This window comes from Archocentrus centrarchus, chromosome 21 (assembly GCF_007364275.1).
Source record: "Archocentrus centrarchus isolate MPI-CPG fArcCen1 chromosome 21, fArcCen1, whole genome shotgun sequence".
NCBI classification, from domain to species: domain Eukaryota; kingdom Metazoa; phylum Chordata; class Actinopteri; order Cichliformes; family Cichlidae; genus Archocentrus; species Archocentrus centrarchus.
The window spans coordinates 3,118,453-3,180,764 of NC_044366.1; the positions used below are offsets into that span (position 1 = coordinate 3,118,453).

At 44.4% G+C, this 62,312-nt stretch overlaps 5 protein-coding genes and 2 non-coding genes across 10 annotated transcripts; 2 read left to right on the plus strand and 5 right to left on the minus strand.

Moving 5' to 3' along the window:
* Positions 1–4,833: 4,833 nt before the first annotated feature.
* LOC115801138 (T-lymphocyte activation antigen CD80-like) lies at positions 4,834–11,074 on the minus strand. 2 transcript variants are annotated; one of them, XM_030758858.1, is made up of 6 exons: positions 10,959–11,074; positions 9,120–9,183; positions 8,558–8,926; positions 7,061–7,354; positions 6,403–6,500; positions 4,834–6,219 (listed from the first exon to the last, which is right to left on the minus strand). In XM_030758858.1, the coding sequence occupies exons 2-5, from the start codon at positions 9,157–9,159 to the stop codon at positions 6,415–6,417; spliced, it is 789 nt and encodes a 262-aa protein (XP_030614718.1). In that variant the 5' UTR covers positions 9,160–9,183; positions 10,959–11,074; the 3' UTR covers positions 4,834–6,219; positions 6,403–6,414. The 2 variants fall into 2 exon arrangements, with proteins under 2 accessions (XP_030614718.1, XP_030614719.1); XM_030758859.1 differs by lacking the exon at positions 10,959–11,074 and adding an exon at positions 10,485–10,726.
* Positions 11,075–15,112: 4,038 nt separating this feature from the next.
* Positions 15,113–19,864, minus strand: nifk (nucleolar protein interacting with the FHA domain of MKI67). Its single transcript, XM_030757926.1, has 6 exons — positions 19,648–19,864; positions 18,596–18,724; positions 17,909–18,017; positions 17,614–17,825; positions 16,224–16,286; positions 15,113–15,887 (listed from the first exon to the last, which is right to left on the minus strand). The coding sequence occupies exons 1-6, from the start codon at positions 19,771–19,773 to the stop codon at positions 15,612–15,614; spliced, it is 915 nt and encodes a 304-aa protein (XP_030613786.1). The 5' UTR covers positions 19,774–19,864; the 3' UTR covers positions 15,113–15,611.
* Positions 16,057–16,187, minus strand: LOC115801319 (small nucleolar RNA ACA64). The gene has a single exon (XR_004021740.1). It is a non-coding gene; the product is annotated as a small nucleolar RNA ACA64 (small nucleolar RNA).
* On the minus strand, positions 18,096–18,226 carry LOC115801318 (small nucleolar RNA ACA64). Its single transcript, XR_004021739.1, has one exon. It is a non-coding gene; the product is annotated as a small nucleolar RNA ACA64 (small nucleolar RNA).
* Positions 19,865–20,983: 1,119 nt separating the features above from the next.
* LOC115800609 (high affinity cGMP-specific 3',5'-cyclic phosphodiesterase 9A) lies at positions 20,984–27,642 on the plus strand. Its single transcript, XM_030758086.1, has 15 exons — positions 20,984–21,103; positions 22,124–22,285; positions 22,371–22,422; positions 22,585–22,687; positions 22,942–23,084; positions 23,176–23,235; positions 24,591–24,643; positions 24,747–24,976; positions 25,112–25,234; positions 25,493–25,585; positions 25,662–25,729; positions 25,809–25,911; positions 26,376–26,480; positions 26,850–26,996; positions 27,353–27,642. The coding sequence occupies exons 1-15, from the start codon at positions 21,016–21,018 to the stop codon at positions 27,542–27,544; spliced, it is 1,722 nt and encodes a 573-aa protein (XP_030613946.1). The 5' UTR covers positions 20,984–21,015; the 3' UTR covers positions 27,545–27,642.
* A 4,131-nt stretch (positions 27,643–31,773) lies between these two features.
* On the plus strand, positions 31,774–50,970 carry LOC115801013 (glycerol kinase-like). Of its 3 annotated transcripts, XM_030758697.1 has the most exons (20): positions 31,802–32,077; positions 35,461–35,534; positions 37,829–37,935; positions 38,028–38,105; positions 39,605–39,684; positions 39,870–40,007; positions 40,089–40,198; positions 41,112–41,178; positions 43,901–43,936; positions 44,560–44,627; positions 45,250–45,292; positions 45,394–45,474; positions 45,557–45,635; positions 45,726–45,822; positions 46,069–46,153; positions 46,308–46,428; positions 47,791–47,934; positions 48,772–48,859; positions 48,956–49,030; positions 50,446–50,970. In XM_030758697.1, the coding sequence occupies exons 1-20, from the start codon at positions 32,024–32,026 to the stop codon at positions 50,663–50,665; spliced, it is 1,845 nt and encodes a 614-aa protein (XP_030614557.1). In that variant the 5' UTR covers positions 31,802–32,023; the 3' UTR covers positions 50,666–50,970. The 3 variants fall into 3 exon arrangements, with proteins under 3 accessions (XP_030614559.1, XP_030614558.1, XP_030614557.1); XM_030758699.1 differs by lacking the exon at positions 50,446–50,970 and having other exon boundaries at positions 31,774–32,077; positions 48,776–48,859; positions 48,956–49,029; XM_030758698.1 differs by lacking the exon at positions 48,956–49,030 and having other exon boundaries at positions 31,801–32,077; positions 50,446–50,582.
* Positions 50,971–52,406: 1,436 nt separating this feature from the next.
* On the minus strand, positions 52,407–60,495 carry ddx18 (DEAD (Asp-Glu-Ala-Asp) box polypeptide 18). The gene is given in 15 exon segments (XM_030758009.1): positions 52,407–52,734; positions 52,990–53,167; positions 53,255–53,311; positions 53,574–53,687; positions 53,801–53,953; positions 54,405–54,556; positions 54,559–54,565; positions 54,754–54,893; positions 55,163–55,277; positions 55,356–55,555; positions 55,650–55,750; positions 55,831–55,966; positions 58,115–58,252; positions 58,334–58,507; positions 60,320–60,495. Coding segments are annotated over 15 exon segments (1,941 nt in total). The 5' UTR covers positions 60,450–60,495; the 3' UTR covers positions 52,407–52,588.
* Between the last annotated feature and the right edge of the window lie 1,817 nt (positions 60,496–62,312).

The following is a 62,312-nucleotide window of genomic DNA, read 5'->3' on the forward strand; positions in this document are numbered from 1 at the left end:
ACCAAGGTTGATGGTTCAATCCCAGGCTGTTCCAGTCAGCATGTCAAAGGATCTGATGGCAAAATACTGAAGTGCATGTATGAATAAGAAATGTTGCATAACATTACTTACACAAGTAAAGCATTATATAAAAAGTAAAGAATAGTTTATTTAGGAATTGCATCTAATGCCATTTAGGCTACGTTCACGCTGCAGCCTGAAGTGACCCAATTCCGATTTTTTGTGAAATCTGATCTTTTTTTGCGTGGTCGTTCACATTTCCAAATATATGTGACTTGGATGTGATCTGTGTGTGAACAGCAGACGAACCTGAAAGTGTCCCGCATGCGCAGTAGAGGACGTGATGACGTCACATGTAGCGAGCGCGCTCAATGTTTGCGGAAATCACACGTTTTCCTTCCTGCGTCCGCGTAACGGGACGCAGAATAGTGACGTTTGTCGAGTATCAATGACCTGCAGGTCAGATAAATGCGACCTGGCCGTACACACTCAGGTCGCATTTGAAAGGATCGGACACAGGTCACATGAGGGCGAAAAAAATCGGATTTGGGTCACTTCAGGCTGCAGTGTGAACGTAGCTTTAGTCTGCGCAGACATTTCCGAAATCTGAGGAAATCCATATATATGTGTTTTTTTTCAGGATCTGTCGGAGAAAACCGAACACATTATTTACACGCATTTTCATTTACGACCGCTAGATGTCGCTTTATTTCATCGTAAAACGTGCCTGCAGAAACGACCCGTATCTACGTGTTTTCAAGGAGGACAGGCTGAGGAGGGCAGCTGCTCAGCAGTCCTGGGGCTACTTTGTCCTGTTTTTGGGCTCCTGATGCTCCAGATGTTCTCAGCTGGTCAAAGGTCTGGACTACAGGCCGGTTCAGCACCTGGACTCTTCTACTGTGTAGCCGGATCTTTCTGACCTCAGAACAGTTTCCACTTTGGCTCTATCCATTTTAAACGAGCTTTGACTTCTTCTTTGTATGATGGAGCTTTAACCTGTGGACGGCACGCTGAGCTGTGCTCAGTGGAACTGTTCCTGAAGCCATGCAGTGATTTCCAGGACAGATTCAGGCCTGTTTTTGCTGCAGCGCTGCCTGAAGATCACGGGTTTCCAGCTTTGTCCCTGCGCACAGAGATTTCTCCAGATTCTCTCAATGTTATTACTGCAGATGATGAGATAGTCACAGTCTAAGTTGAGCAACATTATTCTGAAACTTCCACAATTTGTAGATTTTTGCAGATTGGTGAACCTCCACCCATCTTTACTTCTGAGAAACTCTGCCTCTCTAAAATACTCTTTTTATACCCAATCATGTTACTGACCTGCTGCCAAGTAACGTGATTAGTTGCAAAATGTTCCTCCAGCTGTTTCTTTTTAGTATGACTGACTCTTCCAACCTCATATTCTTCATGAAATAAAAAACATGTTTCAGTTTAAACATTTGATATGTTTGCTATGATTTGTTGTGAGTAAAATATGGGATTATGAGATTTGAAAATTATTACGTCTCCTCTACACTGTGACAGGTAAAATATTCTTCCTGCTGCTGAATCTGTGCAGGGTGGGGTTTGTTGTGAGTTTCTCCAACACCTCCACCCCTCCGCGTCTGTCAGACAGCATCCTGGTCGGGTTGTTTGGCCTCTCGTGGCTTTGGCGGTCCTGGCTCCATTTGTGGACCAACAGGAACAGGCTCTGATCAAAGCAGACTGGGGCCTGAGCACCGTCAGTCCCTGTGTTCAGCAGGGCCATTCTGTTTGGGATTATCACACCTGTGGTTCAGGGATTAATCCCAGCAGAGACGTGGGAACCAGGAACCAGGGGCTTCCGAGGAGGCCCGCACTGACTGAGTGCATGCTGCGAGTTTGGCCCCATGAATTTACTTTTTCATTTAACGATCAGTTGATTGTTCTAAATTAGTTTGGCTTTGACTGTTAAAAATGATTTTCAGGGAAACTACAGCCACGCTTCCACATCTGAGCCACCATATTTAGAAAGTTTAACTCCTAAAAAGCTCTAAAACCTGTAAATCCAACTTAAAATGTGCAGGCAAAGGACTGTAAACACTGAAACTGATTAAAGTGCTGCATGAACCATGTTATTACAAACTCTCATGTAAACAGTGTTTATCATAGCCTGTATTTAAAAGATGGACGTGGCCTGTGCGCCATCACCCACTGGTTTGTGAGGTCATGCTTCTGAAAGCGTAGGCTGAGCGTTACCATCTGAGCTTTTTGAAACCAGCTCTCTGTGGCTTCTTTGGGTCTGAAAAGTGAACCAGTGCCTTCAACCTTTAGTCTTTCCAATAACCACCAGGGGGCGACTCCTCTAGCTTCTTGATTCTATAGAGTCTGAGAAAATTAACGTCTTCCTCACCCAATTTATACAGTCAGTAAATTATTTCCTGGTCAGTCACTAATTTTTAGTCATCCTAAATGCTGTATGATGTTTATTTAGCAAATTATGGTCCCATCGGAAGCAAAAGGAGGATAAACCAGGGCCGCTGAACTTTCAAAATAAAAGCCGGGGGGATTGTTCAGTACTAAAGCAATCGTGTTGTTGTCCCAGTCAGATGAAAAAATAAAAGTAAAGCTCAAACCATACCAAAGAAATGCCACAAATACATAAAATATTAGCCAAGCTTTAATTCGTGCACTGATGCCAGCATGTATTTAAAATTTTTCAAAATGAGTGACGTGTACATCAGGAAGGACTCAGACTCACACTAAAAGGATCATTTATGTCTGAATGAATGGATCCGAACAGAGTGTGTCGCTCTACATGTACTGTGCAGACCAAATAAAAACCTAAATGAAATGTTAATGAATGAACAAATGAGGTCTTTACTAGTTTGGTATTTGCTAAAGTCTGACCTCTGACCTTTGAGTGTGCCTCCAGCAGCGTCATGTGTCCGCGCACGATCAGACGGAGCAGAAAATCCTCTCCCTGTTTGTTTAGCTCATTCGATTGTTCCTGAGTCTGTTCCCTCTGAGCCCGTCCGCCCAACAGCTTAAAGTCACCTCTTCCTCCCCGAGGGTCGGGCGTCTGAACCCCTCACACACACACACACACACACACACACACACACACACACACACACACACACACACACACACACACACACACACACACACACACACACACCAAATACCACTAATGCCACTTGTGCAGCAGCACCTTTTCTCTGGCATTGTTTCACAAACATGGGCTTAACCCTGCAGGACCCTTAAAGACACACACTTCATTAATGCAGCCGCACAGGCGGCATCTTAAAAACATTCTTCATTTCCCCCAATTTACCTTCGCGCTGCAGACGAGGGACAAATTAAAGGAAAAACCTGAACCTTTAACCCCTCAGTGAGGAAGCCTGGTGGTGGCAGCGCCTGGGTCCAGCATTTATTTCCAGAACGGTTTGATGTGAATCCGATGCTGCAGACTGAGGACCCCGACCAAAACAAGCTGAAAATATGATCAACTGATTTGATTTTCTTACTGTGTCATATATAAATCAACCCAATAATGAACAAACAGCCAGAGAAACACACTAACACACAATAACCAAACAAATAATCCAACCCGATGTCTTTGAAAAGCCAAAGAAATCAATAACAAATCAATAATCAATCAATAAGAAGCAGATATTTCTTTAACTCACAAAGAGATAGATAGATAGATAGATAGATAGATAGATAGATAGATAGATAGATAGATAGATAGATAGATAGATAGATAGATAGATAGTATAGTACAATCTACAATAAATGACAAGTGAGAGTATTTCTGTATGCCAGTATACTCGTATTATTTTAAAATCAAAACACTGATGAACTGATGACTCCACAATACTTTCATCAGCAACAAATTACTTCCATGTTTCCATTTCAAACTAAATCTGAACAAACATCTGGTTTACAGATGTGGAAGACTTCGAGGTTTTTGTGCAGAAACACTTCATTTACTGAAATATCTGAAAATATTTTTAAAAGAGGCGCCTTAATTATAGAATAATTACCAAGAAATTATAATAACATTTAAAGCCTATGATATCAAAAAAGCTTTGCGCCATTGTTATCAATCAGCTCCTTTCAAAATTACAAAAAGCTGGAGAAGCAGATTGGTAAATTCAGGGTAGGAAATATTTTTATGATTAGTAATATCCACAGTCTAAAAACATGGAAGTGGATTCCACGTTGGAAAAACAAAGCTGACGTGGGAGTACCTGCTTTCTCCTTGAAGGCCACCAGATGGCGATAGCTGTGGTTATTTTGACCTCGTTAAACTCTTTCCTGCAGAGCTCATGGACTCAGTCGTCCTCATTCTGTTTTGGTCATACTCTGTTTTAATAGGTTTTAATATGAAAAATTATTTGTGATATGAAGCTGCACACTCATTGGCTAATGACTTGTCACTTACAACTCATTATCCAATGAGCATGTGATTTCACAGTCAGACACGCCCGTCCTTGTCACACCTGGCTTTTTTGCAATGGTGTAAACGCTCAACTCGAAGCTTCAAAACAGGACTTCACAAACACGTGACATCACCATAGCTACACCTGTATTTTACACCGTCTATGATGACATCACAGCAGCACACAGAAATATATAATGAATATACTTTAAAGGTTAATGTTACTTATTGATGTTTGTGTTTAAAATTAGTTTAAAACCTTAAAATAAACTAACATCAACAGAAAGTGAAGGAACACAAACTATGACTTCATGTCTAAACCAGTTCCAGTTTGTACCACAGGATGGCGCCGTAAGTCAGTGCAAAATTTATTGAACCAAGAAGGTCTTTACAATTATATTATTTACAGCAAGGGTTTATTGAGGAAAAGGAGGTAAGACTAAAGAGAGACATGTGCAAGAACACATCTGCAAACATCTTAACACACCCACGCGTGAAACGCTGCCCCCTGCTGGTGAAAGTTACAGTCTGCAGAGGGTAAATACAAAAAGTACCTTTAAATTGAGGTATTCTTAACAAGGACAATAAGGAAGCAAATGTGTTTCATTCTGATTCCCACAGCCTGCCGTCCTCCTGGAGACCTGTGAGGGCTTCATTCCAATCATCTCGATGTTTAGAGCAAAGATTAACTTGTTGTCCCGTCCACCATCTCCAGATTTGTCAGATTTCCTTAAACTTTACTTTTGCTTTATTATTACAGATGAAGAACCCCAGCAGTGTATAAAGTCATTAAGGTCCATTAACACCCTGATCCAGCACTCTCCTCCACTATTGTTTGTTTTTTGTCTACATCACAACTGAGGTCATCGGTCCGCCGTTTACATCCTGTCACGCTGTTAGGAGCCCGTCATCACAGGAAGAGCGGGGAGTGCAGTTCATTGAAAGAGTTCAAGCAACAATAAATAAATTAAAACAGTTCCTGCATCAGAGGGCGAGCACCATCAGACTGACTGACAGGAAACATTTCCAGAACTGCACCAATCCAGACGCATAAACAGCGGCACAGACCCGAGGAAAAATCTGTACGTTTATCTGGGAGTGAAGGGATACGTGGACTTTACAGGAACCATCAGCACCAGAACGAACTAAAAACAGCAGCAGGAAGTTAAAAGATGACAAAACTGTAAATGATAAAATAAACAGAAATATGAGTAAAATAAAAATGTATTCATATAGCAGCTTACAAGATAAATATCACAAAGTGCTTCAAACATAAATACAAAAGGTTACCCAAAAGTTTAAAGACATGAGTTTTTATCTGCTTTCCAAAAGAATCCACAGATCTGAGACTGCAAAGGCCTTCAGTCCTCAGCCAGCAGGTCCTGATCCCATCACTGAAGACAAAGATGTTCTTCAGGATAAGGCCACACTGCTGCTCACTGACCGTCACCGTCTTCTCAGCCTCGCTTCAACAACTCTTTCCCAGATCCTCGTGGCTCATCAGCTTCATCTCTGTAGTTACTGCAGCTCCGCACATCTCCCAATCTTGAAGATCAGCACCAGTACAGTTCTTCTCCATCCACCCTCCAGGGGTGTGTTAAACACTCTGGTGAAAAAGTTTCATTTTTGTGACTAATGAAACTCAGTCTGTGCGGCTCCTTCCACATTCGCTGCCCGTCAGACTGAGACTGGATCGGCAGCATTTTCAAACATCTCTACTTTGGGTTTCCTATAACGTTGGAGTAGTGTGGCATAATTTACACTCTGACCCTCCCGAACCAGCCGGAGTCGTCTGGCGCCAAAACCAGACCCTGGGAAAGCAAGAGAAAATCAAGGAGCTAATTTTTCTCTCTCTACATGGATTAATGCAGCTTTACGTCCCTTATTCAGGATGTAAAAGCACTGAGATCCTCCTGTGTCACATGAAGAACAGACATGCACGCCCTAACTCAGAAAAAACAAGTTAGATGCTTCAGGAAAGTTGGCAAACTCACATCCCGTGTGAACTACAGCTGCTGCAGGGCTGTTAGAAGGAGAGCAGCAGCCACTGTGAGACCTGCAGAGCGACCAGGTAAACTCCAGACTGCTGCACCTGCAGAGGCAGAAAGACACAGTCGGTATCCAGAAAGCTCTTCCTGTTTCCTGACTGTAATGAGATATTTAATCATAATAATAAACTCTGAATGAAAACGTCTGTAGAGACTTGTATCATTGCATTACACAGTGTGTCCAGCAGGGGTCAGTATCTGACCACATACAGTCTGCATTCAGACGTTTTTATTGATCAGTTTATTGATTGAACCATCGTGTTTGTTTCTCCCTGCAGGTGAAGAAACATTTTATGTTTTACTTTTGTCTTTATTGGATACACGGCCTTCAGTGCGTGAGGCAGGTGTTACTTATCTACCTTTTTACTGTATTTTATCTACTTTATCTTTATTTATATATTTTCATTATGTCAGAATTTTCCAGTTGTTCTGAATTTTATCTGATGCAGCTATATTGCTTTATAGATTATTTGCTTTTTTTTTTTTTTTTGGATTTAGATTGATCAGCTTCAGCTAACCAAACCAGATTTCTGGTTTCTTGGCTGCTGGTGCTTCTGTCAGTGTGACGGGCCACCCCTGACCCTCTGGGAGACACTCAGCCTACCTTTGCTGAGAGTGTAGGTGGTGTTCAGAGTCGCATTCAGAGTGGGATTGTGGCACAGACAGGTCAGGGCCTGGTGAGGACCTGCAGGGATGTGCAGAGTGCTGCTGGAAGTGTACAGGAGGCTTTCGGGGTCCTGCGCTGTTGTCGTGTGGACGTCCCTCGGGTCCACTAGGGACTCAGAGCCGTTGTGGTGAGCGGTCCAGTATATCTCTGGAGCTGGAAATCCGCCGTGCACAGTACACACTGATGTCATTGTGTCAGTGTGTACAGCCAGCCTGATGTCCTTGTAGGGCACTGAGGAGAGAGGGGAAGGCTGTTAAATTATCACTTTCACCTTTAAGATGATTATTTGCTTCCTCAGTGAGGGTTAGATTGATTAAATTGATATCATTCTCATATCTGTTGAGGTTTCGCAGTAACATGACCGCTGACGGCATGACATCATCTTGTGTCTGCCATCGAGACTAGTCCGTGACCACCTGAAAACCACCAGATGTGAAGGGAAAGTCAATATTCCCCAAGAGGCTGTGAGAAGTCGTTGGAGGTTCATGGCAGTCGCTGCAAAAATGATTTCTAAAGTCACACAGGCCTACAGACCAGTCGGTGACCCACATTTTTCCCAAGCAACCCAGCTGCTGCTAGGGAAAAGTGTATATTACACAACCGCTGGCCAAAAACCTTGTTGTGAAAGCTGTGGTCGCCTTTGGTTTGCACGGCTAACAGCATCCACCAGCTCTAGCCAGCAGCTAGTTATCTCAGCTTAACATGCAGACTAGAACAGCTACCCTGGTTCTGTCCAAAGCTAACAATACCTGCCAGCTAGAAACACTAAATATTGACTTATTAATATTTAAAGCTAAGCTAGCTGTCAGCTAGCTTTGTCCTGCCCATGACTAAGAATACAGATCATCTAACAGTCACATTTAGAGTGGCTAACACCTCTAAATCTGCATAAAGTAATTTCTTCTGATCTTTAAGGCTAACCAACTGTCACAACTTTGCTTAGCATGAAGGCAGGTTCTATCCAAAGCTAGTGTAACCAGTATATCAGCCGCTGGGTTACACTAGCAGCTTGTTTTTTATTTTTTCTGAAACTGTAATAGTAACATTTTTTCTTTATTTTAAATCTCTGGGCAGCAGCTGATTAGCTAAATCTAGCATAAAGACATTAGCATCTTTATGCTAACCCACAGTAACCTAAGAGAATACCAACTATAGGACTTGGATAACTTTTAAAGGTAATGAGGTAAAACATATAAACTACATGATCATTTGTGTATTCAGTCCCTGTATGTAATCCACTACATTGTAAAATCATGTGATCTAACTAAAGTGAAACCAGAGTTTAAAAAAATGCTCACATATGTTCTCTTTTCTCTTTAATCCGAAACCACTTCTGCATGTTTACTGTGCACAAACAGCCCTCACAGAAACCTCACTGACATAATGCGGTTCATCATCGAACACAAGTATCAGCCAAACAGCTTCCTGTCTCACCTGTTACATACAGGTTTATCTGGCAAACCTGTGTGGTTTGCAGTATTGTCGTCTCGCTGCCAGTAAAAACTGTAGTGTATGCCTCAAAGATCCTCCCGTTATCCTCCAGAGTCAAATTGTTGAGTAAGACTGAAATGTTTCCTGTGATCATGTCCTGTGGGAAGGCTGAGACCCGCTTCAGGTAGCGGTCACTTATATGCCCGGGCATCTCCTCTCCTTTATTGAAGGAGTATAAAACCTTCTTCCTGTCGTCTTGCCAGTAAAACCGAAGATTACGCAAGTCCGTGATCTTTTCAGACGTCCTACACAGCAGGAGTGCTGAATCCATGATAGTGGTGTTGACACTGTGCACAAGTTTTGAATCAGACACTGAAATTGAGAAAAAGGACAGCAGTTAATGACTCTTAAACACTGGTGTTGGAGTGTTTTGATGGCTCAACCAACTTTTTAATGCGAGTTTCAGGCCTAAACCAGCCAAATCCCACAGAAACCAGCGAACTGCAGTTTGTTTCTTTCATGTACACACACACACACAAACTGGATGAAAATGTAGATAACTTACCAAACAGCAGGGTGAATAAAAGTCCAAGTAGGAAATCCATTGTAGTGCAGATGTCTTCTAAAAGCTGAGAGGAAAACACTGATTTCAGACACGTGTTGGTTAAATATGGCGTATCTTCCACTTCCTCTTATGACAAGCATTAGATGTCATCGGGACTTCCCTTAATTCACTTTGGTGGCCACTTTTAAAGTAATGATGTGTATCTCTGAAAGACCTTTCGTGTTGCTGGAAACCAGCTGCCTTATCAAGACCGCTGTGGTTATTCAGATTATGTAGGATGACGTAATGGTGAGGGTTATTCACCAACAGGCGGGACAGTGTGAGAAACAATAGAGTTGTCTGGGCGATGAAATCCCTTTGATAGAAAACCAGGAAATCAGCTGTTCTGTGAGGTTCTGTAACCTCGAGGTCACTTTAGGTTTCCTCAAAACGTCTGCATGTGAAACTCAGTGTGGGTCAGAGGGTTGCAAAGAGGTCTGAGGTTAAACAAGAAGACTGTTTGTGATGTAAACTGCACAACTTTGCATGACTTCCTGTTTTGGCCCAGGAGCATCTTCGGTGGGGTTTTGGTTTTCTTTTAAGGTGCATGGCTGCGTCTCTCAGCCACATTTCCTCTGATCACTGATCTAAAGTCTGTATACTTGAAGTTGGTCTTTGGCTCTGCCTGTCCTGCTCTCATCACAGATGAGATCTATAATGCCCTCTGTACACCACCACAGGGGACTTCAAAATCAAACAATCAAGATGTGATTGAAGTGCAGACTTTCAGCTTTAATTACAAAAATTTTGCACAAACTGTTAAAGAATTACAGCAGTTCTTCTACACAGTCCCTCATTTTCAGAGGTTAATGGGTGAGCTGACTGATGAGCAGTTTCATGGCCAGGTGAGGCCTGCTCGCGTTATTTCATGACAAATGAAGCAGACAAGGTTGATTCAAACCCTGTAATTTTAGTATAATTTTAAAAGTGAGAGATGTTAGTGCAAGTGAAGGAAGCAAGAAACCCAAATAAACCACAGCATTGTTAAGAAGAATGAATGCAGTGAGCAGCTCAGCAAAAGGCCTGAAGGACCATAGATGACAACTAAAGCACATGATGACTGAATTATTCCCATGGTTAACAACATCTAACCTAGGAGGCAGGAGGATCACTGTGAACGCCTGCAATCAAGAGACATCTTCGTGGATGGGAATACAGAGTTTACAACAAGGTGCACTCGGGAACAAGGTGGTCCGATTAGACTTTGCCAGAGAACATCTAAAATAGCCGGCAAAGTTCTGTTAAAAAAACAAACCTGTGGACAGACGAAAGCAAGAAGAGAAAAGTATGGAGGAGGAGAGAAACAGCTGGTGAGCCAAAGCGTACCACATCATCTGCCTAACATGGTGGAGGTCATATCACGGGCATGTGGAGCAGCAGGATCAAGTGTGAAGTGCTCCGGGCTATACTCTCCGCTCACAGTCGGACAGATGCTGCAGAGTTGATCGGACAGAGCGTCACAGAGCAGACGGATAACGAGCCAAAGAAAACTGCAAAGGCAGCCCAAGAGTTTCACGAGGCAGAGAAAGGATGCTCTTCAATGGCCAGTAGAGGAGTAACGGTTCACTGCGGTCACCGATGATAGAAGCCACGGTTCGGTGAACCAAACCGTGAACGGTTCACATGGTTATTGGACCAAACCTATCAAACCAGAGGAGTTCTATTTACATATCAAGCATCCAACGAGCACTGTTTCCTCCCTCTAACGGGTTTGCAGAAATCACGTAAAAGTGCACACAACAAAAACATTATGATCCAGGTGCTTTATCAAGCTGATCAGCTGCTCACGGCACTTCCTACCTTCAATATCCATCATCACATGGTCAGCACGAGCTATCGGGATTTTCATGTGAGATATTACCTGCGACAAAAGGAAGTGACATCATTTTACCAGAATTGTAGTTTTTTTGTTTGGGTTTTTTTTTTTAATCCAAGGCCTGTCACAGCTCCGCTGGTGCTACTGGAAAGTAATGTTTGTGTCTGTGTGAGTTTCAGGCACAATCAAAAGTTTGATGGCACTATTTGATGCACATATGTGTGCTCGCACACAAACACACACACACACACACACACACACACACACACACACACACACACACACACACACACACACACACACACACACACACAAGTGTGTTTTGCTATCTTTGTGGGGAATTGACTTCCATTCATTTCTACAGCCTAAACCTTACCTTTACCCTTTTCCTAACCCTAACCATCACATACCTAACCCTAACCCTAACCTAAACTCAATTCATACCTTAGCCCTAACTCTGACCCCTGACCCAAAAACAGGGTTTCCCCTTGTGGGGACAAGGTTCCAGTCCCCACAAGGAGCAATTGGTCCCCACAACGTAGTATATGTCAGGAAAATTGTCCCCACAAGGTATTATAAACATACGCACACGCATTCGCCCACCCAAATACACGCACGAAGACTGTGACAAATGCACAGACACAAATTCATCCCAATCTGCCCACCCTCTGAAGTTGGAGCGAGTGGACCCCCTCCTGGACCAACAGCAACCCCAGGATGCCCCCAGCCCAGCCCCCGAAGCACCACCTGACCCCCACCCCGGGGGAGGCGTAGGAAATCGTCAGTGCTCGCCCACACCGCACTGTCATTGTCAAGAGTTCTTGACAATGATGAATTTTCAATAGGTATAATTATAGATTATGGATATAACATAGATTTAACAAAAGCTTTCGATACTATTGATCATAAGCAGTTACTGGAAAAGCTTGATAGGTATGGGATCAGAGGAACTGTTTATTCCTGGGTAAAAAGTTATTTGGAAAATCGTCAACAGTGTGTTCAACTAGATATTATAGTTTCTGAATTTAAGACCACAAGGTTCTGTGATTGGTCCAAAACTCTTTATTATCTTGAAAAATGACATTTGTAATATTTCTAATATATTTAGGTTTATTGTGTTTGCAGATGAGATGCCAATAGTTTCTTCTGGTAATAATGTGAATTAACTTTTGGCATTATTAGAGGAGGAATTAAAGTTACTCAAAACTTGGTTTGATGTTAACAAATTGTCTCTGAATGTATTAAAAAAATTAATTGGTGGTCTTTGGAAATAAAAAGAGGTAAAGAGATAAAACTTAAAATCAGTGGTGTTGAAATTGTAAGAGTTTTAGATATAAAGTTCTCACTTACTGATTGTCAGATGTGTATTATGAATTATGTGACTAAAGATTTGTTTCATTATCATTTTGCAGCATGCTCAGAATAAGCAGCTGAGGTTGAACTCTTTCTTTCTGGGCCTTCGTTTATCGTAGCCCCTTAACTGGCAAGGGCCCGGTGACGGGCCGTTTGTAGTCCCTTTTATATGGCAGGCTAGACCCTCCCATTTTTATTGACACGTCATTCGGCCAATCATGTAACTGGCTGCACCAAATCACCTGACAAAGCTACGTGACGCCCTCTGAGTATTATTGGCTCTGGGAAACCCATTTCTTAACATGATTGGCCGAATGAGGTGTCAGTCAAAATGGGCGGGTCTAGCCTGCCATATAAATGCACTTCATTCGGCCGGCGGACCAGACGCAGCCAGTTAATAGGCTATGAAATGGGTTGTTCAGAGCCAATAATAACCAGAGGGTGTTATGTAGTTTTTGTCAGGTGATTTTTTTGCTGCCAGTTAAGGGGTTAATAAAGCATTTTAAAGGATCTGCAGGAATGTTTTAATGCTCTTCAGCCCGTCTGTAAATTCAGAAACGTAAACATGAGAACATCAGTTCTGTAGTTATCGAGCAGCATCCTTCATTTTTAACAAACAGGACTTGACTCCTGAAACAGGAACCATTAAACCGAATGAGTCACAGCTTTGCTCATTTACCAAAGTTCAGTGAAATGTTTTGAAAGTGCATTTCTTACACTTCCTGTAAATTCAGCAGACTACAATAAACAGACGCTGGCCTGTGATGGACACGCTGTTGCTGCTGAGGCCGGGGATTTTTGTTTTACCCTTTAACTGGGAACTGAGTTCATGTGGCATTTCTGAGCTCCTGCATGGATTTTCCCCGCTCGCCTCCTTTTTCACACTATAAAAAATACCCACACCGCAAACTTCAGTATTGTTACTGAGAAGCTGTGCCACTACACTGAAGGTCCAGCCTGTCAGGCAGGAAGTGGGAAGTCCTGAATCTATTTATACTGCGGGGGATTCGGAGCATGCTGGTTTAAAAGCAAAAGCAGAGGAAAGATCACTGAAGGAAAGTTTCTGCTGAAAGTTTGAATTCAAAGACTTCATGCAGCTCAATAAAATGTTTTATTAAAGAGGTGAAGGACTGAGAGGCTTTGGTATCATTTATTATATTTCTGTTCTGTGTGGACACACCTTTAAAACATTCAACAGTTTCAACTTGAAAGTGCAGGAAACAGGAAATTTGATTTGATTTTGAAAGCAGGCTTCCAAACAGGACGTCAGTAATTCCGAGTTTCTCCCGACCGCCTCCCAGTGACCCTCAGCTCTGCCGTTTCTCCTGGGAAACTCCCGAGATGTGCGGGATCTTCAGATTTTATTCTTGTCATACAGAAAGTTTTGTGATTGTCCAGCGCTGTTTTAAAACTTGAGGACAGTGCATCTTATGCTCCGTTGGTTTTCATTGATTTCAGCCCCATCTGTTAATGCAGAAACATGGCTGGACATCATTTTCTCCAAGCAGGGCTCAACAGGTTTAAGTCTCAGGCTCAGTCAGCTCACTCAGATGAGTCTGCTCTGTTGGGAATAACACAAGAATCCGTTCAGGAGTTTGAGGATGAGGAGACACAGGATGGACGGCAGATCCGCTCTGAGTCACGCCTCATTTTTTCCAGTCTGTATCTGGTGGGGCTGTGCTCCCAGAGCACTCACTAATTATTTGATCCCCTGCTGAATGTCTCTAATAAGAATATCAACCAAAAATCCAGAAAAACATTCCTAAAAGTTATAAACTGATCTGAATGTCATCCCCTACAACCCAGCCAGATCGGCCGTTGGCCCATGTGACACAGATTACAGTCAGTGAATCACAGATACTCCTGATTGCAGCTCGTTATGCGTATAAAGCACACCTCTCCACAGGATCAGTTTGTTCTATTCATTCTGGGCTCTCCTCAAACATGGGAAAACAGGACAAAACTGCAGACCTGCACAAGGTTTCTTGGGAGAACGTGCTGCAGTCAGATGAAACCAAAATCAAGTATCAACTCGACCCATCATGTTTGGAGGAAGAGGAATTAAATGGCACCCCCCCCCAGTCATGCGCAGAGGTGGAAACATGATGCTTTGGGCCTGATTTTCTGCTAAAGGTACAGAACGACTTCACCGTGTTGAAGGGCCCAATGGACGGGTCCATGTGCTGTAAAGTATTAGACGAGAACCTCCTCTCAGCCAGAACACTGAAGATAGGTCTTACAGCATGACAATGACACAAAACATACCTTTTAGGCAACAAAGGTCACATTGAGGTCATGGAGTAACCAGACCTCAGTCCTCCAGAAAATCCATGCATGGAGCTGAAGCTTCAAGTTTCCAAGCAGCAAAGAAACCTCAAGGATTTAGAGCAGGGATCCTCGAGGGCCGGTGTGCTGCAGGTCTTAGATGTGTCACTGAATCAAATGGCTGAATTACCTCCTCAGTATGCAGTCAAGTTCTCCAGAGTCCTGCTAATGACTTCTGTATTTGACGCAGGTGTGTTGGATCAGGGACACATCTAAAAGTTGCAGGACACCAGGCCACGAGGCCTGAACTTGAGGATCCCTGATTTAGAGTTTGTGTAGAGTCGGCATCTTAAAAAAAAAAAAGGTTCCTCTACCCCCAGTCGTGTTTTACTTGGAGATCAAATATTATTTCACTCAGTGACACAAATCAGTTTATAACTTGTTTTTCTGGATTTTTGGTTGATATTCCGTCTCCCTCCATTAAAATTAAACTACATGTTGTCAAATCTCTTGATGGGGACAATAAAGCATCCACCCACTGGTTATTATAGAAACTTTATTAGGGAAAATATTTAATAAACTCACTGAAGCGCTGATCAGGACTTTATCAGCAGTCTGAATATGCTGCAGCATATTCACCACTCACACACACACACACAAAAAAAAGAACCTCCCAGACTTTGTTACTGGTATCCTCACACATGTGACGTCATCTTTTACATACAGTCTGTGGTTGAAACGTGAAGTGATGCAGGTGAGAGCTACCTGCCTGCTTTTTCTGCCATATTTACATTTATTAAAGATTTTAGTTTACATGGTAAAAATTTTACACGTTTTTAGACGAGGCAAAAATCAGACGCAGCCTCGTGTCGGCGGCGCGCGGCTGCAGCTCGCCGTGATCCCTCAGCAGCGTCCGTCACACAAACACGTCCCCCCCCCGTTAAAGTGGAACGATTCAGTTCATGATCCTGACGTTTGTTTCTCTGCTCACAGAGTCCGCAACAACCTCAGGACTTTCACTAAGCCTCCGCTTCCTCCTCAGAGCCTTCCCCGCTCTCCTCATCATCATCATCATCATCCTCCTCCTCCTCTTCTTCTTCTTCTTCCTCTTCCTCTTCCTCCTCTTCTTCATCATCATCATCATCATCATCATCATCATCATCTTCCTCCTCCGAGGACTCTTCATTATTGTCTACAGCTGGCATCTTGATGATGATTTCATCATCGGCATCATTGTCTGCCGCCGTGGACTTCCTCTTCTCCAGGAACGAGGGCGTGCAGACGGGTGTGCTGTCCTGAAGAAGAGCAAAGGTTACACTGACTCACTGCACCATCTGGTGGTGAAAACTGGTACTGCACAAAAATACAGCATGATGTTTATGAGCCATCAAATTCAATAAAAGCTTTTCTACAGATTCTTGATCATTTATCATTTAAACTCATGAATTTAGAGTGAAGGTCTTTAAATGTTGGCACATGGGTTTTATCACGCTGCCACTGACAGACACACGCGATAAGCTTAACGCACCGCAGTCGTGTAGGCGCAGTTATCTGACCCCAGACCACCGAGAGACCCGGGGCCATTTTCAGTCTGCGCCCAAAGTCAACCCAAACCGCACAGCAGGACTTACATCAGTGCACGAAGACGCGTTCCCGGCGTCAGAGCACGACTTCTTCTTAGGAACCTGAGCAGCCTGCAAAGACACAGAGAGGAGCCAAGGTCAAGCTTTAAAGACCCAAAAACGACCACAAACTAAAACACATTCGAGCTGGGTTTACAGCAGTGCAGCAGTCCTGACAGCACAGCATCTGATGCTGCCGTCGGCCTCACAGGACAGTGACGGGAAACTTTGGACTGTCGGTCAGACAAAATATGGAAGGACACAGAAACTCTTTACTGTGCAGAGTTTCTGCTGAAAGTCTCAGCAGCCCGCCCGACCAAAATCCACCCTCCACATCGTACGATTTTATGTGTTGAAGGCTTTTTTTAAACTAGAACAATCGAGCTTAGGACGGTCTTTCTAAAACTTTTTTGGGCATTTATATTTAGGACACTGAAGTGGGGAGAGAGCTGGACATTCAGGAAAAAGAAAAAAAAAAAAAGGTCTGTGCTGGACTCAAACCTGGGACCAGCGTTAGCAAATGATCTTCAGCATGAGTCACCTGCTCAACCAGGTGAGCCATAGCAGTGACCAATAAGAGTTTAAGAAACCCAAAAATGTCCCAAAGTTTGCAGAAACGTCTTCAAACACAAACAGGTTGATCCGTTTGTGAGCTTCTGCTGGAGATCTGGGCGTTTCCTGGCTGTGGATCCAAAAAGTTAATCTTATATCTCTGCTCTGATATCTTTGCCCAAAGTACACAGATTATCACCCGTGTGCTCGTGGGTCACTGGAAGTTGGAAAAATGCTGGGAAAAAATTTTTTAAAGTGCCAAATGAGGACCTGAGTGTGCTCCGAGGGCTGTTAACTGAATATATTTATAGCATAAAGGGTAAAATTTTGCATGACTTCATTTAATAAAGTTATGGTAAGTAATCAGCTGATTCTGGAGGACTTTCTCCAGATTTGGCTGATTTTAAACAAAGAACTCTGAAAATCATGTGAAGCGTCTGAACTGAATGCAGCTGCAGGGACACCGGCAGGAAAAATAAAGATAATAAAAACCTCAAAGATTCAAGATTAAAGAAAAAGAAAAAAAAAAAGCTGTTTGCAACTTTTAACCTTAAGATATCCAAGAACACGCAGAGTAACGTTCTCATCGACTCCAAAGGGTTAAAACTAGAGCAGAGAAATCGAAATTAAACTGAAATTATAATTGTAGCTTCGATTCACCTGTAAAACATAACTGAGATCAATCATTTTGTTTTGCTTTCCTGCTCCTGCTTTTACTTTGGCCTTTCCATAAACTCCACCCCCATCAGGCTGCGACGCGTTACAGTTTATTTATTTCCACTGAATCAAACCTGACAACCATAAAGCCGGACGTTGTGATTGGACGCTCCAGCTTGCGAACACTTACGAATCCGGGGAAGTCGTATTCGATGCCGTACGCGGCGAGCCTCTTCCGGAGCTTCGACTCTTTGCGCAGCAGCTTTCCGGTCATCTTGGCGATTTCCTCCTCCGTGCGCTTCTTGTTGTAACGCGTTACCGCGGGATACGACGGCTTTTTGAACGCCCTCTCCGAGCCGACGAACAGCTTCTCGTGCACCTTCTCAGGAGGCATCACCTGACCTGGAAAACAAACAAAAAAAAAAACATTTAGTGGAATCATTACTGTGAATCAGGATCGATGAGGCAAACGTTCAGACACTCACATTTGATGAGTCTCTCCCCCATCAGGTAATTATTCATCGTCTCTGCAACGATCTTCGCCACCTCGTCGCAGTCAAACTCGATGAAGGCGTAGCCTTTGCTGTTACCGGTCTGCAGGTAAACACAGACAGAAATAAAGTGACTCCCAGAATCTGATGTCAGGTTGATGCATTTTCACTTCCTGTGCAGGTGTGTTGGCACATGGGTTTTATCGCCGCGCTGACGGGCAGAGCGGGTGATAAGCTAAACGTGCCCGAGTGCTTTAGGCTCAGTTATCTGACCTCAGACCATTTTCACATCAGAGATCATTTTCAGTCTCAGCCAGAAGTTCAGTTTTTACAGAGTGAACCCTCAGAAAAATCTCATTACTTATTAAACTAAATCGAGAACGTTTGGATGTGTGCAGAACGCGCCGGATTCTGGAGGACGGAGGCATCGGGGGGGCAGCTTTTGGGTTGCTTGGCTGCACCCAAACAAACGCCAAGGCTTCAACCCGCCAAAAACCAGCCTCACAGTAAGTCACACCTGAGGCGTTACCGAAACAAGGCTTCAAGGTCAGTGTGGCAGTGATGCGTCACTGCTGGAGCTGTGAAAGGGCTGCAGGTCAGAGGCAGATCAGTGATGACCTGTCAGGAGAGTCAGGCGGCTCTCCACCATCAGGCTGATGGTTTCTGCACGGGCAGGATTACCTTCTTACTCCGGGACAGCCGCAGCCGCAGGATCTTCCCAAACTGCCCGAAGTAGGATTTGAGCTGCGGCTCCACCAGGTCCCTGGGCAGGTGGCCGACGTAAACCACTCCTGGGGTCAGACGGTTGCCCTGTGGGGGTGGGGGGGGTGGACCAACGATCACATTTTAATTTCACAAATCAAAAAGATAAGAAACCACTTTTGTGCATTAATTTCCCTGCAAACGTTATCCTGGCTGTGCCGTCATCTCAGAGGCGACCATCAAATCCTCCACCGCTTACGCCTGCAGACGACCCTGTTAGAGGGTCAAAAACACCATCTACTCTGTCCTACCTGCTGAATGGACGACCTCTGACCCTCCCTCCCCCTTTATCATTTCCAATCAGATACTGGTTTATTTTTTTGATTATTAATTCAAAGTCATCGTTTGAACTTCAGTAACTTCATGATGTTCAGGCTGATTCATAACCGCGTCAAATCGAGACGCTTTATTAAATATAAAACTGAAGCTAACTAATAACTTGGTGTTTCATTTTAACACACACACACACACACACACACACACACACACACACACACACACACACACACACACAGACAGGCTGACTATAAAAAGCCTACAAAATAAAAGCCTCTTTGGCAGAAAAAGCCTGATACATGTTTATACACGTTCTTCTCATTTACTCAGTTTATATTCAGCTTGTGCGCATGTCTGAGGACAGCCATCTTTATGTCTCTATTCTAATAAAATTCTACTTTTTTTACTCATTCCCAACAGTCTAATAACATTGAGCCAAGATGTAATTTACTCTTTTCCCTCCATTTTATCCGTTCATGTTTGTCTAATGGCCACTCGCCATCTTTGTCCTGTCGTAGTAAATTTCGGCCTCAGGTGTGTAACGCTGCTGCACGTGAAGGCCCGACTGATGCGTCACACTGAAGCCCGCGAGCTGCTAAAGGTGTGCCCGCACCCGCCGTGCGATCAGACCCGGGCTGATCGGGAGGACACCTGCGGGGCTCGGGGCCTCTCTCGGGGCCACATGTCTCACCCACCTGGCCTGACTTCTTCTTCTTCTTCACCTCCTGAACCTTCTTCCTGAACTCGGACTCCTGCGCGGGATTCAGCGCCAGCAGCTCTTTGGCCGCAGCAGGAGCCGCTTCTGCGCCGCTTTCACTCATTTTAAGCCGCTCGAAGCTTCAGACGCGACATACACGGAGACAAACGCGCAGCTCTCCTTTAACCACGCTGCTGCTGATCCACATCCGGCCGCACGTGAACTGCACGCCAACAACTGACGCACAGACGAGTCACGGCTCTGCGCAGCGACGCCTGCAGGCTCGGAGGTGCACGGTGCACCTCATCCTCACCGTCATCGTCATCAGCATCATCATCACTTCTGATGTTCACCTGTCTGTACGCGCCCCCACCTGTGCAGTCTGAGAACCTCCAGGTTTTCCAGGTATAAGAAACATCCTCAGAACATTTGACTCCGGGTGGAAGCCCGCTTCTTCCGGGTGGAGTGATTATCGGTAAATTACAGACACACAAACGCGTGTGAAATCAAACAAATGCACACAAGAGCGATCAAAACAAAATCCAACCGTGTCAGCTAAAGAAAAGATCGAAACCTTCACCAGAGGAGAAAAAAGTCACAACAAGGCTGAAAAATGTGAAAGAAAATAAAAAGGGGATAAAAACAACAACAACAGTGAAACAGCTGTCAAACAATTAATAGCTGGAGTTTCTATCATTAACGGGCAACAATAAAATAAAGTTTGTGCTGCAAACACACTGATGTGTGTCTGCATATGATTTATATATAAAATCATAATGTGTAAAATAACAACAATGCATAAAAGAGTACAATAATGTGTAAAGAACATAGAAATCTGCACAAAGACGCAAAAATAAAAATATGCAGAGAATAAATTCTGACCCTGAGCTGGAGCTGAACTTTGACCCTCTGAGGTTCAGCTGCAGCTCTTCAATCACAGACAGAAACACTCTGATTGGTGTTTTCTCTGTGTGTTAAACTATAATTATTAACTGTATTCATTCACCTTCACGACCCTTTTTTATCACCTGGCTGTGCGCATCCTAACCCTAACAGTATGAGAGCCACGACTGTAATCATAAAAAATACCTTCATAACTTTAATATTAGGGGGAGAAAACTGGCTTTTAAATACACAAACAAACAAATAAACTAATAACAGCACTCTCAGTGGGAAACAATCATTTATTCCTTCTGTTGCCTGGAAAATGTTGGAGTACCAAGAAAAGGAAGGAGGAGCTCAGGAGGAGGTGGAGAGGAGGAGGAGAGGAGGAGGAGGAGGAGTGCTGCTCAGTGAAATAATGAGAGCATCCAGCCGTCACAGGCAGATCAGCACACGGCAGCATCAGCGGGTTTAAATCCATGACATGGAAGCCAAAGTCATCTACTTCACAGTGAACGGGAGACCGGAGCAGGCGGAGTTCCCGGTCAACTGTCCGGCTCAGGACGTCAAAGGTAGGAGGTGGAGCTGCTGATTAATGTTGTTTTATATGATCAAATGTACTCCGGCGTGTCTGTGTGGACAGGTGGGGTTATATTCTTATTGTTACAGTGCAGAGGGTTCAGTCTCTGCAGCAGAAATCAATGAAACAAACATAATAAAATCAGTGGAGCCGCAGACACAGCTGCTGCTGACAGCTCCTCACCGTCACGTTCTTCATGTCTGCCTCATTAAGGTCTTACTGTAACTGCGTGCAGTGCTGCACTGCGTCCAGATTACTGCATTTAACTGCAGTTGGACTAGTTTTTGAAGTTTACTTTCTCATACTGAGTTTTCTGTACCTGCAGAACTGTTCTGCACCGTTAACATTTACCTTTATAAGCTGTGATTATTATTTCAGTTCTGTCCTGAAAACTGGGTTCATAACTTTTGATAGACTGACACAGACCCTGTGCACTAAAAAATTCAAAAACAAAATCTTTATAAAATAAAAATATTAAAATTCACAAAAATGAAAATGCATATACAAAGAAATGTGTGAAAAACACTTTAAAATATTCATAGCAGATAAAATCATTTTAAAAGAGTATGAAGGGTATCAGTGAAGCCAAAACAGTTGCACAGTGAGGTGGAGTTGAACTCTGACCCCTGAGTAAAAAGGAAGCTAAGCCGGTACAAACTCTGATCCTCTGGTTCTGAGTTTGACTGATTTTAGTGTTACAGCCTCTGAGTCAGTGCTGAAAGAAAACATCTGGGCACAGGTGGGAAACCTGGGATCACACCTGAGATTTGGAGCCATTCAAGTGTGGAGCTGAAGCAAAAACAGATTCTGTATCAGCAAACAAAAGAAAACACTAATGGAAGGTTTTTTAAAGCTCAGAATGAGCAAAAGTTGTTACATTTTGTTTCATATTGATATTTCATGTCAAAGTTGGTTACTAATGTGGGCGTGGTTACGTCCGTTCCCTTTGACCCAAACTTCACGGACTTCCTCGGGTGAGACCGTGAAATAAACCTCAAGCTGATGTTTCCAGATCTGTTCCGCTCTGCCGCCGAGGCCGGACCCCACGACATCCTGAAACTGTACAACCCCAAAGGCAACATCATCAACATCTCCCCGAGTCTGGAGCCCAACAGTCCCAACCTGTGCTACAAGCTGGAGGTGGTGGCCGCCGACTGCAACAGTGAGCCGTTAGGTATCCTTAATTAGGCACCACGGGACCCGCAGCAGCCCAGTTCACATGGAAACCACTGACAGTCTACATCTTTTTCTCGTCACAGGTGCCGAGCTTGCCGGTGCACTTGGGTTTGATCTCTCATCCATGGAAAAGAGGTAGGCAGGGTGGGAAACAAGGGGAAGAACATCCTTATAGATGATCATTTAGTTGTGTTGCCATCAGTCTTATATCAGGGATCAGAGGCCAGAATAACCAAGAAACTGAGACATCACACATACAGCCGAAAAGCTCACGAATGATCGCTTCACTGATCCCAGACTGCAGGGCCTGGAGAAGAAAATCCTCATCGAGGCTGGAGAGACTCCTGCAGTCGTGTATGAGATGAAGAAGCAGGTGGATTCATTCAGAGAGAAACTGGAGGTATTCCAGCAGCGTTTCACGTGTCCACTGTTGTGTTTAGAGCTTTAGACCAGTGTTAGTTTGTTATTCTGTGAAATATGTCATCATGTGCTTCACTGGAGCGCAGCCGGGGATAGAGTGGGATCGGACGGGGGAACCCCATGATCCGGTGTCACAGTGCAGCGGTGGGAAAGACTCACTTAGGAAAATGTCAGATAATAATTTGCACCGTGAGGCAGATTTGTGTTGAGTGCAGTGTCCCCGTTCTCCTTCAGAGTGTGGAGCATCTAAGCTGGCTGGGGCTGTTCAAAGATCTTTCAGAGGGAACCCTCAAGCCCTCGCCGTTCTACCACAAACGAACGCTGCGGAAAACCAGGGAGGAGTGTGAACACGTGCGGGAAAAGTTCCTGCAGATGAGGTTTGCAAAAAGATAAATAACTCCTGTGCTTTCAGATGTTGTGCGTTGGAATATTTTGCTACTCTTACTACTCGTGCCGTCACGTTTGCAGCTCTTTGGAGGTATCTGAGGAGGTGAGGCAGTACCTGAAGACTCCGACCTTTGATAACTGGTGAGTTTTGCTTTAAAATGCGTGAATCTGACGGCTTTAATGTCACTCTGCTGCGTCTTTGTGATCCCAAACAAACAAGCGCACCTGCTTCCTCCGTGGGCCGCGAGACGGGCGGTCGGCTGATGACGTCGTGCCCGGCGAACACGTGTGATGTGTTTCTGAAGAGGCTGGAAGCCCTCACCCTTTTCTTCTGATCCACACACTCATCTCAATATGAATAGGCCTGGTTGAGGGCTCGCTAATTAAAAGAAGGTCTTCATAAAAGCTTTAATCAGCACACCATGTTTGAAGTGACCTCCAGCCTGTATTCACTAAGGTTTGGTTATCTTTTCATTTGTCCAAAAGCTTTTAAAGCAAACCCACAGTGGGGGGTGGGTGGGGGGAAATGACTCAACCTACACAACTGAAGCTATAAAATTCCTGTAAAAAAACAGATAAAATGTGCTTTTTGTTGCGTTTTGCAATGTGGGCAGTGCGTTATTATCAGGGCTAAATCTGGCATTATTCTGCTGTCAACAGATTTACTGAAAAGACCAAAACCAACAATGTGCTCTCCTGTGTCTCAGCTCTGCTCATGAAGACAGGAAACAGTCCAACATGTGATTGAAAAGAAAAGAAAAACATCTGAGTCCTGTTTTTAGAAAAAGGGTCTAAAAATATATCCAGAAATAGATGTTCAGTAGATCGATACAAACAATGCTTGAATAAATCAATCAATCAATAAATAAAGGAACACTTTGAAAACACATCAGATATCAATGGGGGAAAAAAAATCCTCACCACATGAGGTCGGGCGTTCTTGTGCACCAGGAGGAACCCAGGACCCACTGCACCAGTGGAGGGTCTGACTGTGAGTCCAAGGATTTCATCCTGATACCTGATGGTGGTCAGGGTGTCGTTGCCTGTAGAGGTCTGTGTGTGTCCCTCCATGGATGTGCCTCCCAGACCATCATTGACCCACCACCAAACCGGTCATGCTGAACGATGTTACAGGCAGCACCTTTCACATCTGGCACATGTGATCTGGGTGAACCTGCTCTCATCTGTGAAAAGCACAGGGCACCAGTGGACCTGCTAATTCTGATATTCTGTGGCAAATGCCAATCAGGCTCCACGGTGCCGGGCAGTGAGCGTCTGTAGGGTCCAGGTATGACCTCATGCTCCCAGCAGTGACCCTGACCCTAGCCAAATGCAGAACTAGTGAAAAAAAGTTGTTTCGCCTCATGAACACCAAAGCAGCTGAAACCGATTAACAACCCCCTCTGAGACTTACCTGACCACATCAATATCCCAGAAGATTATCTGACTTGATGCTGAACTCTGATTAAAAAGTGCTCCTTTAATTTTCTGAGCAGTGTAGATGTGGAAACAGTGTCCCAGCTTTCTTTAAGAATTATTTTGCATTACCGTTAATCCTTTATCTGCTTCTGAAGACTGAACACACTGAGTGAAATGCGTCACAGGAGTGTGTGTCTTTACAACAGCATGAAACAGCTTGTGTACGCTTTAAGGCCGATGGATGGCTGTGTATTCCCTCTCCTGTGTATTTGTGTGTCTGTGCAGGCAGTGGGAGGATGCAGAGATCATGGTGCTGCTCCAGGTCATGTACACAGATCTAGAGTTCATAACCACCTTCAACATTGAGCCTGAAGTCTTGCAGCAGTTTCTGTTTGAGGTCTATCGAAGATACAACAACATTCCTTTCCACAACTTCAAACACTGCTTCTGTGTGACCCAGATGGTGAGTGTGTCCACGCTTCATTCTTCAAAGTAAATGCAGTCTTGTAAAAGTAGGCGGCAGGTTACGCCTCTGTGTATCAGAGCGGCTCAGAGTCCCTTCGTTTGCCTCGTCTTCGTCTTTCTTCCCTCTGAACAGATGTATGGGTTGATCTGGCTGACTGACCTGAGGAGTAAGATGGACAGCGTCGACCTGCTGATCATGCTGACCTCTGCAGTCTGCCACGACCTCGACCACACAGGATACAACAACGCCTATCAGGTACAAGAAGCTCCCTCTTTAGACTTCCTGAAACTCAGACCGTCACTGTAGCTTGTTGTCCCAGCTGGAGTTACAGTGCTGTTAGTGTACATATCTGAATATGGGAATTAATCTGAGATTGAACCAAAAATTATTTCAGACCTGTTTCCAATACCTGATCACGTTTGATTATTCTCAGTTTATTTATTTATTTTTTCAGTTTAAGTAAAATAACTTTCAGATTTGCACTTTAAGAATCTAATATCGGCCATCCTTCAGATAAACGCTCGGACTGAACTCGCTCTGCGCTACAACGACATCTCTCCTCTGGAGAACCACCACTGCGCTGTAGCGTTTGAGATACTGGAGAGGGTAAGAAAGAAAGTCCTCCGCTAACCCGTGTGCACGCATGCATGCAGCCACGGTGACCAGAGTTTTTGTCTCGTAGACAGAGAGCAACGTCTTCAGGAATCTGTCCTTGGATCAGTACAAACGGATACGAGAGGGGATCATCAAGTGAGATCATCGTCCAACAATCGTGTTTTAAATCGTGAAATCTCTGCACGGACTTTATAACATGTGCTGATTATTTCAGATGTATTCTGGCCACCGACATGTCGAGGCACAATGAGATTCTCAACAAGTTCAAGTCCATCCTGCCGACGTTTGACTTCACCAACAAGGACCACAGAGACGTGGTGAGACAGCAGAACGAGTGGTCAGATCCAGCTTTTTGCATTTCAGAGCTGTTACATCCCCTGCTTCAAATATCTGCTCAGAAACAGTCTATATAGATTCATATTTACAGCTTGTAGCCAGAATTTATTAAAAAGAGGGAATTTTAGCCACTTGTTTAGAGATCCACACAGTTTTTTACACATATCTGCATTTTCCAGAACCAGAAAGTAAGCCTCTGGAGCCTCTGCTGGACGGCAGACGAACAGCAGCTTATGGTTCTTCGTTTTTCAGGTTCTGAGGTTTCACCTCGTTCGAGGTCAAACAAAGGGCACATCTTTTATGATTTTTAATAAGAGGTTTAGAAACATTGCAGTAAAATTTGTTACTTTAAAATCCTAAACGGCTCGTTAAGTTCAAACATTAACCAGGACCTACAGCGGTCTCTCTGTAACCTACTGTCACTTATTTATTGTTGTTTGTGCAGCTGATGATGATCCTGATCAAAGTGAGCGACATATCCAACGAGGCGCGGCCCATGGAGGTGGCCGAGCCCTGGTTGGACTGCCTTTTACAGGAATTCTTCAACCAGGTACCGACTCCTGCTGAACCTTGTGAAGGCGGTTCAAACTACAGAACGATATATTTTAATACTTATTTGGTAACTTAAAGGGGGATGTTTGTTTGCCTCAAAGGCCTGGACAATTATTTCTACACCATTTATCACACTGATTCCTTTGTTCCTCCTTTGTTGGTGATGTTCATAATACACAAATGTATATGAACTCAAAGTTTCAGAAACTAGAAGATGTTACCTTTTTAAAATTGAGTCTCTTACGTGCATCTTACACTTCCTCTGGGTATGCCATACAACCTAGGCTTAACCTTCAGCAGGTCACTGGTGACCAGGTGGATGTTAAAAGGGTCAAAGCCATCTCCTGTCTTCTTGTCTTCCTGTCAGAGTGATGTGGAGAAGCTGGAGGGCCTTCCTGTCACCCCCTTCATGGACCGGGACAAAGTAACCAAACCTTCATCTCAAACTGGCTTCATCAGATTCGTTCTTATGCCCCTCTTCATCGAGCTGGCCAACCTCTTCCCCTGCCTGGAGGTATTAAAATCAAAAGTATGGAGGAAACACACTGTATGTATTTGGGGGAATTTGCAAAATGTAATTTAAACTTTCACTACAAGGTGGCCAAAAATCACAAATAAGTGAATAAAAAAAAGACTAAACATAAGGAATTAAATGAAGTAGAAAACAGAGACCGCGGAGGAAAATACTCCAAAAGCTTCACCTAAAGGAGATAAAGTGACGCGTGCAAGGCAGGAGGTCCGGTGTATTTCAAAATAAAACAGGAAATTAACCTCAGGACATGCTGAAGTACAGCTGGAAGGGTCATAAACAGTTCACCCATGTCTTTGGTAAAGTGTAATCAGCTCATCCTACTTTCAATAATTCCGCAGCAACACATTATCGACCCTGTCCGGAAAGCTCTTGACTACTACACAGAGATGGAGAAAGCTCTGGAGACGGAGCAGCAGAACCGGGCTCAGAGCGAGAACGCAGCCAAGAACAAGGAGGTGACGCCGGCAGGAGGCCGACGGGACAGCCGGACGGACGGCGGGCCAGACGGTGGGAAACCGGCCGCACAGTGAACGGAAATCATCTCATAACCATTTTAATGTATTTTATTGGCTGGGCTAACAGACTGTGATGTGCTGTGAGCAGTTCATCCTGGAGCTTTTCTGCACGCAGTGTTGATGTAATCAGAATACAACAGAAATCTATTTTAAACCGTTTCTCACAAATTCTATTTTATAAAAGAAACATTATTTTTAAAGGATCGGCGGCTCATGAGCTCACTGCACTGCTACTCTGCTGCTGACGGAGTCCAGACAAAACTGCGCTGTCATTTCTGCTGTTGGTGTTTGTGGCTGAAATAAAGTGTGTGTTTGAAGTCAATAAAACAGACACCGGGAGTGCGTGTTCCTGTTACTGTTGTATGTGTACAACACACACACACACACACACACACACACACACACACAGGGGGATCTTTATTACCTTTTTTGTTTTAGAAAGAAAATCCTCATAAAACAAACTCAAACACCAAATCAGCAGGTGGTCACGTGACCACAAAGCCACGTTACCCAGTTAGAAATGCTCCACTGAAAAAGCTGCAGTTCCTCTGATGTCCAGCAGAGGCGCCACAGTGAGCCAGTCCCCATGCTAACACTGTCCCGCAGAAATAAACATGTTTACAGCCTGATACAGAAACTGTTTGGTCTCTGTAGATAATTTTCCGCTTCATAACAGCTGCAGGGAGAGAAGGTGTGTCTAAAACTCACCTGTTTGCATTATTAGGGGCGTGGCCTCTCTGACTGACAGGTGGATGGTGACACAGGCGGCTGTAGCTGCTAGCAGTCTGCTAGGCTTCACCTCAGCTAACTGGAGTCCCTGAACTGGACCTCTGGACCGTGTTTGTGCTGTTGGAGCCTTTTGTTGATACTGATTATTTTCGGGCTATAAGGCGCACTTAAAATCCTAAATTTCCTCAAAAATCTGCAGTGCGCCTTATGTGTGAATTCTTGCTGTGCTTACTGACCTTGAACGCTCAGAAATATGTCGAAATGTTTTAGTGCGACTTTGGTAAGGGAAGTTTAATAAATATCGAAATATATTCCAGAGCGTACAAAGCATACGGGGGGTACGCTTTTCAAATAGTTGAGCGCCGATGGCCGAGGCATCCACACCACTGCACCATTGCGTGGTCTGCAGGGGTCTGGCAGATCAGTTCAAAGGCCTCATTGTCCATCATAGATTCACAAAATGACTCTACTGACGATATTAGACAGGAACAAGCTGCGAGTGCAGCGCAGCAGGTGTGGAAAGCAGCCAAAGCCGCCGGAGATAAATTCAAAAAGAAGTGTAAGCATTGTTCCAAAAATAGAAATCGTTCGCAGTAAACCGCAGAAAACGATGATGGATTTTATTCTACATGTTCCGGCCTATTTTCATCTATGCTGCCCCGGATATTTGTGCGTAATCTAGCGATCAGCGGCCGGCGCTGTTGCCGACTTTTGTGCAACAAAACTCGCTGTTGGCTGTCTCAAAAGTTGCCCTGTTATTAACAATAAAATGGTTGCTGTGTGCCGCAACCAAAACAAAACAGTAACAACGAGACTGACTCGGATAATGACAGAGGGAACCCGGCATGCTTGATGCCGAAATCACCCAACTGTTCAACTCAGACACTGAAGATGAGGAGTTTAAAATGTGAGGGTATTTTTCTGTATTTGTTACAACTGAACAATATTCTGAGTTATTGTGAATGAGTTGAATAAACTTCGACTTACCTGACGCTTTTGCTTAGCTCTACATATGTTTTTATCATGCGCCTTATAATGCGGTGCACCTTATGGTCCGAAAAATACGGTAATGCGATTGTGTGTCTGTGCACACACACAGTCTGCAGACGCCGCCCTGCTGTCCAAACAGGGTCATGTCTGGAGCGGGCAAAATGCTCCAGCTGGGATCAGTGGATTTGGTCACAGCAGCTGCATCCATGGATGTGAAAGAAAGCAAACATGAAATGTATCTAAATCCTTCTCCTCGTGCTGCTGTTTGTTCAATTTTTCCTCTTTCTTTGACTGTTACTGATGTTACTTTATTCAGGTAAAGCTGTGTATGATAATATGACTGACAGCTGTGGTCAAAGTTTTACTCCAAACAACTCCAAAAAACTTCAGTTTTATAAAAGGGGCTGAAACAGCTGCAGTCTGCCTCTCTGTAGGTGTAGGATGCCTTACTGGACAGCAGGTGGCGCCACTGCAGGGCTTAGAAAGGAGATCATATTAGAGGGCTGCAAAGGTTCACTGAGGGGAAACAGGTTTGTCTCCATGAGGACGTTTAAAGCTCAGAGACAGACAGTCAAAGCCTCGTTACTGCAGGAAGCATCTGACCTGCTTTAATATTCAGAATGAATCACTCAACACTGAGATGTACACATGAGGATGTTTTAAATACTTTTTACTGATTTTTTAACCTTCATTGAAATGTTGACTGGTTACTTAAAAAAAAAAAAAAAGACTTTTTAAAGTAATGACATCACTTTAAGGCTGTTTTCCCCCTCAGGAGGACAAAGGACAGCGGGGTGTGTGGGGCCTCTCTTGCCTGAATGAATGCTGGTATGTGCTCTACCCCCGGGGGGGGGGGTTCCATTCACCAAGGAGCAGTGAGACCGAGAGCAAGCAATGCAGCAAGAAGTCCCAGAAAGTCGTGCTTCAGCTGGACGCTTTATCTTTTCTCTGTCAGAGAATCAGCTGTTTGCTGCCGGTGATCCCATCACTGAGTGAATAATCAATGTAACCCCAACAGCTCCAAATAAAGATCTGTTCTTTTTTTAGGCTCTTATAATGAGAGGAAAACTTGGCCTGAAAGAAGAGAAGGGCAGACAAGCTGCGTCACCCAGAGCTGCTGCAACAGCTGCTCAGCAGGAAGGACTCAGATCAAATAATATTCAGCTGCATACGGTTAACAGAACCTAAAACAATGAAGTCCTGCATCAAGTATTGAGTATTTAGAGCACATGTATTTGTCCACTCCTGTGAACACAGCTTTAATTGGCGTAATCTGTCATAAGGAGGGGACGGGCCTCAGCTGGTCTTGAAGTTATCCTCTGAGCCTCTGAAAATGAGGGTTTGTGTCTAAATGTGGCTTCACTTCAATCAAAGCTGAAAGTCTGACTGATTTTAAATCCACTCAAAGTGAATCAACAATAAATGCTAATGAGAAAGCAGAAACCCACAGCAGCTCAGCTGATTCAGTTCTCCACACCTCACTGCTGTGTGGAACTTCAGGTCACCCACTTCCATCTTTCCGGCCCGGAGACGGTTCAAACCGAGCGGTCCGAAGAAGGATCAACAGATCATTCCTGCTTTAGCTCAGCTGCACGAGCTGCCTGTGAACCAAGGATCTGATTTTAAAATAAGCCCTTCGTGGATCAGCTCCACAGCATATTACAAATCTATAAGCGCTCCATGTTTGGCCTCCAGGTCATCCTGTAAACCCTCTAAAGGTGAGCAGCCTCTGGAACAGCCCAGCCTTCAACTGTTTTCCATCAGCTCGGAGTCACGTCGGGGTGTGAAGGCTTTCTTCCTAAAAAGAAACGTGAACATTTTTATGGTTTTATTTTCATTTTGAATGATTTTTATGTAGAACTTTGTTTCTTTAATGATTGTAATTTGTTTGCTGATGTGGGTTTTTGTGTTTTTCACCTGGGAAACACTTTGGATCCGTTCTTGTTGTTTTTACACCCTGGACACTCCTTGTTTCAGCTACTGCCATGAGGCAGACGTTTCAGGACAATGAAGGCCAGAACAAACAGACTGAGGAACAGCTTTTATGCCAGGGCTATCATTGAACTGAACTCTGTGTGGTTTGGACAGTGATGTGGGGTGGTAGTGCTGACTGTGTGCGTGCGTTGGTGTGTGTATTGGGGCTAGATTCGTCTTAATTTACTATTGTGCACTGTATTTTAGTAATCATTTTTATCACTCATATTTTTATTATTTTATTATTTATTGTCTGAGGCACCTAAAAGGAATGCATTTTAAATTTCGTTGTGCAACTTCTGTGTACAATGACAATAAAGATTCTGATTCTGATTCTTTTAAATGCGTCTCAGAAATAAATCGTTCGGTTAACCATAATTTAGGTAACTTTGAGCTGTTTTTGGCTCAGTGAATCACGTGATCTTTGACAGCTGCACACTCCCACCCAGGCTGCTGTGATGAGCTCCAGCTTTAATCCTGTTTGAGCGTCACTTTCTCTGCACGCCGCCAGCCGCGGGTTCAGTTTTAGGGTGGATTTTCCTCGTGTCCTCGTGACCTCGTGGTTTTTTTGTTGTGTGAACTTGACCCTCGCTGCTGATTGGTCGGAGCGTGGCCGACGCCTTCTGACCGCACAGCCAGTCGGAGCCTGCGCTGGCTGCGCGCCGGTTCCGGGGATCCGGGAGGAGGTCTGTCAGTGCGCACCGGGTGTCCGTCCTTCCCCTCGTCACCGAGCAGTCGTGCAGATTCCCCGGGGAGCAGCCGGTTGTGTCTAACGTTTATTTTTAAAAGAAGAAGAAGAAGATGGATCCGCTGGTTGCTGCTGTGGACCAGGGCACAAGCTCCACGAGGTTTCTGGTGAGTGAGATTTGGTGGAGTCTCTTCCCGCTGTGTTCAGGGACAGGAACAGCAGCTGGGACAGCCGAGCACTTTTACCCAGCAGTCATTCTGGTTTACAGGCTGTGAGGAAACTGAATCATCGTAGATGAAGGTCTGTTTGCTGCCCTGTTGCGCTCAGCTGCGGCTCTCAGAAACCAGCTCTGACCGTTTCAGCTCCTTCTGTAGATCATCTCAGGAGGAGGGGGCGGCAGATCTCATTTATTTACCTGATTTTATTCTGGGGACGCACATTTATGTAGTAAATACTGTGAGAGTGAAGGCCGCGGCAGTTTGATATAAGATATAAGTTTGTAATAAATAAGAAGGAAGCAGCCAAGAGGACCCGCAGCTCCCACCTGCTGTAGGTGTTATTCAGGTGCATTCATGAAGACTTAAAATCAGTCCTGCTGTTTGGTCCCTTTGAACAAATTTGGACTTGCTTAACTAGGTCAGCTGGAAGATTGAGCTTTGGCACAGAGCGCAGCAGCGAGAGGCTCTGAGGAGGTGAAAATGCTGCTCTCAGACTCTCAGAGAGAAGTTCAGATTCTGAGTTTTCTGACATGTACCAGCTTCCTCTCATAAATCAGTGAATGCACTTTATTTTCTTGTGTTCGAGATTTAAATGTAGCCAATAATTATGGAAGTGCTAAAGTCTGCCGAGGACGTTTTTCCCTGAAAGCACCTTTGATCCTCTCTGTTCATCATCAGCCAACATGTCTCCGAGCAGCAGTAAAACTTTAACTCCTGTTTTTGGCTTTTATTGAGGGGAACACTCCATTATCAGCGCTGATCATTAACCTGGCCCTTATTTGTGCGTACATATTTAATAATCATATAAAACTAAACTTTACTGTCTCATGCTACCTTGTGGTCCTGTCTCATGGTGCCAGTGCAGAACACTGATTCATAACATTCAGGAGGTTCTCAGTTGGATTCAGGTCTGGGGAATGTGAGGGCCGCACAAAGGCATCAGCACCTCCATCCTCCAGGAACTGCCTCCATGCTTTGGCCACATGAGGCCGGGCATAGCGCTGCACCAGGAGGAACCCAGGGCCTGCCGCACCAGTATAAGGGGTGACAGTGGCTGTGAGGCATTCAGAATCAGAATCAGAATCAGAATCAGAATCTTTATTGTCATTGTACACAGAAGTTGCACAACGAAATTTAAAATGCATTCCTTTGTAGGTGCCTCAGACAATAAATAATAAAATAATAAAAATATGAGTGATAAAAATGATTACTAAAATACAGTGCACAATAGTAAATTAAGATGAATCTAGCCCCAATACACACACCAACGCACGCACACAGTCAGCACTACCACCCCACATCACTGTCCAAACCACACAGAGTTCAGTTCAATGATAGCCCTGGCATAAAAGCTGTTCCTCAGTCTGTTTGTTCTGGCCTTCATTGTCCTGAAACGTCTGCCTGATGGCAGTAGCTGAAACAAGGAGTGTCCAGGGTGTGAGGGGTCCTGGAGGATGTTCTGTGCCCTCCTCTGGCAGCGGGCATTGAACAGTTCCTGGAGGGAGGGCAGGGGACAGCCTATGATCTTTTGAGCCGTGTTGATGATTCGCTGGAGTGTTTTCCTGTCTGCTGCTGTGCAGCTGTTGAACCACACAGCCTGGTATGCAACTGCAGTCAGAGTACTGTTGGCTGGCACATGGAGGTCTGCGTGACCCTCCAAGATATGCCTCCTCAGACCATCACTGACCCACAGCCAGACTGGTCACGATGGATGATGTTACAGGCAGCATAGCATTCGCCTCGGTGTCTCCAGACTCTTTCACATTTGTCATGTGCTCAGTGTGATCCTGCTCTCATCTGTGCAGAGCAAAAGGCACCAGTGCTGGGCTACATGGTGCCAGGCTGTGAGCACTGGTCCCGATTTCTGGCATCGGTCAGAAACACTGGATCCTGGATCCTTCTGTGGGACTCTGACATGCTCCTCCTGCTCCACCTCACATGAAGGAGCAGATATCGGTCCTGCTGCAGGATGTCCTCCACCCTCCTGAGACTCTGCTGTGAGACACAGCAAACAACGGTTTCTGCTTCCAAATTGAAATGAGTCCATCAGAGGGACGGCGCAGGTCGAGTTTTTTGGAGACAAAGCTAGAGAGGTGAGGCGGAGATGGTTTGGACATGTGCAGAAGAGGGATGGTGGATATACTGGACAAAGGATATTGAAGACTGAGTTGCCAGGGAGGAGGAAAAGAGGTAAATCTAAAATAAGATTCATGGATGTAGTGAAGGAGGACATGCAGAGGGTTGGTGTGATGCTGGGATAGGGTGAGATGGAGGCAGATGATTCGCTGAAAGAAGAAGAACTGGACATGCTGATACCCTGAGGTTTTGCTGACTCTGTGTTACACTGTGATCATCCAGTGTTCTCTTTGTTCCTTTCAGCTGCACAATTAAGAGTCAGAAGGACAAAATACTCTGATTATTTGCATTTAATCCAGCTGTGGGGCTGCTGAGCAGGCACTGCTGGGGCTGCACAGACAGTCTGACCTGTGGGTGGATGGGTCAGAACAAGGACTGCAGTCACCAGCTGAAGGTGGAGTTGAGGCGAGAAACTCGTGAGAGAAGCAGCTGCTCATTGCTTCATCTGTTTATGTCACAGACAAACAGACAGATGTGACAGGCCTGTGGGTGCAGAGGAGCACGGTTCATGTGCTTATTCATTTTTTAGGAACCAGTGGGTGCAGCTCTGTTCTCAGTTTAAACTTGTGCTCATTTTGGGATCAGGTGGAAGAAAAGGTCAGACTGAGTTCAGGTCTGATCAGTTTTCTGTAAGTGTGATGATTCATACTTTTAACATCGATGGTGCAACAATGAACTAAAATGACATCAGACGTCCTCCTTGCATCACCCACTCTGTCTTTTATTGCAGGCTGAGTTTGTTCTCGTTAGTTTTCCAGCGTAAAATGAGTTTTGGGAAATTAAAGTTTCGACTTTACGGCTGAAACTACTCTGAAATCACATGTCCTAAAAGCTTAATGAGTATTTCCTGTAGCTGGGTGAGTGTAAGTGCTGCACTGTGCAGTCAGGAGGTTTATCCTGTTACCTAATCAGAGAAAATGCTGACTTCTGTCTGTCTGCAGGTGACGGTGAACACGCTGCTCCGTGTTAATGCCCTCCTTCTCTGCAGCACCCAGCTCTCCCTTTTTATCCGACAGCACCCTGAGGTCACATTTGAGCCAATAATCAAAGCATTACTGGAAAAAATGAAACCGTTATAGCTTTAATGTGTTCCTTTGTTAAATGAAGCTACCTCCCAGAGATTTCTCACTCTTTGTTGCCCTTTAACCTTTTTGTATTTCTGTTCTTGGTTTCTAACCAGCCGTGTTTCTCTCCAGGTGTTCAATGCAAAAACAGCCGAACTGATCAGTCACCACCAAGTGGAGATCAACCAGAGTTTCCCCAAAGAGGGGTGAGTGACTCAAACTTCACATTAACATAATATGATGCTGTGTGGATCCCCCATATTGTTCTGGTGCAACAGACTCTACTGTGCACAGTATTTATTTATTAATTTGCTCAGAGACTCGTCACTGGCAGCAGCTCGTGTTGTCTCTGCACCACCAGCTTGAGCTTGTGTTGCTTTTGCAGCTCGAGCAGTTTGTGCACTAACAGGATGCTTTGCAGTTTTCGTCTTTGTACACCTGCAGGGGTCCAGTTTTCAGGTGATGCGAGACAGAGAGCAGAGGAGAGAAACCAATCACAGTGGGGCTGAATCACACAGGTGCACATGCTATGGTTAAAGAACAGAAATGGAGTCGTTTAGTTTGTCAGGTTTTATTTTATTTATTTCTTGGGGGATGTGCCATTTGGATGAGCTGTTCTTGAGAAAGCTGAAAGCCATTTTAGAAGGGTGCTGTGGTAGTTTTAAAACATATTATTACGAGAACAAAGTAAATACACTTCCTACAGCATGTGGAGTTAAAAAAAAAAAAAAGCTGTTTGCAGGGCTTTTCCTGCTCTTTGGGGATGTGATTACATGTCAACATGACAGGTCCACATAAAGTTACTACAAGGAGTCTGTGTTACTTCATGTTGCACTTTTCTCTAATTTTTGGCCATTTGGTAAATGAGTAAATGAAACTCCGCTTGGAAAAAAAACTTGTTGACTTGGTGATTTTGGCTTTGGTGGAAGGCCAGAACCTCTGTGGGCACCAAAATATGCAGAGAAAGCTGTGCTGCGCACTCAGCTGTGAAACAGAGAGCAGAGGAGAGAAACACAGCAGAGAATGTGACACTGGGGCTCAAACGAAGCAGGTTCACATGACGTAATTAAAGACCTGAAATGAAACATTTTGTAGTTTTTAAGTTGAATTTTTTTTTGCATTTCTTTCTCTTTGGTTTCTTTGGGAGCGTGTTGTTTGATGGGAGCTTCTCTCCAGAGAGCTTGAAAACATGTCTGGTTCATACAGCGTAATAAAGAAGGGAGTCGTACTGCCAACTTAACAATAATTAACAAACATTTGTTGAATTTAAGAATAATAAACATGATGTATATCAGTCAATATCTACAGTGTAAAGCAACACATGGGTATGTAGGCAGATTTGAGGCGCATGCAAAACAAAACTAAACTGATAACACAAACAAAAGGAATCCAGCGGGGTGCAGACGGCGTGGGGGCCGACACAGGGAGAGAGCAGCCCTGCCCCTCCAGGGAAGGTGGGGTTTAAATAGTCCTGCAGGTGTTCTAGTGACCTCCTGCACCTCCACAGAGGAACTCCTACAATGTAAACCACACACAGCACCGTCACAGGAATGTAACGGAGGCGAACTGAAAAAGCTTTTTGCAAGAGTTCGTAGCTGCACTGCAGATGCTCTTTGTTGTGTTTGGATTTTTCCAGCACTCTTCTCTGCAGATCACTTTAAGCTCTTAGATATTTCTGGGCTGGATTTGCAGCATTTACAGTAAAAGCTGCACAAACAGCATTCATCTTTGGTAGTGCTGCAGTCAGGAGACTGCGAGGGCCACTGTGAAAGCTTCAGCTTATGTAGCACGCAGGGATCTTTGGGCATCCTTTGAGCCATCGTCTCTTTTTAGAAGAAAATCCTTATTTTAGTTTCACTCGGCCGTGTGACTGCAGGTAGATCACACCTGTTTCCACCTGCGGGCCTAACAGCTGAAGATGTGTTTATTTTTCCTCATTTTAAAATTCCGTCCACTTCCTGCTCACACTTTCCACCTCTGAAGCTCCTCTGTCTCATCCACGTATTGTTTTCCTTAATTCACTGGTTGACTTTTGTGATGTGGCAGCAGCTGAGTTTTCCTGCTCATCCTGGTTGAGTGGAACGGGATCAGCAGAAGCTTCCTGCAGCTCATCGAGCAGATCTGCAAGTTTCTTATCCCTCAAATCTCATCTGGACTTCCGTTTCTTTTCTTCCTTTTCAGAGTTGGAAAATGTATGACTTTTCACTTCATGAATGTAAATGAAAATACCAAAAAACCTTTAACTGTTTTTATTTGATACAAACAGCTTTTTTGATATGTTTTAAAATTGAACCTTCCTGGATGCACTGCCAGGATCTTCAGACTGTAACGGCAGCACTTTGCAACCTTGTGTGCCAGCTCCTCCGAGCTGAATATTTGCTTGTAGTGTTTTAATTGCAGCGTGTTAAGTAGAAGTTCGTATCTGAAAGGTTTTGTGCAGGTAAATTTGCCTTTGACAGGTTTAAACGTGTCCTGTGCGCTCGTGTGTTTGTGTGCTCAGCTGGGTGGAGGAGGACCCGCGGGAGATCATGCAGTCTGTTCACGAGTGCATCGAGAGGACCTGCGAGAAGCTCTGCAAGCTCAACATCGACGTCTCCAACATCAAAGGTGGGACGCTGACGGGCGGATGAGAGGGGAAACCCACAGGGAGGATGGGGGGGGTGTTCACTCATATTTTGATGTCTTGATTTTGTTTCCAGCGGTGGGAGTGACCAATCAGAGAGAGACGACCCTGGTTTGGGACAAAGAGACCGGCGAGCCGCTCTACAACGCCATCGGTGAGAACGTTAGCTTCAGGATTTCTACATCAGTGTCAGCCTTGCTGAGCTGTGCTGACGTGTAATGATTGTGTAATGTGGGAAATGCTCAGTGTGTGATCCGATTACAGCAGGTTGCATCCTGTGTCTGTTCCTGCCCCACCAAAAACTGCTGCTCTCACTCCCACTCACACAGGCTTTCATTCAAACTCCATCCGGGGCTTCAGGCCAGTTTACCAGCAAGGTCCCTCATTGGATAAAACCCAGCAAAGGTTACACCTCTGCTACGCCTCTCACAACAAGAGAAAAAGCCATTTCCTTGGAATGGTGTGCACACCGTTTCCAAACAGAGTGAACGAGCTGAGGGCACGTCCAGTTTTCTGGACTGAAGCCATCATGAAATGCTTCACATCATCCTGTGTGTCCGTTTAGCTTATTAAGATCCCAATTAGCTACAACAAAGCAGCAGCAGTTCCTCCTGGGGTCCACACAAACTTACACAGAGGCATATGACATCTTAACAAAAGCACACAAACAGGTACAACAGCTCCTTAGCCCCGGGTTAGGGTTCATAGGGTACACCCAAACTAGCCAGATTCATCAGTTTCTGCCTGTGATCAGAAGCTGTGAAGATGTTACTTTAAAAGTTTCTTAAATCCCGTTTTCCTGGTTTGTGGTGGGATCGGGAGCTTCTGTTCCTTCATGGAAACAGTTCTCACTGTGGGAAATAAAAACGTCCCCCTGAAGCTGTCAGAATAATCACGTCTGTCTGCAATAATACAAATCAAATACAAATGCTTGTACAATATAAACGAGTCTTTGCAGCAAGAATATTTCTGATAAATATGAGTGAAGAGTAATCCGTGTTTACAGCTGTGTGTAAATCAGATGATCAAACCCTGAATTAAACGTCTGGTTGATCTTTTATCCGCAGAAATCCGGCTCTCTGTCCAGGATCATTTACTATCTGTGCAGAATTTAAAATCCAAGTTAGACAGAAGATTAAACAATATTTAACCTGCTAGTTTGTCTGTACAAAGTCCGCGTGGTGTCCCTCGTGCCTCCTGCAGGCTTCACTCAAGCAAAAGTTGGATTTTCAAAGCAGCATTTTTCTTTCCTGCTGTGCTCTTCATGCTGAGCTGATTCTCCGGCGTGCTCCAGAGTTCATGCAAAAGTTCACGCAACATTTCTGTGAGCAGCTGAGTGAAGGCGAGCTGATTTCCAGCAGGTAGAAGATGACTCATTATTTTCATGTTTTTATTTCCTTCTCTGGCCACTGACAGAGGGGACACGCCTGTGAGGAGGTGCACCCTCACCTCCTAAAATCATTTATGAATGATAGCACATGAACTGTGCACCTCTGTAAAAAATAAGCAGACCTGCTCCGCAGCAACATCGCATTTGTGGTTTTTGTGGTCTCAGGCTGCAGCGGGTGGCAGTGTTTGTGAGTTTCACACATTTCTCACAGATGTTTTGTGTTCCCATGTTTGAATCTTTCTCCTGTCCTGCTTTGTGTTTAGTTTGGTTGGACCTGCGCACACAGTCGACAGTGGAGAGGCTCATTAACAAAGCGCCAGGAAGAAACAAGAACCACCTCAGGGTGAGAGACGATGGGCAAGAAGTATTAACTGTAATACCTGTGTCAGGACAGAGGAACACTTGGAGGTGTAGGGGTAACATAGACTCAGAAACCTGAAAGAAGGCGGGGCCTCTTGCTTCAGTTTAAAGCTTTTCTTTGTTCAAACGTCTTCCTGAGCTGTGTTTTTACCGTCCTCATCCTCACAGCATAAGACGGGCCTTCCCATCAGCACCTACTTCAGTGCGGTGAAGCTGCGCTGGCTGCTCGACAACGTGGACGAGGTTCACGAGGCGGTGCTGAGCGAGCGCGCCATGTTTGGCACGGTGGACTCCTGGATCATCTGGGTGAGGCCTGTTGGAAAGCTGCACCTTTCCTCTGCTTTTTATCATCAGTGTGTGATTTATTTATGTCCCCCCCTCCCTCAGTGTCTGACGGGGGGAAAGAACGGGGGGGTCCACTGCACAGACGTGTCCAACGCCAGTCGCACCATGCTGTTCAACATTCACACCATGGACTGGGATCCCGAACTGTGCAGGTGAACCAATCACACTACAGACTGTATACAAAAGATGGCCGTCACCCTCTGCAATCTGAAGCCTTGTTTTAAAGTCTCAACTTTAGCATTTTGGCCACGGCCATCTTGGGTTATGGAGCCAGAGGTGACCATATTTGGACGAGAGGTTTGACGAGCTAAGGTTAGCATGCTAGGTTAGCAAACACACTGTATGGGAGTGTCACAGAGTTTAGAGCTAATTAGTGCTAAATAATAAATACTCACCAAAACTGGAGCACAGACATGCTGGGTGACCTGTACTGCACAGCAGCCACATTATTGATCAGATAATGGCATCAAAAATGCTCCAAAAGGATCCAACAGCACTAACACGGTCCAGAGGTCCAGTTCAGCCTGTGTTGCCATCCACCTGTCAAAGAGGCCACGCCCCCAGTAATACAGTACAGTATTACTGTACAGTACAGTTACATAGCTGTTTGTATCAGGCTGTAAACACATTTATTTCTGCTGTAACGTTGGAGTTTAACGTTGGACGCTGACTGCTGGATTCACACACACAGAATGAAGCATTTGAAGTTATCATCTGCTGCATGGACCGGACTGTGCAAACAGACCTGTTTGCACAGTCCGGTTAAAGCTCATTCACTCCCCATTCAGGCAGTTAATGAGCCGTCACTTATTGCGAGTAGTGAGCCGAGCCTCGAGGCAGTGGAAACCACCTCTGCGGCACTAAATTTTTATTTCTTTTGAATCCTAAAAGCTCAGAAAGGATTGAGCTGCATCTTCCGGTCTGTTGGTCATCTGATTCTTCAGTTTCAGCTCTCCATCTTCAGACAGAGAAACAAACAGGAAGCTGTTTGTTTCTCTGTCTCTCTCGCTGTTTGTTTTTTATGAACCTGCATCATGGTGACCATTCCTGCTGTGCTGCTTTCAGGTACTTCGACGTCCCGATGGAGATCCTCCCCAGGGTCAGGAGCTCGTCGGAGATATACGGCTGGATGGTGAGCTCAGAGTGTTTGTTTCTGAGGTCACAGACCTGAAACCACCTGCCATACTTTTTTTTTTTTTTTTTAGCTCAAATCAGGGATGGAAACCTGTGCGGCCCGGTGAACAGCCTCATTAAATGCCATCATTACAGTAATGGCTATAAAACTTGATAAGAAGCATCGGCAGAGCAGATAACGTGCAGATAGTGAGTCAAAGATTTCCAGCTAAACTTTTATTATCCTGTTGAATTTCTGCTGGACAGTTTGTTTCCACACATTCAGAGGCTGGAAACAAGTCCACACCCCCACTCACAATTTATTATTAATTCAGTTTTAATGAATTGTTTATTTTTCTGATATAAATCATATTAGTTCAGCTTGAAGCTCTATTTCACGTTTTAGCCCAATCATCTAAAGGGTGGAGTTAAGTATCAGAGGGGGTCGTTAATCAGTTTCAGCTGCTTTGGTGTTCATGAAATTACCAACAGGTGCGCTAGAGGGGCAACAATGAGACCCCCCCAAACAGGAATGGTTTTACAGGTGGAGGACGCTCACATTTTTCCCTCCTCATCGTTTCTGACTGGTTTTTCACTAGTTCTGCATTTGGCTAGGGTCAGTGTCACTGCTGGGATCATGAGGTCATACCTGGACCCTACAGAGGTCACACAGGTAGTCCAACTCCTCCAGGATGGCACATCAATACGTGCCATTGTCAGAAGGTTTGCTGTGTCTCCCAGCACAGTCTCAGAGCATGGAGGAGACTCCAGGAGACAGGCAGTTACTCTAGGAGAGCTGGACAGGGCCGCAGTGCAGCATCCCCACCTGCAAGAGACTGATGCATCTGCCTGAAAGCATCTTTCACTCAGTGACCAGGCAGATTTTTCTTTTCTTTCTTTCTGGGGGCCACACAAACTACTGAGCACCATTTTGAGTTACTGCAGTGAAATTTGGGAAAAATGTCTAAGCCTACTGCATCATTTTTTTAATTGAATTTTGGGGTGTCTTTGAATTCAGCCTCTGTAGGTTGATAATTTTCATTTCCATCAAACAATGCAGCATCCTTTCATTCCTAATATTACCCAGTATATCCATATCAGTATAGATATCCAGCAGGATATTTTTCCCATTGAGATCTGATGAGTTTTCCAAGTGTTCCTTTAAAATTTTTTTGAGCAGCCATATTATTGGTCAGATAATTGCATTATGCTCCAAAAGGCTCCAACAGCACAAACATGGTCCAGAGGTCCAGTTCAGAGACTCCAGTTAGCTCAGGTGAAGGCTAGCAGACAGCTAGCAGCTACAGCCACCTGTGTCACATCCACCTGTCACTCAGAGAGGCCACACCCCTAATGATGTAAACTTTAAACTGCATTAAAATTTAAACAGTTCTAAGGGTGAAATTATCTCTAGACACCAAAACCGCGTTTGTATCAGGCTGTAAAGTTTTAACATGGGAGTCAGTGGGATCTGACTCACTGCTGGAGCCTCTGCTGGACGTCAGAGGAACTGCAGCTTGTGGCTCTGCAGCATTTCCAGCCTCAGAGGTCATCTCTGCCTGTAGCAGAATTATGCAGGTTTTTTTGTCTTGCATATAAAAATATTGGTGCCCACCACAGAGGTTTTGATCTTTCAGACTGTGGTTAAAAAATATTGTTAGCCTTCTTTATATGAGCACTTACATGCGTAATCGCACACCTGGAAGGGTCCATTTTAAACCCTGTCCATGGCCAATCAGATGTGCACTCCTGCCATCGTCAGCAAAATGCACAAATGATGTGTTTCTTATGAATAATAACACAGAAATATTTACTGTTTTGTAGCTTGTGTGTAACCGTTCATTGAGTTGTATAAAATCGCGTGTTGTGGCCGTTCCCTGATAAACATCCTGATAAGAAGCTGTGCTGCTCGTGTCTCACATCATAGTGTTTACTGCTGAAGCTTCTTTATGCAACCTGCTCTGTGGACCGAGGTCCAGAGGTCGGTGACAGCAGCTCTGTTTGTTTTTCCCTCATCGATCATTGCCCCCCCACTGTCCCAACCTCCTTAATGAGTGAAAGAAATAAATAATCATTTCTGATTAAACTAGAAAGGTTTAAGTTTAGTTAGACATGATAAAATAATCAATTTGCTGTTAGCTAATAAAAATATTCAGTATGGATTATGCCATGGACCTTTGCTACATTGAACTGGAATTATCATTAATAACTCTTTAGAAGAAGAAGAAGAAGAAGAAACAGCCTTTATTGTCCCACAGAGGGGAAATTTGGGTGTAACAGCAGCCGCAGTTATTATAAATATAAGTAAAAATATAATAATTCACACTAAGAAAAGAATATAAATATATATAAAATCAACAAACAATATTAACCTTAATACTACTAATAATAACACTATATACAATGTACATGATGTGCCTGTGTGTTGAACCTTAACAGGCCGGACTATTTACAGTATATTATATATTATCCTACATTGTGTAGGTTATTGTGGTTTTTGTTGGGAGCAGTGATGATTATAAAGTCTTACAGCTGCTGGGAGGAAGGATCTACGGTAACGCTCCTTTGTGCATTTAGGATGCAGCAGTCTGTCACTGAAGGAGCTCTCTTTATGATGCATACGAGAGTCACAGGTTTGATTCCCTGCAGGGGTGACGTCCTGCTGTTTTCATATCATCGCCGTTTGCTTTGTGCCACGTTATCCCAGATCTGAACATGTCCACGTTTCTGTCTCCTAACAGAAATCCGGCTCTCTTGCAGGAGTTCCAATTTCAGGGGTAAGAACTTTTCTCTCTCTTATACAACTTTATTTAAACACGTGTGTCTGCGCTCAGCTGTGAGGCTGTCGCTGTGCTGCAGTAACACATGGTTTTCCTCCCAAGATTTTTTTTTTCTGAGTAGAGAATATTTTGCAGGACATCCAATCAAGTCTCCCATGTGACACCTCAGAATCAGCTGATTTGTTTTCTATGAAGGCAGGAAAAACTGCCTTCAGACACGATCTGTATGTTTTCAGAGTTACAGGCCCTCAGTGTCATGGATCCATCATAGTGTGAATAACCTGCAGCAGTTTCATGTCTGTGACACAGAGCAGCAGAAACAAGCGCTCGGACTGTTTGATCTGATTTCTGATAACACACAGGAGGAAACCTCCAGAAGTGCATTCTGGGTAAATTTCAGTGGGTTGTATCATCCTGTGGGCTAGGAGGGATGGGTCAGAAACAAAGGTCTCACCTACGGTTTGATACCAGGCTCATGCTCTGGCTGTGGCACTGTCTGGGTAACACTCGAGTGCTCGTATTGACCCAAAGCTGCTAATAACTGCTGGTTTGGAGCTCCCAGGAGGTGCAGGTGTGTTTGGGGTTGGATCGCTCATCTCTTACTGTTTCCGTGTCTTCAGTGTCTCGGTGACCAGTCAGCTGCTCTGGTCGGTCAGATGTGCTTCGACGAAGGCCAGGCCAAAAACACGTAAGCGCTCTGTTCTTTATTACACTCACGTCATCGTTTCTCACCGTGCATTCATTACATAATAATTACATGACAGTTGAGACTATCAGGATATTCATAGGAATATTTCATGGGTTAAACTGGATTACAGATTCGTGCTGAAAATGACGCTTCACTCAGACGGCGTCCACACAGTCGATCTGTTTCACCTCTGCTTCCCACGCTGTCCCGTCTCCACCCTGCTACAAATGGTGTCTCTGCTGTGTTTCATTAAAATGTATAGTGACTGTTTTCACTCTTAATGAAACGGTTATGTTTAGTAAACTGTAACATTTAACATTTCAACCAGGCTGTCCTGGCTGTTAACCCTGTACAATGTGCTGCTCGCACCACTCCAGCCTCCCTATGGAGGACTCTGCATGAAGCAGCCGGATCACCACAGCACCGACACAGGACAGGTGTGACAGGGAGTCACCTGAGAAAGCAGCATTATACAACAGTTTGGGATGAAAGTGTTATCTAATAGCAGAGGGTTAGAGGTCAAAAAACATATAAAGCGTTCATGAACACACTCATAAATGGTTGAATTTATAATTAAAGTCACCTGTAAACCCCTCACCTGTCTAACTGTTCTGGTGTACAGGTATGGGACTGGCTGCTTCCTGCTCAGAAACACAGGCACCAGGGTGAGACGTTGCTTTTTTAAATATATTCATTGCTGTAACCATTTTAATGAGACATATTTCCCCGTTATTTCACCCTCTCTGTAATCATTTTCATGTGCCAGTCTGTGATGTCCGACCACGGCCTGCTCACCACAGTCGCCTACAAACTGGGAAAAGACGAGCCGGCCTGCTACGCCCTGGAGGTGGGTGAAATAACCCTGACCGGTGACGGCTGTCTGCGCGCCGAAGTGATCTCACAGTCTGCTGCTTTTCTTTTTCCTGCAGGGTTCAGTCGCCATAGCGGGCGCAGTGGTGCGGTGGCTGAAGGACAACATGGGGATCGTGCAGTCCTCCTCGGAGATCGGTACGCTCATCGCCGTAGAATACCTGCAGGACTCGGCGCTGGGATTTGAGCTTGAATATCACCTCCTCTGTCTCCTGTTGTCTCTTTCAGAGAAACTAGCAGCAGCAGCGGGAACGTCGTACGGCTGTTACTTTGTCCCGGCTTTCTCCGGGCTCTATGCCCCCTACTGGGAGCCCAGTGCAAGAGGGTGAGAGAGTCAGCTGTTTGAATTATACACTGCAGGGTCATCCTACACTGAACGGATGCTAAAATTGTTATATTTCTGTTACCATTTTGGGAACATTACATATGAGCAAAATGAGCCCAGTACTGACCCTGAGGAACCCCAAACCTAACCTAGAAAACTCCAAATAATACCACAATAAATGTGGAAATATTTGGACATTTTAACGTTTTGTTTCTGCATTCGGATTCGCCCTCCTGTGCTTTGCAGCATCATCTGTGGACTCACACAGTTCACCAACAGGAACCACTTGGCCTTTGCTGCTCTGGAGGCCGTCTGCTTCCAGACCAGAGAGGTGAGCTCGCTGTTTGCTTATTGGAGCTCCAGAGTGGCTTTATTTCAGCCAGAAGGAGTTTCAGCCTCTACAGGAGTTAATAAAGGATTCATGAGGTGTTTAAAACTCGAGTTCAAGTGCTGTGTGTGTGTGTGTGTGTGTGTGTGTGTGTCAGATCCTTGATGCGATGAATCAGGACAGCGGCGTCCCTCTCACACAGCTGAATGTGGACGGAGGGATGACGTCCAACAGGTTACTGATGCAGCTGCAGGCCGACATCCTCTGCATCCCCGTAGGTAAGAAGACTCAACACACACACACAGATTTTGTGTGTGGAAGTTTGCATCCTTGTATTTTATTTGTTTAGATGTTTAAAGTGTAAAATGAAGCGCTTCATGTCTTCTAGTTTAAACTCTGAGTTAAATACGAGGAGCCGGTGACGCGAGCCTGGACCTGGACTTTAAACGGTCCCGTCTCTGCTCACTTTTGTCCCATTTAAAACAGACTCGTGACCTTTGACTGATAAACAGACTGAAGGTAAAAGCAGAAATGTACCTGTGTTTACACACAGTGTGTCACCAGTTAAGCATGAATGGATTTTACACACGTATCCATATTTTTTTTCACTGTAATTCTTTTGCAGTGGTGTGTAAGTGGAGGATTATATCACCTGCTATCAAAGCCAAACAGTTTGCAGCAAAACAAATGAACAGATCGCTCCTTTAGATTTTTAGAGACTTTATAAGAGAGTGTAACGACCGCTTGGCTCATGCTGACGTGTTTGGTCACACGCAGAAGTGACAACATGTCCTCATGTCTGATGACAGATGATTCTTGTAAAACACTCCCGGTAAACCCCTAACTTGCAGCAGCACTGCTCCCCCCAGTGGTGGGAGGTTTGATAAAACCACAACATGAACTCAGAATGACTCAGAACTAAAAATATATCAAAGGTACTTTTTGTAAAAACCTTCGTAGCACAACAGTTGGTTCTAAATGTGAGTTCAAGTTTTTCCTTCATTTCCATCAAACGATGCAGCATCCTTTCATTTAGCAGTTTGGCTAAAGAAGCTGAAGGGAGGCGGCTCACTCAGGTTTGTACAAATCAGCAGTTGCAGCAGCTTTTATTTTGAAAATCTGACACTTAAGAAATTAAAATTAGAAATTCTTTATTGTCATTGCACATTTTCATGCAACAAAGTTCTGTTTGAATTCTGGTTTAAAGCATCTTGGTAAATTTCTGTAATGTACTACGGGGGTTTGATGGCATCAAATCACCTCGATAGCATCCAGTAGCTGACTGGAGGCTTTTATTTCTTAAAAAAGACACTTAAATCATCCCATTAGTCCTCTAACTACACGGGAGCTTTTAATTTGAAAATTTAACAGCTGTGGTCATCCTGATAAGTTCTTATCAATAAGTTTGAACATGTGGCATCTTTTTTTAAATCTTTGAGCATGAGCAGAAGAGTTTTTGCTGAAAGGAGCTATTAAAGCCAGCAGCTGGTGAATTAATTAAAATTAATTAATGAGTCACTGACACGAACATGTCACTACAAATTTGTGCATAAAATAACCAGAATGCAGGAAGTGACGCAGCTGGTGGCTCTCACTAATTTAGCCTCTCTCTCTTTAATGTCCGTCTTGTGTCGCTCCAGTTCGGCCCACCATGTCAGAGACCACAGCTCTGGGTGCAGCCATGGCGGCAGGGGCGGCGGAGGGTGTGGGCGTGTGGAGCCTGAGCCCCGGTCAGCTCCCACATGTCACATCAGAGAGCTACGAGCCTCAGATCAACCCTGAAGGTAACACCACGACAGGCTGATCTTATATCTCATCATAGTTTTGGTTGCAGAGCTCCTTTTAATAGCAGCTTCTTTAAGTTAATGTATTTATAATTTACAGTGTTGGGCTTTAATGCATTAATTTGCAGTTTTAAGTGATTAGAGTGAACCTGAAGTTGGTTTTTAGGCTGTGTAACTGACAGTGAGATGCTCATCGATACCTGCAGAGACCTCATTACATTTATTTCAAAGCTTTATTTAATCAGTATTTTTGCACTATTTACACTATAAATATATTTATATATTATTATTATTGAAGCTACACAATAGCATATGAAGTAAAATGTTTGCCTTTCCTTTTTGTAAGTGGACTGATTCTCATGTAGCACTTTTCTACTCGAGTACTCGAAGCGTCTCATTCACACAAGCACTTTTTTCTACCTCTAAGTGCTTTCTATCCAACATCCACACACAGTCACATTTAACTCAGGGTTCAGTATCTTGCCCAAGGATACTTTGACATGGAGCAGCCAGGGATTGAACCACCAACCCTCCCATTAGTAGCTGACCCCGCTGTACCACCTGAGCCACACCCACCCTCAGCCTTCCTTTTAAAGCTCACAGGCCGGCCAAAATTCATAAAATGTGTCTGTGCTGTTTTGTCTGCAAAGCTTAGAAATTATGCTTTTGTGTATCGTTAATTTTACAGTTACAGTGGCAGCAGTTGAGCAGCAGGCTTTGAATCAGTTTCCACTGAGCATGTAATCACTTAGTGAATTTTAATAATGATCTGCTGCCATCTCCTGGATGTTCCTCTGATGACAGTGAAAATAAAGCTCCGTGCACTTGTTTCCTCAGAGAGCGAGTACCCGCTTCGCTCGCTGGAAGAAGGCTGTCCAGAAAGCCATGAACTGGGAGACCACAGAGCCCTGCTGCAACGGTGGTGGTAAGCAACCGCAGTACTGCAGTATTTTAAATGTATCACACATACAGGAAGTGACCTCAACAGTTGGATCATTTTCCCCTCACTCACTGACAACAGGTTTAGGGAAGAAGATGAACGACGCCCCCTGGGGGGTCCATCCCACTCCTCCCCCCACCAGAGTGGACCACTAAGGTCCGACACTTACCGCTGCCTGCCATGTGTAACACTTAGCTATGACTTGAGGCATGATCAGGTTTTAAAGGCGTTATTAACACGGTGTGTGACGGCTTGGACCGATGCAGATGTTTTTACTGATGCAGATGTTTTTTAAAGTCGACCTGCTCTGCTCATTTCCAGCTCCACGATTTTATTCTTGGACTGTGCTAAAGCAGCTTTGCATGATTCACGGTTCAAAATAATCCTTCCTTATCTCACGCTAGGACAACAAGCTCCTCCCTCTTTAACCCAACTATCTTCTGATTGGCTGCCCCCTTGTAAGCAGAAAGTGGGTGGGTCTTCTGTGCCTGAGAGGACCATATTAGGGACATCATACAGATTTAAAAATAGAAAAAAGCAGTGTGAAGCTGAGTGCTTTAGAGCAGTCTGCAGCCTGATCTTCAGGCTCATTATCAGAAACTTTGTCCCTGTTGTCACGAACATCCACCTTTGGAGCAGGAGACGGAGGACAGGAAGCAAAATAAGGTCCATTTTAAAGTTGCTTTTTTTATATATATAAATTCCTGTTTAAAAGCAGTTTAAATCCTTCCAAATTAAAGTCATGGAGGAACATGAGGAAACGTTACATTTGGAATTTCCAATAACCTCCGTGAGCCACACTAACAGGAAGTAAGGTGCTGCAGGTGTGTAGTGACGGGACTCAGGGCAGATTGGATGCTACACTGACTCCTGAACTGGTCTACTTGTCCATAATGAGCTGTGAACTCCTCACATTCTTGCTGTTTTTCTGCTTTTTAAAGGTTTTTAAACTGATTTATACTAAAACGACCTAAAGGTGAATTAAATCTGAGTCAGGTCCAGCCTGATTGATTGCGCATGTGGCTGCATTTATTTACTGTATACCCTCTGTCAAGTTTTTTTTTTTTTTTTTTTTTTAGCAGGGTAATGTAAAAGGTTCTGGATGGATTTGCTGGAAATTTAGACCAGAGGAGGGGCTCGGCCACCCATTGTAGAAGTGATCATGTTGTGGAGTTGATTTAGATAAGATTTGGATCCATGAATTTTTTTTCTATGATTCTTTTCCATATAAGGTCAAAATTGGACAGCTGACTTCATATATTTACAAAGACTACAGTATGTAACTGATTGCTGACAAACTGGATCCAAGAACTCACTTCCTGTTCCAGTTCTCAGCCTTGGGGAGGGTATACAGGCTCAGGACTGATCTGTTTTTGACTCTTATATGAACTGATGGAAATCAGGAGGTTGCGGTCACTGGGAGGTTGGTGCTCTAACTCCTGGTCTGCAGCTAAGATGCTAAGTGACACTAAGCGTTCCTGTAGTGTTTGTGTAGTTTTAAACCTTTGCTTCTAGAAAACCGGAAGGCATCGGCTGTTTCCTCTCTGACCCTCGTCTTGTCCGCCTCACAGACCACCAGCAGAACCTGAACTGTGTGGAGCCTCTTTGTGGGGAACAAGAAGACTGTGGAACACGATGGAACTGGACGACCGCTCGATGAGCGTGCGATCACCTTCGGTGAGGTGCAGCCTCCGAACATTCCTGCGATTTTTAATCACGAACCTCAAGTGCCATCTGGAAGGAAGGAAAGACGCGACCTGCAGCCAGGAACGGTTCCACGCTGTCCAGTAAAACCGATGAACCCTGCCCTTCAACACAGACTGTTGTTTCTGCTGTACCTCTCACTGCACCCACAGGGAATCCTGGACTTATTTTTAATGTGCTCTGTACTAGTGTTGATGTCTTTACCCTTTTCTCCCAAATCCAAGCACAGGGTTCTACATGGAGTGGGAGGGGCCATTTTAAAACGGGGTTGGATGAAATTAGAAAATCGTCCTTAAATAATTTAACTTACTGTGATCTGAAAGCTGACTTACTCTTAACAGCACTTTAATTTATCCTGCTCATGGAAAAATAAAATCATCTCATTTTTTTAATCTGTTTATAGTAAAAGTGCTTTTAGACTCGTTTATATTTAATAATCTTCACACTTGATGACCATGAAAATCTGGCAGATCATTTTCCATGAGAATAAAGCTGCTCCTCTGAACGGGGGAATGTGGTGACTGATTTCACACTCCAAGAAAATGTTTCTGAATCACCAGGATGTGGTTTGATCTAGGGTTTAATATTTTTCCCGAAAATGACATGAATCAAATCCCGGGAAATGACGAGCCATTTCCCGGGAATCCCGGGAAAAAGTTTATTTATTTATTTATTTTAATTAGGCCTTCTGTAGCCTGTGTCGGCCTTAACCTATTGTGATATTGTAGAGGTAGCTTTCCAGCTATGTCCTGTTATGCCCAGTAGGGGGCAACGTTGGCTTGATTAACGCAATAAAACCTACATCTCGGCATTTGAGTGCTCGAGCTATGCGGTGTTGTATCGTTCCTCAACACTCCCTTAACAAATATAATTCAATATTCCTCCATTGTACATGGAATTATACCAAGATATTTTACAACTGCTGGTGCAAAACAATACGGTTCATCTCCACAGCATTGATAATGGCTCAGCCACGCTGTCGTGGCGACATCTGTTACACTGTATCTCCACCAGTGGAACGCTGTAATAGTCATTGAAAAGTTAACTACCGTACTACACTATAATATGGCATAACACAGGGCCTTGAGTAATGCACTACGACTTGGTCATTGCCATTCTGGCAACAGCAAATTTATAACACCGTGTCTGAGGGTTAAAGTAGGTTCGCTGTGAATCGTCTTTTGAAAAACTGGCCAATCCTTATAGCCTAAAAAATATACATTTTACTCAACTCCATTTTAAAAGCGAAATATGTTAAAGCAATCTATTTCATGATAATTTCTTCACCCATTAGGCCCGTATCCTAATTCATGGTTGTTAGTAAGCGGCTGCAAACGAGGAAAAGAAACACTCGAAGTTAAACAGATATTTCTTTATTGTTCAGGGCAGGCATATTTTATAGGCTATATAATGCAATATAACAATATATAATAATATAAAATTATATAATACAAAATACCTTAGGGTAAACACATTGCCTACGATTTTAACAAATTAAAGAGGAAAAAAGTACAACTGTGTAATACCTCTATTAAAACGCTTGCGATGAAGGCTGAAGCCTTAAACGGAGGCTGAACGTGCCTGAAATGAAGAGTAATGCTTTTCGCATTAAACGAACCCTTCTCTCAATATTTCCTTAAATTTAACATTCTGAAGCTTTCTTTTCTTTCTGAAAGTCAAATCGACGCGCGCGACTTTTTTCCCGGTTTCCCGTCTAACGTTTCCCGGGAAACGGGAAATGGTTCTGATCGCATTTCCCGGGAATCCCGGATCCCGGGATTAAACCCTAGTTTGATCCCATCATATGAATGAAGCACACTGTGATATATTCAGCCTGTTAGAGGTTTAATATGCTGCAAATGCAATAAAGAAAAGAGAATTTTTAGCTGGTAATTGATAACATTTACAAAAATATCTTTTAAATGACAAACACGACGTCTGAGGGGAGACAGTTCAGTCCGCTCGCTCAGGAGCAGGAAGTTCGAGGGATTTGGGGGGGGGGTGCGAGGCTCAGCGGGAGAACTGCCTCCTGTCGCTCTTTCCTTTGTTCACGTGTTTGAAGATTTTGGATTTCTGCACGTTTTTGGACTTCTGGTATCCAAAACCGCCGCCACCGCCGCGCTTCTGCAGCTTCGCTCCTTTGCTGCTGTGCACGTCTGAAGAGAAGCTGAATTAAGGAGAACAGATTTTTTAATTTTTTTATAATTAAACACCTGTTAACAGATAGATCCTCTGCTGGTCACGGTTTACCGGGGAGAGCTACACACTTATTTTTCCTTTTATGGCACCATGCAGACTTTTTTTGGTCTCACACAAACCTTGTTTTTTTTTTTTTTTACCTCGCGTGATGGGAAATTCTGCAACTTTCATATTTTTAAGCAAAACACATAAAAACAAGCAGCAAAGGATACTGAGATCAACATATGGAGGAACTTTGAAGCCGAAGGAGAGCGCCACCATGGGGAGGTTCAGGGTGTTGACGTCGTAGATCTGTTTGAGCGAGTGGGAATCGTAAGCCCTCACGTAGGACTTGTAGGCCTCCTGGGCGGACTTGTGGAGGTAATAGTTCTTTTCGATCAGTTTCTCCAGCTGAGGGACGACAGGCAGAGATCGAGTCACCAAAGTGCGCTTCATTAATGAGATGTTGCTGACAGCAAACTGCAGCTTCCTCCTCACCTGAGACTGTATATCAGAGATTTTAGTCCAGGAAAATTCAAACTCGCTCAGTGGGACCTAGATGAGATAAAACACATAAATACAGACAGACTCACAGGGGACAACGCATCCGTGCCCATGAACATCTCATCACAGCTATTTTGTTTTCCATGTAACTGGGCTGCAAATTGAAATTGGGGGGGGGGGGGCAGAACGAAGCCCTGTGGGACACCACGGCACAGTGGGAGGAACCCAATACAAAGCCTCCAACAGATTTAAATAACTAATGCAGCACAGAGCCAAATCCTAACTTAACAGTACAGGTAGACGATCTGCTCACCTTGGCCTGTTTGAGGAAGCGCAGGAAGCCAAGTTCCTCTGGCCGGAGGATGAGGAGTGCGTGGCCTCGGCCGTTGATGCCTCTGGCGGTTCGGCCCACTCTGTGGATGTACTCCTGTGAGAGGAAAGTCCACCTAAAAGTTAGTCCTATTCTGGGACCTTTTGCTCCAACATGTGAAACAAATACTGTATATACATGTAAAATACAAAAATAAACATCTTATTGACCTTGGGATCATCTGGAGGGTCGTACTGGACGATCCAGTCCACCTCGGGGATGTCCAGGCCTCGAGCTGCCACATCTGTGCACAGCAGGATGCCGGAGTCGGCGTTGCAGAACTGGAAGAAGGTGGTGGTACGTTTGGTCTGCTTCTGTTTGCCCTGCGAGGTGAAACGAAGCAAACGAAAGCTCAGAACTGCTGCATCTGCAGGTCTCTGTGAAAGCTCAGACATTTTCCTGCACAGTCATGATCTGCACAAAGCTTCCTTAGCAACACCAGAAAAAGTAAATAAATAAAATCATATAATAATAAAAACACTGTCAGCTGCCAGTGCCCCCCTCAGCCTCCTGGGAGTAAAAGCTTCAGGTGGTACAAATCCCCTGGAAGTACACGCTCTGTGGGGGGGGGGAGTTGAATTAATAAGAACCACAATTAAGAAATGCTAAAATCATAAATCAAAGCAGCAATAAAAAAAAAAAAAAAAAAAAAAGAAGTGCAAAAACTGCTCCAGAGCTGCTCAAGAAGATGATCTTAATTTAAAATTCAATGATTTTGATTTTTAGAGGCCTGAAAACTGAAGTTTCTGATGAAGCTGTGTCTGGAGGGCTTACATGGATGGCCATGACGGGCAGGTCGATGTAGTTGAGCAACTCGTAGTGGAATTTGACCGACATGCAGGAAGAGAAGAAGACCATCAGCTTCTTCTTGCGATTCTTCTTCAAGAAGGTGAAGAGCAGCAGGAAGCGCTTCTCTGACGGACACCCACGTATCCCTGAAACAAGAGAGCGATCACTGCATCAGCAAAAACAGGGAGGTGACAGTTCTGTTTAATGTGCCCCGATTAAAAACAGAGGGTAAAATTATTTTAAAAAACACTGAAAGGAGGGAAGTGTGTTTTTTTTGGGTTTGGCTGAAACCTCAGAGGGTTTTTCCTGGATAGGAAAGCTGTTGGTTGGGTACCTGCTCGAGGCCGTCCACTGTGGCTTTGTCTTTGTTGTCGTCCACCCCAACATAGAGCGGCTCCTTCTTCAGGGAGATGCGAGCCAAGTCCTCCACCTTCCGGGTCTGAGTGGCTGAAAAAAGCATCGTCTGCCGCCGCTCTGAGTGAAAGCAAAGAAACGATGAGTGAGAGGCTTCAACTGAGTTTGAAGGACTCTCAGAGGGTTTAGGGTCTGATCCAAGATCAGCTTTATTCAGTTCTTCAATGTGTTTGAGGATGTTCAGAGATTTTGTCAATCACCAACAATTCAATGTGGTTAAAGCATGAATCCACACATGAAGACAGGCCTGTAAGTAAACATCTGTGGATCTGAAGGTTTTTTCACCCTCATCATTGGGTTCATTTGGGGTTAAATCAGCTGATACGTACTGGGCAGCAGTTTGATGATCTGCTTCAGCTCCTCCTCGAAGCCCACCTCCAGGATCCGGTCGGCCTCGTCGATGATCAGACACTGCAGGTTCTTGTACATGAAGCCGGGTGTGTTCTGAGGACACAAAACGAGCCACTGATACGATGCTCTTAAAGGTAAGAACGAGGAACAGGGACGTTTGTTTCTGCTCACCTGCAGGTGGTCCAGGAGGCGCCCGGGCGTGGCCACCACGATGTTGACGCCGTTGGCGAGTTTCTGGGCCTCGGCTGAGCGGTTGCTGCCTCCCATGATCAGACCGTAAGTGTGTACGTGGTGCGTCATCAGTTCCTTCAGCACGCCGTACGTCTGCATGGCCAGCTCGCGTGTAGGAGAGAGGATGATGACGCCGGTGCCTGAGAGGAAGAGGAGGAGAGCAGTTAGAGTCAGTGAGTGGAAACAGGAGGATGAAGCTGTGCAGAAGAGGAGGAAAGCAAGAGGGCAGCTCACCATTCCTGGGCATGAACTTGAGTTTGTAGATGAGCTCGATGCACGGAATGAGGAAGGCCAGAGTTTTCCCGCTGCCCGTCTTAGCGGCAGCCAGGACATCCCTGCAGGGGAGCAGAGGGCTTCATGTTAGCCACGCCGCCTTTACTGAGCAGCTCAAAGTCTGAAAGTACGACTGACCCACCTTCCCTCCAGCAGAGGGCGGATACTTTTGTGCTGGATCTCGGTCATGTGCTCGAAGCCCATGTCCTTCACTCCCTTCAGTGTGTTCTCGCTCACCAAGCTGGCGAGAGAGGCAAACGACGTGTCCTCGAACGCCCCTGAAACAGACAGAACTTCATTTTTATAAGAGCTCAACACGAAAGCAGTCCAATCAATGTCCAACCAGCAGCGTATGGGCTGTAACACTTCAATATCATCATTATAAGAAATAAAAAAATAAAACACCAGTTTGTGGGTTTCTGCTGATCCAGCTACTTTTAAGGACTGAACTCAAAGACCGACTTCTTCCAAAGATCCAGGAGCAATCTGTGCATTTATTCTGTGTCACACGGCAAAAGTGATAACCAAACAGCTCTGAGATCATCAGCTTAACAATCTGATCCAGAATCTATGGTCAGTCCTTCAAAAGCAGACACAGAAGCCCAGAACCAGCGCGAGCTCCGATCGGACGATCTCCATCAATCAGGATTTGACCCAGAAGCAGATCTCCAGCAGAGAACTGCAGGAGTCCTGAAGGGTCCACACAGTAAACACCGACTCTTTACATTCAATTGATTTGCCAATAAAAGTCTTTAAAACTTATGAAAATCGTTCCTCACTAGAAAGAAAAAAAAAATAAGGCGCCAAAGTGTATGAAACAAATTTTGTGTCAATCCCAGAACTTCTGGCCGACACTAACGCAGGAAAGTCACCTGAAAAAGCCACAGTGGACGTTTTATCTGTTTAATGGACACTTTATTAGGTACACCTTGCCAGTGCCGGGTTGGGCCCCTTCTGCCTTCAAAACGGCTTCAATTGTTCATGGCACAGATTCAAAAAGGGGCCAAAAACATTACATCAATACAAAGCTCATCAGACCAGCCAGCGTTTTTACCTCTGCAGGACGTTTATCAATGACAGATATTTGCATCAGCGAGCAGCTGAACAAAAAGCTGGATGATAAAACCATGAAGATAATTATTGTGAAATAACTTCCCTCTATAGAAATGTGACATGATCAAAATAATGTGGACAGAACTCACCCATCCACGTTTGGACTGACAACACAAATGTTCAGGCGGTCGCAGCTGTACGCAGCAGCGCGTTAGGACTGAGCAAGATAAACGAGAAAATGTCGACAGAAAACGTTAACGAACAAAACAACCCGACGGACAAAAGACGAGAACACTGTCGGGAAAAAAGGTCCGAGGAATTCGGCACAGCAGACTGTGGCAGTAAGGAAGCTACAACACGGACTATACGCTTCCCATTGGAAGGAGTGCCATCCTTTAGAGGACGCACAGTCGCAGACTCCTGCACCACGCCTCACAACAGAAACCAAAGCTACGCAGTGACATCACGAGTGCAGCTGTCTACTTAACACGAGCGGACGATGTTGGGTTGAAGCTGCTGATTAAAGCCGCTGACCCTCGTTACCAACAGTTCTCTCAGACGGCGCTTTGCACACGGAGGGCAGACACACAGCTGGACAGATGTGACTTCACTGCCACATCTGATCCACCTCTGAGCCTCACTGCCCACTTCACTGGGACACTACTGCACTTCCTGTGCCACTTTTAAATTTTTTATATTTTATTTTGCCACAGCTGAGTGAATGTCTCAACAATAAATATACTGTAGGACATAAATGTTGATGCTCTGACAAAAATTATATATTTAAATAAAAATTAATCTTCATTTAGGAGTAAAAAGGAACCTTTAAGCTTGGCAGTGATTTCATTTATACTCTGATATTTATCAACAGACTGATATGAAAAAATTTCTGTTATAAAATTTTTTCCCATATGGCCTGGCTCAGGGATCCTCATGTCCAGGCCTCGAGGTCCAGTGTCCTGCAGGTTTTAGATGTGTCTCTGCTTCAACACACCTGAGTCAAATATAGAAGTCATTAGCAGGACTCTGGAGAACCTGACTGCATACTGAGGAGTAATTCAGCCATTTGATTCAGGTGTGTTGGATCAGGGACACATCTAAAACCTGCAGGACACCGGCCCTCGAGGCCTGGATGTGAGGACCCCTGGCCTAGCTGAACAGGTGTACCTAATGAAGTGTCCAGTGAGTGTACATCAGAGTGTCCTTCCAGCCGTCCTGTCAGGGGGAGCTGACTCCGCCCACAGAGACGACCGTAAGAGTTTCTGTCTGCCTCAGCTGACACCCGTATCACCATGGAAGCAGCGAACGGGCAACACATGAAGGCAGCACGGCTGTGAACGCCTCACAGGCAGCACACCTGATTGGCTCAGTACCTGTTAATCCACACGGCAGCTCAGGCTCCTCCTCCTCTTCCTCAGGTTTCTCAGCAGCTGTCTCTCCATTCTCATCTGCTACTTCAGCCTCTTCCTCCTCCTCCTCTTCTGCCTTTACAGTTTTGCACTTCTTCACAGCTACAATCACAACACAGATACTAATTAAGACAACAGCGTAGACCTGTTGGTGTCACACGAACAAACCGCTCCAACTGTTACCTGGAGGTTCAGCACCATCAGGCAGCTGCTTCCTTTTCTTTTTCTTCTTCTTCTTCATTGGAGTTTCGTCTGTGCTGGTTCCTTCCACTGCTCCCTCTTCTTCCTCCTGGTTCTCCTCTGGTTCTCTGGGGACCTCCTCCTCCTCCTCCTGGAGGCCATTCAAGTTCAGACCCACTGAAAGTGAAGAAGAGCGTTAAACACTGACGAAGAAGAGCAGAGCCATTGACTCACTAAAGCAGATAACCCGTAAGCTGGAGAGGGAATGGCGTCTCACTAAATTAGAAGATGCTCATTTAGCCTGGAAAAAGAGTTTGTTGCTCTATAAAAAAGCCCTCCGTAAAGCTAGGACATCTTACTATTCATCATTAATTGAAGAAAATAAGAACAACCCCAGGTTTGTTTTCAGCACTGTAGCCAGGCTGACAAAGAGTCAGAGCTCTGTAGAGCCGAGTATTCCTTTCACTTTAACTAGTAGTGACTTCATGGATTTCTTTACAAATAACATTTTAGATATTAGAGAAGAAAATTATTCATAACATCTATCATTTATCTTCATGTTCGGCTGCTTTCAGCACTGCTGGTATTGTTTAGACTCTTTCGCTCCAATTGATCTTCAATAGTTACTTCCTCCAAACCAGCAACATGTTTATTAGATCCCATTCCTACTAGACTGCTTAAAGAAGTCTCACAATTAATTAATACTTGAATCTTAAATATCAGCCCTTCAAGGTGGCTGTAAACAAACTGCTACTTAAAAAGCCATCACTGACCCAGCTGTCTTAGCTAATTATAGGCCAATCTCCAACCTTCCTTTTCTCTCAAAGATTCTTGAAAGAGTAGTTGTAAAACAGCTAACTGATCATCTGCAGAGGAACGGTTTATTTGAAGAGTTTCAGTCAGGTTTCAGAATTCATCACAGTACAGAAACAGCATTAGTGAAGGTTACCAATGATCTTCTTACAGCCTCTGACAGTGGACTCATCTCTGTTCTTGTCCTGTTGGACCTCAGTGCAGCTTTGATACTGTTGACCATAACATTTTATTACAGAGATTAGAGCTTGCTATAGGTATTAAAGGTACTGCACTGCAGTGGTTTGAATCATATTTATCTCATAGACTCCAATTTGTTCATGTAAATGGGGAGTCTTCTTCACACACTAAGGTTAATTATGGAGTTCCACAGGGTTCTGTGCTAGGACCAATTCTATTTACATTATACATGCTTCCCTTAGGCAGTATTTTTAGAAAGCACTGCATAGCCCTACAAATCTTGGTGTCAAACCAGATACTTCTGGATGGAATTACTTTGGCCTCCTGTAACATTGTGAGTAATTTTTGGGTCACGGGGTTCCCATGATGCATTGAGTTTTTCTTTTCATTCACCTCTTTTTACTCTGTTTATACCCCACTCTGCATTTAATCATTAGTTATTATTAATCTCTGTCAGTGTGTCTTTTGTCCTGTCTCTCCCCCTCAGCCTCAACCGGTCACAGCAGATGACTGCCCCTCCCTGAGCCTGGTTCTGCTGGAGGTTTCTTTAAAAAGAAAAGGGGAGTTTTTTCTTTCCACTGTCACCAAGTCCTTGCTCAGAGGTACTGTTGGGTTTTCTCTGTAATAATTGTAGGGTCTTTACCTTACAACGCAAAGCGCCTTGAATCGCCTGTTTGTTGTGATTTGGTACTATATAAATAAAACTGAATTGAGTTTAACACTGATGATGAGCAGCTTACTGTTGATGAAGTCAAAGGAAACCTCTGGAAGCCCGGTTAGCACAGTGCTAGCTAAACGCTTTTCTATCCTAATCTTCGGAGCTAATCTGGGCGACATGCGCGCAGATGAGAAACGGTGAGAGCACACCTGGGCGCAGTCGCAGTTTAGTCCAAACTCAGGTTTAAACGTTAAAAGAGTAAAAGCATCGGAAACGGAGCGCGAGGAGCTAGCTGTTAGCTTAGCTTCCGACAGCAGCGAGGACGTTCAAAAACTCACCTCCACCTGCTCCATCAGCCGCTCCACCTGCTTCTGCTCTCCGCTGCTGCTTCTGCAGTTTGCGCTCTCGGTCCTTCTCGCTTCTCTTCTGGATCTTCTTACGAAGGAGCTTCATCTGCAGCTCCGCCATGGTTACCACACACGTGCGTACGTGAGTGACGCTCAGGACCCCTCAGTGGACCGGAAACGGGCAGCAGTGAGCAGTGCCTGAGTGAAAATCACAAAGGACCCCACACTCTGGGAAAGCAGCCGAAATAATGCCTCAAAGAAAAGATTTACAGAAACTAAAAGCGGTGAAACATTTGCTTCCCCCTCAGAGGAAATAAAGGTTAAATAATATAAAAGTATGGATTAGTAATTATTACGTACTGTGAATCATTTAAGGCACTAATGCTTATTACCAGGAAACTTCTCCAATTCAGCACAAAAAAACCAAAAACTTTGTTCAGGTTTTAAAATGTACTTTATTTTTTAAACATGCAAATAAGAAACACACACACACACACACACACCCACACACACACACACAACACACACACACACACACAGAATGTAAGTGTTAGGACCAGTTTAAGAAAATAAATATTAGATTTTTTAAATAATTATTATTGTTAATTTTGGGAATAAAGTCAAATTTTGAGATAAATGTTGCAATATTATTTAAGGATAAAAGTCAAGCTAATGTTGATTAAAACGTTAAAAAAATTTATAGTTTACTCTTGAAATTGTTTTTCAGCAAAACACTATTTACACACTGAATCAGTGTGAATGAGGAGAACAAACCGCTCAGCAAAACTTGCAGAAATAAAACTGGAAACTCTGACGTGTGTGCTGGAGCAGAGCACTGGGTCACAATGTGTGAGCTCCAAATGTTCACCCTGGATTTATGTAAATGAAAGGAAAACTCACATAAATCTATAAATAATGAGATGAAAAATAAATTTGCTGGCAGATAAAACATTCAGGTTGTTTTCATGTGTTGTGATGTTCATTAATCTTCATTAAAAGGAGCAGAAGTTGTGTGTATAAACTGCTGCAGTCCAAAAAGGACAGCTCCAGGTTTCCTTCTGCTGGACAGCGAGAGGAGCTGTAAATATTCCCTCATACAGAAAAAAGGACAACGAGGCTGAAAACAAGAGTTTCTTTATTCAGAACAGAAACCCAAACAAGCTTCAGCTGGCTGACACAGAGCTTGGGACTGTCCACATCTTATCTGGTTTCTGGATGAAGGACATCCAGAAGTTCAGCCACAGACTGAGAAATGTTTACGCATGTCGGCCAGCATGACCTCGGCGAACTGGTTCAGGAGGTCGTGTTTGGGTGTGCTCAGTGGACGGCTCAGAGACGTGACATCTGTGACCCGAGGCTGTGGGCGTGGACACAGAAGCGGGGCGAAGCTCGTGGTGGGGCCCACAGACTGGGGCTCATCCAGGTCTCGGCCCCCCACATCAGGAGAAGGAAAAGAGCAGCGTAGCATCCTGTCTGCCTTACAGAAGGAAATGAAGTTATGTTGGCAGTTTGTGTTGCTCAGTTTTCTGTTATTGTCAAAAATAGACTGGAAATGTCTTCTTTATACAACTAAAAACTTTAAAATCCATATTAAAATGTGTTCATGAAAAGTGTCACTATTTTCTACGTTCATCTCAATGGTTTGAAGAAACAGAAACATATATTGAACAGATTGAAATGATGAACTTGGAAGTGTTTTAATGCTGAAATGATGTCTGTGGTAGAAACAGTTAAACAGTCTCTCTCTCTGTCTCTCTGTCTCTCTCTCCCTCTCTCTGTCTCTGTCTCTCTCTGTCTGTCTCTGTCTCTCTCTCTCTCTGTCCTGTCTCACTCTCTGTCTCTGTCTCTCTCTCTGTCTCTCTCTCCCCTCTCTCTCTGTCTCTCTCTCTCTTTCTCTCTCTCTCTTGTCTCTGTCCTCTCTCTCTCTGTCTCTCTCTCCTGCCCTCCTCCCCTCTCTCTGTCTCTCTCTCCCTCTCTCTCTCTC

Bases quoted from the DNA above. Each gene is read 5' to 3' on its own strand.
- LOC115801013 (XM_030758697.1), top strand. From the start codon at position 32,024: ATGGATCCGCTGGTTGCTGCTGTGGACCAGGGCACAAGCTCCACGAGG. The intron at 37,936-38,027 runs GTGGGACGCTGA...TTTTGTTTCCAG, and splicing joins CGACGTCTCCAACATCAAAG to CGGTGGGAGTGACCAATCAG. The intron at 45,475-45,556 runs GTGGGTGAAATA...TTTTTCCTGCAG, and splicing joins CGGCCTGCTACGCCCTGGAG to GGTTCAGTCGCCATAGCGGG.
- nifk (XM_030757926.1), bottom strand. From the start codon at position 19,773: ATGAGTGAAAGCGGCGCAGAAGCGGCTCCTGCTGCGGCCAAAGAGCTG. The intron at 18,725-19,647 runs GTGGGTGAGACA...CCACCCCCACAG, and splicing joins AGAAGAAGAAGTCAGGCCAG to GGCAACCGTCTGACCCCAGG. The intron at 15,888-16,223 runs GTAAGTCCTGCT...GCTCTTCTTCAG, and splicing joins ACGCGTCTTCGTGCACTGAT to GACAGCACACCCGTCTGCAC.
- LOC115800609 (XM_030758086.1), top strand. From the start codon at position 21,016: ATGGAAGCCAAAGTCATCTACTTCACAGTGAACGGGAGACCGGAGCAG. The intron at 25,912-26,375 runs GTGAGACAGCAG...TTGTTTGTGCAG, and splicing joins ACAAGGACCACAGAGACGTG to CTGATGATGATCCTGATCAA. The intron at 26,481-26,849 runs GTACCGACTCCT...TCTTCCTGTCAG, and splicing joins TACAGGAATTCTTCAACCAG to AGTGATGTGGAGAAGCTGGA.
- LOC115801138 (XM_030758858.1), bottom strand. From the start codon at position 9,159: ATGGATTTCCTACTTGGACTTTTATTCACCCTGCTGTTTG. The intron at 8,927-9,119 runs GTAAGTTATCTA...TCTCAATTTCAG, and splicing joins TTTATTCACCCTGCTGTTTG to TGTCTGATTCAAAACTTGTG. The intron at 6,501-7,060 runs GTAGGCTGAGTG...CTGCCTCTGCAG, and splicing joins CACCTACACTCTCAGCAAAG to GTGCAGCAGTCTGGAGTTTA.